This window comes from Thamnophis sirtalis, unplaced genomic scaffold (genome assembly GCF_051295495.1).
Source record: "Thamnophis sirtalis isolate CommonGarterSnake01/CBP01778 unplaced genomic scaffold, rThaSir2_p1.2 scaffold_2, whole genome shotgun sequence".
In the NCBI taxonomy this organism is placed as follows: Eukaryota; Metazoa; Chordata; class Lepidosauria; order Squamata; family Natricidae; genus Thamnophis; species Thamnophis sirtalis.
Genome location: NW_028261382.1, coordinates 82,867,212 through 82,928,159, shown reverse-complemented (window position 1 = coordinate 82,928,159; position 60,948 = coordinate 82,867,212). Strand labels below are relative to the sequence as shown.

The following is a 60,948-nucleotide window of genomic DNA, read 5'->3' as shown; positions in this document are numbered from 1 at the left end:
TACCTTGTCTCATTTGCTGTCATTTTGATACTGCCTGTCTTCTGAATGAGGCAAATATTCAAAAGTAAAGGTTACAAAAAATAATGCTTTTTTATTGCTACTGAAAAGAGAAGAAGATACGACATTAAGGGAATTAATTGTCAGATACACAACTGATGGAGGCTCGTAGTAGGAAAGTATCCAAATCAGGTCCTGAAGATTTCTGGGTTTATTATTTTTAACTTGCTTGCTTTCATATTTATAGCTTGCTTAGAGGGTCAAACCCCCATTTTTCTCTAAAGGCATCTGGAAGCAAAACTGGAATCTCATTCCACCAACTGCACAACATAGGGTGCCAGTGCCTTCAGGTCTCACTCAATTTGTGTACCTATCACAAAATTGTGGAAGTAGTTTGCAACTGCATTCTCCCAATATGTTTTTTGTGCAACTCTCCAATAGTGCCAAAGGTGCTTTTCCAGAAAGCAACTGGACTTTCTTGTTTTTTTCTCCTTAATGACTTAACCATCAGAAGAACTTAGGAAGACCACCTTAATGGAAGTTTGTTCTTTCAGACTTGCAAGATTCTGTTAATGTAGCTTTACAATAAAGTTGAATTAGTTCATCTAGTTGTGTTTCTTGTCCAGAGGACTGACAATGTTTTAGATTTATGAGGACAAGTTTTGATGCCCATTTGGTTGCAGAGGGAATAACAGAACATTTTGCTCAATCTTTTCACACTTTGGTTTACTGGTTCCCAGTTCCCTCTTAAAATAAATAAAGAGAAATGTAACAAACTATTGTTCCTTTACTTGGTTGGCAAAATACGCGTATTGCTTTACTTTCTTGAGAATGTTCTGTACTCTCTGCTTAGGAAAGGATGTTCCTTAGAACACCACATCTAATTTGTTCCATAAAGGTTTGTCAGCTCTTTTCCTTGAAAAACTAAAAATAAACTATCCAACCGGCTATTAATCCATATCTGCTTGTTAAAACATGTACATTGTCCTTTTTTCAGCTGAACCTTTAATACTTTTCATTTATTGCCATCGCTTTCATGAGTGGTTCCTTGGACATCTCGTGCTTCCTGCTTTAGTGAATTCCAGTCCTCTGCTGTTTGTTTCTCTTTTGTTGATTAACCTTCTGGGTGTCTGCATCAGAGACAACCTAGTGTAGTTACCATAGAAACCAGTGAGTTAACCCATCCTAGCACACATCACAACCAGATTCAAATAAGTCCTAAAAACAAACCAAGAAACACAAACCAAATTACAACACAAACCAATCACAACTCCAAATCTGACTAAGGGACAAGAAATTCCAGCTGGAAACTCAGGCCTGTTTCAGATATTTTTGGGGAATTGCAATCTCCAACTATCTGGAAAGGACCAGATTGGAGAATGCTGCTCTAATTTAAACCCACTCTCTCTCTCTCATATACACATATCATACTATATCTGACAGAAAGCTTATGGGGGCAATCTGAATTCCAATGGAAACTTCTTTCAACCAACCTTTAGAAGAAGGTGGATATATTTTTAAGTGACTGTAACCAGATTCCAGATTCTGCCCTTCTTTGTGTTGGAGGTTATGTATCAGTGATGGGTTTCAATTTTTTTTAGAACCTCTTTTGTAGGTGTGGCCTGCTTTGTGGGAGTGGCTTGCCAGCCATGTGACTGGGTGGGAGTGGCTTGCCAGCCATGTGACTGGGTGGGCATGGTCAACTTGTAAAATGTGGTGAAACTCACTTAACAACGCTCTTGCTTAGCAACCAAAATGTTGGTTCAGGAACTCTGGCATTTGAAGCACGCAAGTCTTAAAGCTGTCAAGTTACAAGACCCTTGCACCCCTAACCCTTTAGAAAAAAAACCCCAGGGTGTTCAAACTTGACAGCTTTAAGATTTGTGGACTTCAACTCCCAGAATTCCTCCTCTCGCTCTTCATCTTGATGATGTGCGGATGGGCGGGGGGAGGGAGCTGGAACTGGTTCTAAATGGCACAGTAGATTTGTGGAACCTCTTCTATAGAAGAGGTTAGAACTGGCAGGAACCCACCCCTGTTGTGTATGTATTAGTATTTTTGGGAAAAGGTATCTGTCCTAAGCAGTGATTAGTGCAGTAGGTTTTCTACCTATAACTGAAAGGAGATTGATTTACAGGACACATAGTGAAGAGTCAGACAAAGTCTAGCACCTAGCTAACTATGTCCTACCAGAAGTACAGTCAGAGAGTATTTACTCCATATATATGAGCCTGAGAAGAAAGCAGTTTCTCAGACAAAGAGTATACAGCAGCTATATACTGGGAAAAGTAGGTGTTGATGTCTTTCCAAAGGACCTCTCTACTTCACAAAGATTCATGTCAGAGATCATTTTAATGATTACTGAATACATAGATTCAACATCTAGAAACTGGAGATCATGATTATGAACAGTTTTGAAAAACAAACATACATTGACCAGATCAAGTATTTCTAAAATACAGTTTTACTAGAACACTCTTAATTTAAGGAGAATCTCATAAATCTATAGAACTCTTCTCAAGTTCTTGGTCAGCTGTTATGTAGGGCTGGCTGGGCTTTTGACAGGTGGTGACCAAGATGGCTTCGTGGATGCTTTGTGCTATATACTCCAAATTCTTGGAGTTTATGCTGCAAATGTTCATCTGCCCATTGGAAAGAAGGTAGATATGTTTGTGCTTCTCTAGGAACTCCACTTGGGAGGCTGGCAAAGAAAAAGAAAGGCTTTACTTTGATGGATCTTCAGCTAACAAGAAAATTTTAGCTTAAATGGGAACAATATGTGCAGCTGGTTTGTATGAAGGGCTGTGCATTTTATGCCAGAAGACTGGCAAACATCTAGGAAACCTATCTATGGAGATTCTCAGTCATCCAGCCATGATCGTCCCAAAGGTGCTTTTTTTCAAAAGGCAACTCGATTTTCTTGGTTTTTTTTTTTTTTGAAGACATGTTGCTTCTCATCCAAGAAGCTTCTTCATCTCTGGATGGTGGGGAATGGAAGGGTTTATAGTCCTTGCAGACAGCCAGTCATTGAGAGAGAGTCATTGAGGCCACTTGGAGGTTCATCTGTGTCTCAGTGATGCAAATGTATGTGGAGCCTTCTAGGAACTGCTGAAAGAACAGTGTTGGAGACTGGAGATAGATAATGATGTACCCCTCCCCGTCTGTTGAGAGAGGGCTGTTCAACTTAGACATAGATGGCCTCTTTCACCCAGCGGCCCTCTCTGTCCAAAATGTTGACTTTGCTGTCTTCAGAAGAATGACCGTTGTCTTTTAAATGCAGATGGACTGCTGAATCCTGTCCCTTATCATAGATAAACCTCCACGTGGTCTCAGTGACTCTCTAAAAGAATGCAAATGACCAACTATCTCCAAGGAATATAAATCCTTCCATTCTCCACCATCCAGTCAGAGCTGAAGAAGCCTCTTGGATGAGAAGTGAAATGTCTTCAAAGAAAAACAAGAAAGTCCAGTTGCCTTTTGAAAAAAGCACCTTTGGGACATCTAGGAAACCTCCTTTTAATGGAGGAGGAAAGGCATTTTGATCTCCGGGGGCACCTATTCAGCCCACATCCCAAGCCCTCTCCAGACAGCTATTAAAATCAGCCAGACATTCCCAACATTCAGAGGGGGGAAACACAAGAAAACTAATAAAAACCTACAATGGGTATAACATTACTTTATAGAAAGACTTCCATTTGTATTCCAAAATAGCAGTGAAAGCAAAAAAAGAGGATTGCATTCAGACCACAGCTACATTCATAACTCCGTCTTTTGTAAGATTCGTCTGCCCTCTGTGGTTTTTGCTTTCTGCATTCAACCCATTCCTGGCTACTCAAAGGTTGCCCATTCCTGAATCAATATAGGCATTGCCAGATTTGGGCAGCAGAAACCTGAATGGCACCATGTGTTCAGACAATAGGTATGGAAACCTCCAATGGTCATTTAATTTTTGTAGCCAAAATGTAATATGAATAAATTAAATGCATACATTTACTTAGAGGGTCTTTGGGTTATTTGTCTTTCCCATCACCCTCTGGCAATCAACTATTGTAGAGCTAATTAACTGAGGGTAATTACACCATAACCACATGGAAATATGTGGAACTCTATTTGTTTCTTTAAAAAAAAACCTTTTGGTTTTTTTGATACCTGGTTAATAAATTTTATTTTAAAAAATAAATGTTATTAATTTTTGATGCAGAGCTTCAGTTTAGAAATATGAGTCAAAGTTGAGTTGACAGAATTCTCAGATCAGATCAACCTTGTTAATCAAACTGAAAAGTTGCACGAAACTGCATGATATCTCTTTTCAAATCAATGTTCATAATTTGGAAGGGATGTTGTAAATGTGCAATAGCTGATTTTTTTTTTCAGATCAAATTGTTCAGAATCAAAAATTTCAAATTATCATCAGTCCTTGAATTCAAGGATTGAATCAATGATCAGCACAGAATTCAAGGTTTTGATTGGATCAGCATTGATTTTCCCAACCTCCATGGAAGATATTTATAGTTTGGACCGAGAAATTGGGAGTGGCCCAAACTTACCAATATCTCCCAAGTGCAGCACTCCTATCACTAACTCCTACTGAGTTTATCATGAAGGAGTTGCATAGTTTCGACATACTCTGATGCAGAAATGAAAAAAGAAGCCATATAGCAGTTAATGTTTCATCAATCAGTGGTTAGGAAGATCTATTCTTGGTTTGTCAACAACTATTTATTGAATACTTACGATTCAATCCACTAAAGCTGTAGACTCCCGACTGCCTTGTAAGATGCTCCCAGGAACCTGGTGTTCCCAGAATCCGCAACTTCTCTTTCAACTTTTCCCTAATCAACATAATCCTCTTTACTAGGGTCTGAAGACTTTGCTTCCTAAGAAGGTTGGAGTTCAGAAAAACAAAAGAAACCCATGGTTTGCAAACCAATCATGTCTATTTGGAACTGATCAAAAGTTCAATCTCTTATTACAGCAATTAGTTAACGTAGCAAGGCTGGGAAGAGTGTGTTCTTGCCAAAAATAACAGTTCTAAAATGGTACTGGTTGATCTGGCTTTCTCCAACATGATAGCAATAGCAATAGCAGTTAGACTTATATACCGCTTCATAGGGCTTTCAGCCCTCTCTAAGCGATTTACAGAGTCAGCATATTCCCCCCAACCGGTTGTTGGATGAAATCACATTTTGTTTTTTCCCACTTTACAGGGTTAATCCTGTAAGGGAGGCAGGAAGGAAACATTCTGGTGCTGTTTCTAGCCTAATCTTTATTGCCCTGCTTACAGAAACTGCCTCTCCGGTTAACCCTTATTACATTGTAACAGCTAAGATGAAGCGCCCATCAACGTGAGTGATGTTGAGTTGGCCACGCCCACCCAGTAACATGACTACCAAGTCCCACTATTTGTATCCCCTATCCCCCCCCCCCCCGACTTGGGTTGTGAACCGCCCTGAGTCCCTTCAGGGTAAGGGTGGCATAGAAATATAATAAATTCAAATTCAATACCTGGGAGATCCTAGCTGTAGTTTACTTGTGAGCACCATTGGCTGGGAGAGGCAGGTTGAAAGGCCAATGGTGCTCACAAGTAAACTGAGGCTCCTAAGTGGGATCGAGCTTCCCCACTCATACTTTCAGCTGACAGCATCGCTGGCAGCCACTTCCTGAAGTCTGTGCTCTTCCTGCTGCTGCTTGCCCTCCTCGATGCGTGGAGGCAGGAGGCAGTGGTTTGGTTTGCTGCCTGCGAGCTCCGGGGGATGAGTAGCCAAGCAAGCAAGTCAGGATCTGCCAGCTGCCTCTAATCTGCAGTTTAATCATGAGCATATTTACTCATGAGCATGGTGCTCATATTAGAGACAGCCAGTGTGGGCACTATATCTAAAGGGCAGTCAGTCTTTGGCAGAGGTGGTGTCGACTCTGCTATGTGGCGCTGGGGACCCTGCTGGCTTTTGGGGCTGCTGCTCACCGTATCCTGCCCAACGCCACACAGGAAAACTCCCTGGGAGTTCCGGTACACCTCGCTGCCACCGCAGCTGGGATGGGGACGAGGACACCATTTCTTCCGCCCCCACTCGCTTCTCCTGCCATGGCCACTGCCCTCTCCTCCCACCACCTTCTTATTATGTCACCACCCTCTCCAGCATGCAAAGCTTGCTGGGCTGTCTTCCCCATCCCCACCGCAATGCTTACCCATGTGTTAGCAGGAGGCGGCAGTGGATGCACATGGTGAAGGTGAGGCAGGGCAAGCATCCGACCAGGGGCATGGCCAGCCAGAAGTCACTACCGGTTCTGTAACCCAGGCCAGCGTATTACTACCGGTTCAGCCGAACTGGTCCGAACTGGTAGGAACCCACCTCTGTGACCAACCTAGATTTGATTTTTTAGCATTATCCTGGGACATGTATATTTGCCTTCATTAGTGACATTACTAGCCAGGAATGTTAGAAGCTGTAGTTCAATAATTCATTGGGAAAGGTAACCGTACTTTTAAAGTGTGCATAGAAAGATGAATGACCACCAGTCCTACAGTTTAGAACTTCCTAGAATATGCACTGTAAAAAGACATTGATGAAATAATTGGCTAAAAGCAGTACAAACAAATGATTCCTAGAAACCATTTCCAAATACATCAATATCCGGAGGGTCATGCTGTGCTTAATAAGCACCACTCAAGGTAACTATGTTGTCGCTTCTACTTCCAATAAAAAAACAAGCTTTATTCTACTCATCAGTTAGAAATTTCAGGCTAGAAATGTTGGGAATTATGAGTGTTAGGAATATAATTCTAATGGTTGGTTTGCAATATATAAATCATGTAACAGTGGTGTATCTGTTTCTTTAAATCATACTGTAAAATGTGATTGGTTACTGTTTTTTCTCAATCAGCCATAAGAGGGAGCCAGAATGACTGTCAGCTCTCTCTGTTTGGTAGATGCTGGGCTGATCTGTTAGAAAGTGCCGTGAGCTATTGTAAGTTTTGCAACTGCTAGCAAACTTTGAGTACTGAACTGATTATATGATATGGACTATGTTATTTGGATTATCCCTTAACTGAAAGGCATTGATGACTGACTGTCTTATCCGTGTATGACTTGGACTGTTTGATGGACTCTGATACCTCTATTTCCATGAAAGTAAAAGCCTATTTAAACTGCAGTGTCTCTGTATGCTGGTTTGTGTGTTCTCAACACAACTCTCACAACGCTTCGCTGAACGTACTCGCTCTCCCAATGGGGAGCTTGCCTAACAATGAGAATTGAATTCTCAATGTAGTTGGGAAAACTAAATTATCTGGAACTAGAAGACAATCCGAATAACTTATTCTAACACTTCTGTCCTCGTTCACCAGGTGTTTTCCAGAATCTTTATTCTTGTTTTATTTAGATGAGGACACTAAAGATGACAGAACCTCCATCTGAAAAATGACTTTATTGGCTTTTTTCTTTGTCTACCCTCATACCAAGCAAATAGTTTATAACTTAAAGTATATTCTTGGATACTTTACTGTTGTGGCTCAGCAGGAGCCGTTGGAGCTGCCACCAGACTCCGACAGGAGTGAGGGGCCCTATGAGTTGGCTCTGGAGAATGTGGAGGACCCTGGAAAGGGTTCCGACTCTGAGCAGGGCGCAGAGAGGCTGGTTGGCCACCAGGAGGAACCTGAGTCTTGGACCAGTGGGGAGGAACAAGGGAGAGTTTGCTGGAGGCCAGTAGTGAGTTGTTCCTGGATGCACGCCATCAAAGAGCTACTAGGCGTCAGGAACAATTACGCAATTACTGAAGGTAATTGCGCTCAGCTGGTGGTCATTAGGCTCCTCTCCAGACTATAAAAAGCTACTTGTGCACACTCCCCTCTTTGCAAAAGTCAACACAGAATCGAATGTCTGAGAACTTTGTGTGAGCTTGGCAGGCTGGATTGCTGCCAAGCCTTATCTGTGTTTATTGCTGCCCGAGTTTGTCTGAGTTGCTGCCAAGGTCTTTATCTGTTTGTTATGCTTGGCTTTCAGCCACCAAGGTTTTGGTTTCTTGCTATTAAAGTACATTCCAGTTAAGCTTGTCTCGGCAGTCATTACTGGATGAAGGAGGGGTTCAGAACACTTTACTATAGCAGATGGATCATCACAGTCCCAAGGTGGTAATACAGAGAGCAGATCTCATGGCTAATATAAATTCAGACTGTCTGGTTACATGCCTTCCTTCTTACCATTCATAGAAATGATCAGGACTGGTCAGTACCATTGTTATCACCCGTGCCCCTAAGCTGGTGGGTCCAAACCATGACACGGCTATTAGCTGAGCTATCTGTGAGTAGATTCGGATCAGGGTTTGATTGTCTGTTGTCACCACAATGAGGTTCCCGATTCGTTCATCTGCATGATATAGCCAAGGAGACACAACACTGCAGTATTTAGTGTACTGTAGTTGAGTCAGTATTTCTTTGAAACTAGCTGTCTCTAAATATTCCTTCCTCCCCTAAACCTCTTAATGTTAGGGTTCTTGCCATTTCATCAAATACAGAAACTGATTCTGATTCACTCTCTGTAGAGTTCACCAATTACTAAAAGAAGAGTTCCCCATGAACTTAATTTTAGGGATGGGGCCTTGGGAGAGGAGTTTATCTTTCTTTGAGGATAATATATTGTTCTGATCAGAAACAGAATCCACATCAAGAGATGAACGGTTTTCTCTTCTTTCTTCCTCACTTCACAAACTCCAGGAAAAGCAGAGTTGGATTACTTTTGCCAGAGATGTGAACTGATGTTCAAGAAAGATTTTTGAGTTAGTCTAGGATCCGTCTAATTTCAGGGCTGAAAGTGGTCTAGCCTATCCGACATTAAATCCATCAGACTTTGGTAGGATGACTCAATGTCTAGCAAGGTAACTTCATGAGACCTACTGATACTAGGGATGATGGGTGAACTTCTAGTTGTAAGACCTTCTGAAGAAGTTGTGGACTTTCAAAAAGAGACTGGATTTGGTATAGGGTCCCCTGCTCAAGCAGGCGGTTGGACTAGAAGACCTCTAAGGTCCCTTCCAACTCTATTATTCTATGTTCCTCCTTTCCTCCAATGCTTTTTGATAGGCGTGCATTTCTATCCTTAACACAACAGAAGTTGAACCTGTTTAAGAGAGAGGAGCAAGAATATGTGCTCCAAATCAAGGATTTCCTGATCTCCAGGAAATGATGTGACAACAAGAACAGCTTCAAATTATTTAATTGCTGCCTGGCTGTTGCTGTGGCTACCTCTCTTTGCATCTAAGTCCTTGTTGGATTCTTTTGCTTCCTTCCTACTTCAGCCTTTTTGCTTAGGACTCATTCTTTTTATGATGGACAGCTCCTCTGTTTTCCTGTTACAAGGAGGAATTGAGCCAAATCGCTTGGAAGATAAAAAATAGTTTAATGTCAATAATGAAGGCTTTATTATTGTTCAGCCGTTTTCATTTGCTATGTTGCCCACTGAGGGGAAAATTGATAGAGTGATATAAAGATTGTGTAATGTCCAAAAAGACATGGATTCAAATAGCTCTTTGAAAACAACAACAATGCTTTGAATATGCTGAAGCCACCCTATACCCAGATTGGTGAAGAAGTGCTAGGAGTGATGCACAAGTCCTATTTTTAAAAAATCAATAATTTCTGGTCTAAGAACTGAGCCATTGACACTTGAGTTTGTGACATGCCCACAAGCTTTCCAAATCTATTAAGTAACATAAGTTGTTTGGCATCACAAAGCCATTTTGCAGAGCTCAATTTATGACACATCAGAATGGCATCCATAGCTCACAGTCTTGTCTTTATCTTTGGATAAAACTATCCAAAGCATAAATAATATAGTCACTGAGCATCAATGCAGCAAAGGAAAGTCTGTAATTATTGTCCAAAGGGAATAGATAAACTCTAAGGTGAACCTTTCGGTCCTGAAAATTCAAGAACATAATTTCTTTTTTCTTGTATTCAGAGCCCCCTAGTGTTTGGGCATACATATTGTTTGATATCTTTTCAGAGAGCATTTTGTTTTAGAACTAGAATGCATCTGCACTTATTAATTAATTATGCATTGATGTTCAATTATTTCCATTGCTACTTTGACAGAAAAGATCATATCTTATAAGCAGACCTCTTTTTTCAATCTTCATGCCCTCAAATTCAATCTTTAAATTTCCTTAAGTGAAGAGAGAAGATGATGAAAACTTGATGACTCTTCTTGAAATTTTGGAGAACTATTGTTAGTCAGGTAGTAATTTTGAGGTCTATCAGGATCTGTAAAAGTGAACCTTTGAGATTGTACAAGTACTGATTAAAGTGGATGATAATGACAAATATGTCATGCAGAAAATGGTAGACAGTTGATAGCAAATACAGAAATGGGTTTGCCGGTAATCTTGATGAAAACTAGTGCAACTGTATATCTGTGCACTGTTGAGAACAAACTTGGAAATGCAATCCAAATGTTTCCCTAACATGTTTAGTCACTGAGAAAACAACCCTCCTTATCTGGGTTGCAAATACCTATGCACCGAGGCACATAATGATGGACTTGCAGATGGTTATTATTTCAAAGAAGAGAACACAAATTATGACTGGCTGTTTCATGGGTATATACCATTTCTAGAATCAAAACTAGGAATCTTCTAATGGAAAGAAACAAAAGTGCGTCCAACTTCTTCATGTAGTCAAGAAAAGATAGTCCCTGCATGTGCTATAACAATGGCAATATCAATTAGGCTTAAATACCACCCCAAAGGGTTTTACAGCATTTTCTGTGTGGTTTACAATGAAGCAGCATTGCCCCAAAGCCAACAGCAAGTACATGTTTCAAGGCACATGTACTTCCAATTTGTGCAGAGATTCACAAATGACATTTAGGTGGTCCCAGTTCCCAGGCGTGTGGCAAAGATGGGTGAGAATGCAAACACTTACCATATAAGCCAAAGTTTTTAGAAAAGGACTGAGCACATAACAGCTCAAAACCTTTGTTTACAAAGTAACGTATTGCCCAGGCATCTCTGTCCAAGTCTCCTGAAGCCAATCCTTGAGCTGAGACATCAAAAAAGGGGAAAAGATGCCTTCTCTGGGGAAACAATGGAAAAGAAGAAGGGAAAGACAGCAGATGTCTTCTTATAAATATAGTTCGTTTGTTATGGTGAAGGCATGTAATAGTACAATTTGGTATCAATGCCACCTTATGTTTAGCTTAGAAATTGCTCTTCACTGAGACTATGGAACTTCTGCAAGCAAGACAGCATAGATTATAGCTTTTATATCAAGTACAGAAATTATGTGGGCTGCCAGAAGGGAAAAAAAGGTACATCTAACATTCATTTTGACAGTCCCCAGTATGTATGTCAAGTCTTGCAGGCTAGTAATTGTGGATGTGCATTGTCTAAAAACAATGCAGGAATAATGTCTGAGAATCGACACAGAGGCAACTTAACTGTCCTCTCTGACTCCATTCGAAGGAAAATAAACCCAGTTACTCTGTTCTAGAATATCTCAATCATTGGAAATGAGAGAAAGATGTTTTGCATATAGGTAGTTTTCAACTTATGAGCCATTGTGTTGAGATCGTTTGAAATTATGATGAACCATCCAAAAAGTACTCATGACCCAGTTCTGAAGTTCTGCTGACTACACATCCATGTGGACATGTGACATCATTTTGGGCACGGAGCCACTAGCCCGTATTTATGGCCATTTACAGCATCCTGTGTCATCATGATTTATAATATTTGTGCTGAAAACTAATGTTTCCTTCTGGTTTTCGGCAAAAAATATCCCATAGCAAACTATGGCTTAACTTAACGTATATGATGATCACTTAGCGACCACAGAGTTCTCTTTAATGACCTCTGTGTTCATTATTTTACAGCCATCATGACTAATTAGGACCCTAACGGGCAGGCTCCATTGTGGTAATCAGTTAATGACTACCTGTAGTATCTATTGTTCTCAGGTTCAGTGCATTCATATAGAAATAATTCAATTGTAATTTGAATGCTGGTCATAGAAAAGAATCATTACTGTTGCCATGCCACATACCTTCTTAGTTTCAGAATATGTAGGAGGAATTAAATTGAAAGGGTTCTTAAACTTCACAGATCTTGCAGTTTAGCCTAAGCTAACTCAGAGAAGGGTTCTAATGCCAGACAGGCATGGTGTCAACAAGAGGGATGCATCACTTTTGCAAGATATAATGTAGTCTCTCTCTCTCTACATATCGTGACCTCTCTGGTCATCCTTCTCCTGATGTCCTCACTTGCCTTCATCATTGATGCAACTCTTCTCCATTCAGAGGGCTTCAAGCCAATTTCTTCAGGAGCATGCAGGCATATAATGGAGCCTTCTGGGGCATTCTGCAAGGACATCCAATACAATAGCTATCACTTTTGATGGGCAAGGACTTTGGGAGTAGGGCAGAAGGCTAAAAAGACACAACTGGGGGCAAAAAGAGAGAGATCTACCAATGGGTTATTTACTGTAATTACTAACAGTTTTGGAAACAACACAGTTGATTCTAAGATGCTAGAAACAGTATACAGTATACACATGATGCATAAGAGCATGGGGCAAAATTATAGATCCGTGGTAGGGGATATATTCATTTTTTCTTCTGAAAAGTCTCCTAAATTCATATCCATGCATATCCTATTAAAGTGTTAGAAGATGGAGAAGAAGTTAATCTTTTTTGCTCTTATCAGCTGAACTGGAAAAATTGTCAAATGATGTAATGTGATATAGGTCAAATTCCCACATTCCTAAAACCATGACTATGCTCTGAAAGTCATTGTTTTCTTTTTTATTTTTGTAGAGGAGAAGAGCAGTCAGACCCTGGGGGCTGAATTAAGAGAGTCATCAGCCTAGAGTCGTTATGTTCCCACACATGATCTAAACCCAACCCGTCTTCACTTGACTCTTATCTACTGCCTATTCAGTGCTGAATGATCATTGACTAGATTCTTGTGAGCAATAAATCTTAGCTGCAACTTAACATATGGTCCTGATCCTTTGCACATGTCACAATGCCTTTGAGCCCAATGGAGTCTAACCACTACACCAGATGGTTATAGGGATGTTGCTCTAACTAAGCATAGAAATTGTTGCTTTCTGGTACCTGCAGTTCTGCCAGAAGCAAATCTATGTCAACCAACAGCTTGATGGGATCCCAGTAACGGTAAGAACGAATGTCTGCAAAGCCAGCAACTTGGAATATGCAACCAAGAATGTCTGAAAAATACAGGGATACCCATTAGACCATTTTGTGCCACATTATTGTTTTTAATTTGGACAGAACAATGCGCTGATAATAAATTATGAGATGTGACTCATAATTCAGTGATTGAGTGTATGGTTTATCTTCAGAGGTCTGAAATCTAGTATTCAATTAAAAGTAATCAGGTAGCTCAATTTAAGTCTAGGTAGGTTTAGGTTTAGGTAGTTTTGTTTATATGCCGCCCTTTTCCCTGGGGGGACTCAGGGCGGCTTACAGTTCAAAAGGAAGGGAGGACATACAAATTAAATACATGAGACAGTACATCGTTAAAAAACACAACATTCATACAATTCGGGTGGGTTGAGGTCTTTAGTCCCAGGCCTGTCGGGACAGCCAGGTTTTGAGGGCTATGCGGAAGGTCTGAAGGGTGGTGAGGGTACGAATCTCCATGGGGAGATCATTCCATAGGGTCGGAGCTGCCACCGAGAAGGCTCTCCTCCGCGTGGTTGCCAGTCGAAACTGACCGGCTGATGGAACTCGGAGGAGGCCTAATCTATGGGATCTAATTGGTCGAGAGGAGGTAATTGGCAGTAGGCAGTCTCTCAAGTACCCAGATCCACTACCATGGAGGGCTTTGTAGGTGACAAGTAGCACCTTGAAGCGTACCCGGAGATCGACAGGTAGCCAGTGCAGCTCACGGAGGATAGGTGTTACGTGGGTGAAATGAGGTGCACCCACGATCGCTCGCGCGACCGCATTCTGAAGTAGCTGAAGTCGCCGAATACTCTTCAAGGGCACTCCAGCCTAGAGGTCACAAGGGCACGGGTCTATTGAGATCTACTTCATAGGAAAGATGAAAACATTTCACTAAATGAATCAACGGTGCATAGTAGATTTGTTGTTTTGTTGTTCATGAAATTGGATGTGGTTTGGTTTGTTTCCCAGGCTAGAGACAGGTGACAGGTATGTTCTCAATCTCAATGTTCTAAAACACTAAATCAGTGCATGCATGATTTAATTACTACATCGCTACAGGAAACATTTTATTGTTATTAGAGTTGTCTTTTGAAGCCCTCATGATAAATCCAAGTCTCATTCATATTTATTTTATTTATTTATTATTTTATTTTATTTTATTAATTTGTATGCTGCCCACTCTCAAAGAGACTCAGGGCGGCTTACAAGTAAAAAAAGGGAAAGGGAAGGACATACAAAAACAAGACAACATTAAAAGATTCACAACATTCACAACCTAGGATGGGGCTGGACAAAATCAACAGCCCCAGGCCTGCCGGAACAGCCAGGTCTTGGTCGCTTTGCGGAAGGCCGGAAGGGTAGTAAGGGTCCGGATCTCCACGGGGAGATCGTTCCATAGGGCCGGAGCAGCAATAGAGAAGGCCCTCCCCCGGGGAGTCGCCAGCCGACATTGACCGGCAGATGGAATCCGGAGGAGGCCTAGTCTGTGCGATCTTATAGGCCTAAGGGAGGTAATTGGCAAGAGGCGGTCTCTCAAGTAGCCAGGTCCGATACCATGTAGGGCTTTAAAAGTAACAGCTAGCACTTTGAAGCGTGTCCGGAGACCAATGGGAAGCCAGTGCAGCTCGCGGAGGATAGGTGTGACGTGGGTGTACCTAGGAACACCCACTATCGCTCGTGCGGCTGCGTTCTGGACTAACTGGAGTCTTCGAACACTCTTCAAGGGCAGCCCCATGTAGAGTGCATTACAGTAGATCTACACAGATACATCATTAATCAGATGCTTAAAGTGGTTTCTGCTATATTCTGAGCTCTAGATGGAAGGTGAAGGTAACCACATGACCTTCCAATTTCTTGATTTGTTCTTGTCGTGTCTGATTTTCCTTCCTAGCAATGTTCCCAATGGCTTTAAGTTTCAATTGTAGGACTAGGTCATACCATAGGGATGAAAAAAATATATATTAGCTACCCAGTTGTGGTTCACCAATATAGATAATTGCTGGAGTTGAATGGTTGGGTCGGTACCAACGGTGCAAAAATTCAGCTCCAATCCATATAGCACCTGTCCCACCGATCGTTTGAATACCACCTGCCTGTTTAGAGAAAATCAAGAAATATTTTTTTAATTAACTAATCATGTAGAAATGTCAGCTCAACGTTTCAAAAAAAATTAATTTTCATAGCCAGTGTTTCTCAACCTCAACAATTTAAAGATGTATGGAGTTCACGTCCCAAAATTCCCCAGAAAGTATATTATGCAAACTCAACTAATGATGGTTTATTTAATAAGTCATTGTTAAACAGATCACTGCTTCGAACTGATGAAAGAAATGTCCTACTGGTTTTGACTCCAAGTGGGGAAAAAAGACACTGAGCCCTGAACAGAAAAGGTGATCACATGCTTCAATGTTGGTGGAGAAGAAGAGAAGGGCTGAAGGAGGGGCTTGCTAGGCTTTTTATAACCTGTTCAGTCCCACCGCTCTGTTTCCTGTTCCTGTGTAAGAAATGTATTCTGATTGGTTGTCAGACTCCCATGGGGCCATGCAGGGGCAACTCTCTAGGCTGTGTTTTGAATCCAGATTTGGTTGAGTTCTCAGAGGCCATGTGGTGAGTTGGGGCCAATATTATCATGCTTTAATCCCATCCCCCTGAAGCTGAAGTAGAGAAGCCTTTATTATGTAAAGTGGACTAGCTTGGCTTTCTTAATGGCCCATTGACAAAGTGGGGATGGGCAGGAAGCTACAGGCAGCTATTCTGTCTTTTAAAACATGTTTCTTTCTTTTCACATCCAGAGAAATATTCTGCCTTTTCAATATTTCCTAGGATATTTCATTTTTCTGGGAGAGGGCTGGGTGATAACTTCCTACAGAACCAAAGATGAATGCTAGCAGAAAGTATGAAAGACAAAAGAAGAATTTAACTACCTTCTTTCAATAGGCAACCTAAAAATTGATTCTGGACCAATAGGCATTGGGTTAGTGTTGATGACTGCAAGATTGAAGCATCTCTTCTTCCTTTCATTGGAGGAAGGGTTCTCACGTTTGGGCCAAATCACAGTTTTCTTTGACAAGAGCAACTGTGCAGAGAAGAGAGCTGTTTAATTTTTTCATGATTATTCCCAAGGTGCTAATGGCCTTAAACATTCGTTCCTCTCATGCCATGGCAACAAAATAAGCTGTCATAATTAAAAAGGAAAAGCTCCATTATTTCCAACAGGGACTCCATGCAAGCTTTTGAATGTAATCAGTAAGGAAATATATATATATATATTTGTTCCTTCCATATCTCTGTCTCCTAGGCATATGGCCGTATTCATATAAATATCCCCATACCCTGTTGTCTAAGAAAGCCTTATTGTTCTTGCCAATAACCAGCTCCATGGCTGTTTTGGTGAACTCCACGATGCCCATGTCTCTGAGGTATTCATGATCCAAGGTGGGATCTTCAGGGATTTTCAACAGAATCTTTTTCACAACTGGTGGGATCCAGGTCTCATCACCATCATCAGTGTGGCATCCTGGGAAAAGCAACAGAGCTGGCCTGAGACATAACTACCAATGCTTCAGGGATGAAAACAGTGCCAGTCAACATGCAGTTACTTTCATTATAAACATCACTGCCTGAGTTTGAGTTTGAGTTTATTGGTCTTGTATGCCGCCCACTCCCGAAGGACTCCGGGCGGCTTACAACAAACAAGGGAAGGGGATAAATAGACAAAACAACACTTTAAAATATGCAACATTCACAGTTACCGTGGGGCTGGATATTTCACAAGCCCCCCGGCCTGCTGGAGCAGCCAGGACTTGGTGGCTTTGTGGAAGGCTGGGAGGGTAGTAAGGGTCCGGATCTCCACGGGGAGGTCATTCCAGAGGGCTGGAGCTGCAACAGCGAAGGCTCTCCCCGGGGGAGTCGCCAGCCGACATTGGCTGGCAGATGGAATCCGGAGGAGACCTAACCTGTGAGATCTGATCAGTCTAAGGGAGGTAATCGGCAGGAGGCGGTCTCTCAGATACCCAGGTCCGATGCCATGTAAGGCTTTATAGGTGATGACCAGCACCTTGAAAGCGGGTCCGGAGACTAATGGGTAGCCAGTGCAGCTCACGGAGGATAGGTGTGGCCTCCCGATCCAGGTAGGGTCGCAATTGGTGCACCAGGTGAACCTGGCCAAAGGTCCCCCTAGTCACAGCTGAAAAATGGTGTTCTAAAGTCAGCTGGGGATCCAGGAGGACTCCCAAATTGCGGACCCTCTCTGAGGGGCATATAATTTCACCCCCCAGCCTGAGAGATGGAATAATTGGCCAATCTTTGGGAGGGAACATCAGAAGCCACTCGGTCTTGTCTGGATTGAGTGCCAACTTGTTTGCTCCCATCCAGACCCTAACAGCCTCCAGGCACTGGCACATCACTTCTACTGCTTCGCTGAGTTGGCACGGGGCGGACAGACACAACGGCGTATCGTCCGCATATTGGTGGTACTTAATCCCGTGCTGGCGTATGATCTCACCCAGAGGCTTCATGTAGATGTTAAATAGGAGGGGGGACAGGAGCGAACCCTGCGGCACCCCATAGTTGAGGGGCCTTGGGGTCGACCTCTGCCCTCCAACCAACACCGACTGCGACCTGTCCGAGAGGTAGGAGGAGAACCACCAAAGGACGGTGCCTCCCACTCCCACCTCCCACAACCGTTGCAGAAGGATACCATGGTTGCTGGTATCGAAGGCCGCTGAGAGGTCAAGGAGCATAGGGTGACCCCTATCCCTGGCTCACCAGAGATCATCGATCAGCGCGACCAAAGCAGTTTCAGTGCTATAACCAGGCCTGAAGCCAGACTGAAAGGGATCCAGATAATCGGTTTCATTCAAGGACTGTCAGAGTTGAGAGGCCACCACTTTCTCAACAACCTTCCCAACAAAGGGAAGGTTGGAGACTGGCCGATAGTTACTCAAAATGGCTGGGTCCAGAGATGGTTTCTTCAGGAGGGGTCTCACCACCGCGTCCTTTTAGGAGGAGTGGAAAAATTCCCTCCCGGAGAGAGGTGTTAACTATCATCCGGATCCAGCCACGTGTCACCTCCCTGCTGGTCGAGACCAGCCAGGAGGGGCACGGGTCCAGTATACAAGTGGAGGCACTCACCGCTCCCATGGCCTTGTCAAGCCTCAGTAGGAAGTGATCAGACCATGACAAGGGCAAGGTCTTAATGCCCTTCAACTCTAGATCATATCTCCACTGCTCCGAGAGGAATACGAGGTCAAGCGTGTGACCCGCTGAATGAGTCGAACCCCGGATTACTTGGGTCAAGTCCATGGCTGTCATGGAAGCCATGAACTCCTGTGCCCTGTCAGAGCGTTCACCAAGTGTAGGCAGGTTGAAATCCCCCAGAACCATAAGCCTGGGGAACTCTACCGCCAACTCGGCTACTGACTCGAGGAGCGAGGGGAGGGCTGTTGCAACGCTGTTGGGAGGTAGGTACGTTAGCAACAAAGCCACTTGACCTGCAAGGTCCAACTTCATCAGGAGGGACTCACACCCGACAAGCTCCGGAGCAGGGATCCTACGAGGAACTAAAGACCTTCGGACGATGACCGCCACTCCCCCACTCCTTCCTTGGGGTCGAGGCTGATGAAGCACCTGAAATCCTTCTGGGCACATTTCAGTGAGGGGGACTCCTCCCTCCGGGTCCAGCCAGGTTTCAGTAATACATGCCAGGCCTTTCGAACTTCATAGAACAAGGGTGCCAAGCTCAATTTCATTGAGGACTGCATCAGCATTATGGTTGCCCTCAATGGGCCAGTTAACTGGGTGACGGTGACGAGGTGGGCATGGCTGGGTGGGCACGGCTGGCTCGAAGCCTCTCACTAGGTGTGCCTGACTTTTGATAGCTGGGTTGGAATGGAACAAGTTGCACCGTCTAACTTGTCATGGGGACAATTCGATGCCCCACAAGATCCTCACTTCCCCAAACTGCTGGTAGGATACACACACACACACACAGACAAACACAATGCATTCCAAGTTTGGGGACTCCTTGGGGACAAGGTCTTCTCTCCAAGCCTATGTATGATTGGCACCTAACTTGTAGGGGACTGTACCATTTAGAGATTTTTTAAAAATGTGAAATAGAACATAGAACATAAAATAACATGGGTTGGAAAGAAACTTGGAGGTATTCTGGTCCAACCCTCTGTCGAGCAGGACATCCTATACTAATTTGGACAAATGGTTATCCAATCTCTTCTTGATAACCTCCAATGATGGAGGCAAGCCACTCCTGATTGTTCTCAGAGTCAGGAAATTTCTCCTTAATTCTAGGTTGGATCTTATAAAAGATCTAATAATTTCCCATCCATTATGTCCTGCTCTCAGCTCTTTGAAGAAATGTCTACAATGTGGTTTAAAGAAAGTCGATCTTATCATCAAAGTTTGTTGTGGATTATAAATCCTAGTAAGTGTGAATAAATGTTGAGCCTTGGCAATTACTTCGACTTTTGGAAGTAGTTTGTCTTTGCCTTCTTCTTCTTAGGGCTAAGATGAAATGACTGTTCCAAGGTCACTCAGCTGGCTTTGTGCCTAAGGCAGAATTATGATCCCCTGTTCTCCCAATCACCAGAGAACCAAAATAGAGCTGCTTCAGATATGGACAGTACACTAAACCATAAACCTTACTTACTGTGGTATCTAATAGGGCAGCATATACATGTTTGTCAATAGAGATTTCTTTCAAAATTGGTATTCAATATGAACGGGGCTATTCGTATCTGAGAAAGAATTGGTTTACCTGCATGGCAAAGGCACACTTTTTGGGGTGAGGGATCTTCCCTGTAGACATCTAAGGGAACGTCTATTGCCGTGGCCAAGGGAACATCCACGAAGACAGAAAGAGTTGTCATAGCAGAGTTTAGCTAAGACAAAAATGATTTTTCAGACAGACTATTGTTCTGTTGGAAAGCTGGTCTACCAAGTTCTAGTACAGCTTGCAGAGTTTCTAAGGCAACTGTTTCCTGGGAAACCAAATATATTTGCCCTTCAACATTCTGAACTAAGTAAAAGATAATGCATCAGATGGTTTATCAGTCATGCTATCCTGCAAAAATGAGCATGTATTTGTTCATCTGGTTGACTGGCAGAGACCATGTATACACTCCTAATTCCACATATAGCGCCACACTAGCTTTAGATTTAGGGCTTGTTCACAAATTGTGTCCAATCATAACATGGTTTAATTGGTTTTTGGTACAGCAGCTGGTATGAGCCCAACTGATATATTTTGGTAGACATGTCTTTAAGCTCCATCTCCTTTGGTGACCTTCTCAAAAGTGACACATTGAGAAGCTATTAGGGTTCCAACGGCACAAATTCTCAAAGCTGCTGGCTCCAAATTTTGGAAGAGGAGGAATCCAAGACATATTTACCTAGCACTCTGCTTACAAGAGGCCTACAATTAGCCAGTGACAGAAAAACTTCCATAATTGTTAATAGATGTTTTGTAGTACCAATTCAGGTGAGCCCTATCCAAAGCATTGGCAAGCAGAAATGAAGCTACAGACACCTTACCACAATCAAAATATAGAACACTGTTCTGTCCCCTCTTCTCCACTCATTAAACAGACGACAGGCAAACAACTTAAAAGGAACTCTCTATCAGTTCTCGGCTCAGACTGGCTGCGAGCCCAAAAATAACATAAATAAAGTCTCTGACGAGATAACAAAATACCAAACAAAAACTCTTACAAGCAATGCACTTCTCCAAGTGTCTTCTTGAATCAGAAAACAGAAAACAAAGCACTTTTCCAAGTGTATCTTACATAAACCACGACTGATGATCAATCAATGTTGAACGAACCACGGAACATTGACTCCTGCAACCAGGGCGTGGCACCATCCATCCTTTTATCACCTGAAGACCCACTAACGAGCCCCAGCTGCATTGTTAAACTTGCATCCCGAAAAGACTCACAGAAGACTGCTGCTGAGTCACAACAGAACACTACATTAGATTGGTCTATCGGACTCTCGTGTTCTAAACCAGCTCTTGTTCATAATATATTGCCGCTAATGCATATGGATTTAATGTTAGATGGGAATTATTTATTCACAATGAAACAAAAATTTTATTGTTTCTTGCTTCTGTGATCAGGTGGCCAGCACCAAATTAAATACCAAGAGGAAAGAGATGCTTTTAGAAGTATTTAGTAGGTTACATGGGAACAGAACTTTAGGCTTTAAATTCAACAGGGTTCTTAATCCACTAGGAACAATAACAAGGAAAACTTCCCTTTGGGTCTAAGTGAAAGACGTTTAATTATCATTTCTAATTACCTATAGAACCTCAGGTTGTGCATTCCTGGGAGAAACTTAGCTTGAAATGAGAAATAGTGAAGATGTTGGGGAAGAAATAGAAGGAAGAATAGACAAACGAAAAGGTAGTAGACAGATTAGTTGACAGCTTTTTTTCTTAAATGGTACTTTGGTCCTATTGCAGTGTTTCTCAACCTTGGCCACTTGAAGATGTCTGGACTTCAACTCCCAGAATTCCCCAGCCTGGGGAATGCTGGCTGGGGAATTCTGGGAGTTGAAGTCTGGACATCTTCAAGTGGCCAAGGTTGAGAAACACTGTCCTATTGGCACAAAGTTTGGGAAGAAGTATTTCAATTTATTCCAAGAAGAGAGAAGGGAGGGAGGGAGGGAGGGAGGGAGGGAGGCAGGCAGGCAGGCAGGCAGGCAGGCAGGCAGGCAGGAAGGAAGGAAGGAAGGAAGGAAGGAAGGAAGGTTTTCTCTGACGGTTTCCAACATTGTGTATTGACCGCTAGCTAGCATTAAAGATACCATGCTAAAATCTGTGTGGCTCTAGTCCAATTCAATGAGCTGGACAACTGGAGTTCTAGGAGCCATGCCTGAGAATGTGGCAGCCCTTTAGTTATAGTATATCATATAGTATATCCTATCCAAATATTAGATCTGCGCTTAAGATCTCTCCAGACCAATAGCACAGGGGGAGCATAGGTAATTGACAAGGATATAATCATGGACTGATTTTTTTTAAAAAAATCATAAGGCGCCTTTTATTTCAGTTATGAACATTTTCCTTCATTTGTATCTTGAGTATGTCCTGCTGTGGTTAGGATTGTCCTACCCATTTTGCCAAGTGGGGCCCTAGACTTCTACCCCATCAGAACATTGTTCATGAATATGGGCAGAGAGAACTCTACCCAGTTCCATAGTATGCTTCAGGGGTGCGTTCCTGCTAGTTTGAACTTCTTCTATAGAAGAGGCTCCACAAATCTACCATGCCATTGAGAACCGGTTCCAGCTCCCTCCTCCACCCGTCCGCACCATGCTTGCACCGCCCACCGCTCACTGATTGGCTGGCTCACCAATCGCCCCACCCGTCTGTAAGAGTCCTATCTAAACCTTTTAAAGCTGTCAAGTTTGAACATCCCTGGGTTTTTTTTTCTCTAAAGGGTTAGGGGTGCAAGGTGTAACTTGACAGCTTTAAGACTTGAGTGCTTCAAATGCCAGAATTTCTGAGACAACATTTTGGTTGCTAAGCATGACCATTGTTAAGTGAGTTTCACCACATTTTACAAGTTGGCCACGCCCACACAGTCACATGACCACCAAGCCACTCCCACAAAGCAGGCCACACCTACAGAAGAGGTTTTTTAAAAAATTGAAACCCACCACTGGTATGCTTGCCTGCATCTAAGAAATAACATTGGCTTGAGTCACTATCAAAAAATAGTCACCGGTGATATCTTTAGCATCTGCCTTTCCCAACCACCCATCCAAAAAGAAGACCATGGCAGACCCACAAGCAAACAATTGCTTTTACTGCAATACATTTTTAATCAGGCTTCTTTAGAATAATCCATTGGCAGGAACCAATCCAAACTCGATTCTTTGGCAGGTCTCCTTCAGATAATACTTGCTGCAGCTAGGAAATTTGATTTGATGTCTCTTCCTGAGGAGAAGAAATCCAAAGATCACTGATACAACCCATATCACAGGATTGTTGTTGTGGAGGAAATAAAAGGAGGATCAATAATCAAGGCATCTTTGGTGCCTTGAGTTATTGATGAAAATAATAAAGGCAATATAAAAATAAACAAATCAGGACTAGAACTCACAGCATCCCAGATTCTAGCATGACGCCTTAACGCTACATCAAACTGGCTTCTCAGCTGGGATGTTGACTATGTCCAAATGGAACTTCGTGGTCTGTAGAAAGAACTTTCCTTTTCCATCTCAAAGAAGGCAGCCAAGGAAAAAATCACACTCTACCAGAGGGAAATCTGGAATTTTAAGAACTAGTCTTGAGAATTTGTTTCCTTGGTCGTAGAATAATTGCTATGTTGAACATGGCTTATCCATTTTTATATTACATTGCCCCTATCTCCCCTAGGTTGCATTCTGCTAAACCAGTGGGACCACCAAATCTACTAAACTTGGTTTTTTCCTAATAGCAATAGCAATAGCAGTTAGACTTATATACCGCTTCATAGGGCTTTCAGCCCTCTCTAAGCGGTTTACAGAGTCAGCATATTGCCCCCAACAACAATCCGGGTCCTCATTTTACCCACCTCGGAAGGATGGAAGGCTGAGTCAACCCTGAGCCGGTGAGATTTGAACAGCCGAACTGTAGAACTGCAGTCAGTTGAAGTAGCCTGCAGTGCTGCATTTAACCACTGCGCCATCTCGGCTCTTCCTAAGTGTTTTAACACTTTGGCGATGCTATTGAAAACCACCCAGCAGTTTTATTTATGGAACTTATACAACATCTAGAGACCTACTTGGAAATAGGAGGATGCTGAACGCCGATTCATTATTTCTCAACAAGCTAGCTTCACTATTATTTTTAACTCTAAACACATTTTAAAAAACAAAAATAAAACAAACTAAAGCCAGAAGAAACAGGGAAGCTTATGAGTTCTGTGGTCACCATATTGTCTAGAACAGACACAAACTTCTCTCCTTTCCTTTCAACTAGCATATGGGGAATTACATGTACTTTTTCTGTCTCCTGATTAGTAATCAGTATGTAAGATGCTCTCTTGTGGTTTGCAATGACATCATTATAGTTTAGTGTCTTTGAACTCAATAGCATCCTAAGGCCAATTAGAGAAACACTGGAGATGAGCCCTTTATGCAGATGGAGAGCAATTAAGCATCAGGACGCAAACATTAATATAATCAAAGGAAAAGAATTTATTTATTTAGGAAATGTATACATAACAACCTACCTTAAATACAAGTAGTTCTTGACTTACGACCACACTTGAGCCCAAAATTTCTCTTGTTAAGTAAGACATTTGTTAAGTGAGTTTTGTGTACATTTTACAACCTTTCTTGCCTCAGTTGTTAAGTGAATTACGGCAGTTGATAAGTAAATAACCCAGATATTAAGTAAATCTGATTTTCCCATTGACTTTGCTTGTTATAAGATCACAAAAAGTGATCACATGATCTTGGGGCAGAGCAATGGTCATAAATATGAACCAGTTGCCAAACATCTGAATTTTGATCACATGTTCATGGGAAAGGTCATAAGTCATCTTTGTTGCTGGAAATTTGAACGTTCACTAAACAAACTGTTGTAAGTCAAGGACTACCTGTACATAACTCTGGACTGGGAACCATACAGGTGGAGAGATTTTAGATTATTTTTTTTTAAGGTGGTAGAAAAGTCTGGAAAAGTACGAAACTTAGCACAACTGAACTTTATCAATCCATCCACCCTGACTATAGAAAACTTTCATCCATAAAATCGACCTAACTCACAGCTGGCATCTCCGGACTTGGCATTTCTTCTTCCTCTAAGTTGTCCTCCTCAACATCGGCATCATCTGGAATGTCATCATCCATCGGCTCGTAGTCGAAGTCATCTTCCACTTGCAGGAAAGAATTACAAGGCAGTACTAAAAATAACATCCACCACCACTGGGCCCCTTTGAAGAGCATCCCCTCCTTTCCCTTAGCACCCAAAAACGCTCTGGTCCACCAGCAGGAGACGTCTGAAAGCTGCGTGCCTAGAGGTGTACTTAAGGAGGTAGCTGGTAAACCTTCCTTTGTTCACTGTTAGCTCAGCCACCGTCCTCAGCACCAACAAGAGTTCTGTGACAGTTAAAATGAATCCATGGGGGGGGGGGGAGCAGCAGAATGGAAGCCAGCATGTGATGTCACAAAGGCAGCTAAAGCTGGGTGTTTTTTTTTTAAATGCTGGGAGGAAAGCAGAGTATAACAGAATAATTGAGTTGAAAGGGACCTTGGAGGTCTTCTAGCCCAACACCCTGCTGAAACAGGAGATCCAATACGATTCCAGACCAATGGCTGTCTAGTCCCTTCTTAAAAAGCCTCCAGTGATGGAGAACCCACAACTTCTAAAGGCAAGCTGTTCCACTGGTTAATTGTTCTCACTGTTAGGAAATTTCCCTTTATTTCTAAGTTGCTTCTTGATTAGTTTCCATCCATTGTTTCTTGTTTTGCCTTTCGGTGCTTTGGAAAATAGGTTTTAACTATTCTTCTTTGTGGAAGCTCCTCAAATATTGGAACACTGCTATCATGTCACCCCTAGTCCTTCCTTTCACTAGACTAGACATACCCAATTCCTGCAATCGTTCTGCATATGTTTTAGCCTCCAGGCCCCTAATAAATGATTGTCCAATCTCTTCTTAAAAACCTTTATTTAGAGCATCTAAAACTTCTGGAGGCAAGTCAAACCTTGTAGTTATTGGCCAAATAGCCCTGACTGAATCAGGTTCGCTATGCCTCCATAGATTTCATTGGGTTCTGCTTCATAGGAGTAGTCTCTGACTTTAGACACTGAAGCCCAAGAGTAAATCTGTAGAGAAGTATCAAGGTTCATGAACTTGAATTTCAAACTATTTATTTTGGATTCACATATAAAGGGTTGTTCAGGCTGCCTCTCTAATCCACTCTTGGTTTCATTCCTCAGAGCAAGACCTCTCAACACTGTAGTAGCTTCAATAATCCCTTTTATTCTGTTTTTAATACATGATCTTGTCTTTACCTAGAAATCTTTTTAGTTGACCAAATATTAAATAAATTTAATAAACATTAAATAAAGTAAATTCATATATTAAAAATGCAAGAATTTTAGTCTTTTTTTCTTTTCTTTTTAAGACACTTTTCAAATTGTCTTTTTTGTTGTGTGTCTTTTTCTTTTTTTGCTTTTTAAAATATTTTGGGTTTTTGTATTTTAACCTCCTTTCAATAAACTAAAAAATTCAGATAAAAGCGAAAGAGTATATTTTGCTTTATAGATAAGACTGTATAAAGATTCCTGACTTGTTCTCCTATACCAATGTGAAAAGGTGCTATTAATATGTTTTTATTATTAGCCAATAAGAACAAAATCATGGAGATATCTAAAATGGGGATCTAAGTAAAGTTAGAAAAATTTACATATAAATTGAAACCAATTGAAGATGGGAAAGGGTATTGATTTCTGTATGGTATGATATTATAAAGCACAAATGTGTGGGTATTATTTGCTTGTAAAATGTTAAAATATTTGATCCTCTTAAATATTACAGTTTGTGCAGCTGTTAATATTTAACAACTCAAAATCTGAGCGTGTAAGTCATTTTCCTTAGCAAGAAAAGACATTAAGTTTCAATATTTTTTTGATTACTGGTTTAGCTATGCACTGCTTTGAATAGAAAGTTTAAAAATGGTTCATAAAGTAGATAAAGAATAAAACATTACACTTCCCTGAAGAAGGGAGAAAAAAAAGCAACCTATTCATGCAAGAAAGTAAATTATATGATGATTTTTTCCCCATATCCTAAAACCCAGTTAGCTGAACAAATTAGACCAAACAGGGGGTCTTTAACCATTCCTTTCACACTCATAAATTCAGCATGCCTGTATTTGTCTGTTGCAGTTAGGATGAATAAACAGCTTATGAAGAGTTTTTATTATTAAAACTTTGGAAAAGATTAGACACCTCTTCTTCTCCTGTGCTTCAATTGATAATCTCTCCCTCACCAAAAACCTTTGATTTCTTTTTAAAAAAAGAAAGCAAAACATCTAGATTGTGCTATTTCACAACCCAATTGCCATTAATAACCCATCATAGAATACATGCCAGTCTTTCTCATTTTATGACTAGACCAAAACATCAGAAATAACTTTCTTGTGATGATGAGATGAAGGGCTTGTTCCACTTGAGCGGCATTAGGTTGGGAAAGGTTGATACGCATGGTCTTTAAAAGCCATCATAGATTCATATATCAGTTATGTCAATCATACTTAGTTTTCCCATTCCATTCTTACATTGGTATCTGGAGGCTGTATGCAGCTGTTGCCAATGTTGCATTGAGCAATAATTCATTGACAACAAGAATTGCATGGATTATCTGTCATGGTGTTTTAGCTACTGCTACATATACTCTCTGAAGATACAAAACGTATTCTACCCATATCTTGTATATTTTTACATGAAATAAGAAAATATATCACTTCCTAGTTGTTATCTAGGTATACAGATTCATTCATCTACATCTCCTGGTAGTTTGACAAATAGATTTCTACATACAGACTCCAGGTCACATCTCCTGATCTAATTAGGTACACACTACTTCCCAGTCTCTTCTCATACATGCACTAAGAGACATGGCTTCTACTTACAGATGAAGTACTGCCCATTGAGATATACTGGACCTGTTCCCGATTTTAGGATAAAAGAAACCGGGGGAAGCAATTCAAAGCCGTCGAGCCACACCTGTTAACAAAAAAGCAGATGCCATGCTTCAGAATGCTGCTCTTATCATTCTACTACAATATATGTAGGATGGTGATGAATATAGGGTATGTACATTGATTATATTACATTGTTGTTTGTATGTCCACTGAGAACTTCTGCACTGGAGACAAATTCCTTGTGTGTCCAATCTCACTTTGTCAATAAAGTGATCTCTTCTGCTGTATCCTGTTCTCTTTTGTTCTGTTCTATTTTCTACTCCATTCTATTCCATTCTATTCTATGCCACAACATATCATGCCACAGCATTTGTTCTGCTCTGTGCTATTCTATTCTGTGCTATTCTACACTGCACTGCACTGCATACTACACTACACTACACTACACTACACTACACTACACTACACGGTTCCACCACAAATGCGCACACAACAAAAGCGCGCCTGACTAAACCGCGGTGTCTAAAGCGCGGTGACAAAACCGCGTGACGAATGAGCGACGAATTAGCCCTAAAGCGCGCCGACAAAAGCACGCTGACAGAAGCGCGCTGTAACGTAACCCTAACCCTAACCCTAACCCTAACCCTAACCCTAACCCTAAACCTAAACCTAACCCTAACCCTAAACCTAAACCTAAACCTAACCCTAAACCTAACCCTAAACCTAACCCTAAACCTAACCCTAAACCTAACCGTAAATCTTACCTTAAATTAAATCGCGCTTCTGTTGGCGCGCTGTTGTCGGCGCGCTTTTGACATCGCAGTTTTAGCGCCGCGGTGTTGTCGGCGTGCTTATGACGTTCGCGCTTTTGTCGGGTCACGCACTACACTACACTACTAGCTGGGACATGTCCAAATAACTTTTCATCAGATGTTGCCTAGTCGATAGCTTCCTCATGCACTTTAAGATATGTGTGCCTAGAAAACTACCTCTCCAAAGCATGTCCAAATCGTTGGTTAGGAAGACCTCTGAACCATTTGTGAAGTATGCACAGATATAAATTCAATTAAATTAAAGTAGCATAACACATTCCTTCCCCTAGGCATTACCATTGGTAAGACAGAATGTTTCAGCGTTACAATGGGTACTGGCTCAGGAACACTGGCCATGTTTCTGGACTCAACAGCCACCACATGAACCTCATCATCAGCATCTTCCCCCAGGAACACCTTGATGTTAAGAAACAAACAAACAAACAAAAAAACTGAGCATTTACTGTACGTAGCAGCTTTTATAGACTTTCATACAGGACTGCACAAATCTTCACAAACCTTCCTGAATGTCATATGTAGAACGGAGGAGCATTTTGAGAAAGAGAAGCATTAGGACATTGGGAGGGGGGGGGCACAAACATTGTTGGACTACAGTTCCCATCATTTTTGGCAATTGGCTATGTTGGCTGGGGAGGGTAGGAATTGGTGTCTATGAAAATTGAGAAGGACATGCATTCCCCATTGTTAGTTTGTGAAAAGTAATACTTTCCAGAAAAATGTAAAGAACTATGTTTAGAGGTTGCAACAATATTAGAAAGTTACTATTGGAAATCTTGATGCTCTCCAAGTTGTGTTGTTTGTTTGCAGCTGTTTTATTACCTGCACACAGGTAGTTCTCAACCTACAACAGCTCATTTAGTGATTGTTCAAAGTTACGACAGCACTGAAGAAGTGACTTATGACCATTTCCCACACTTATGACCATTGCAGCATCCCCATGGCCATGTGATTTACATTCAGATGCTTGACAATTGACTTCCATTTATGATGGTTGCAATGTCCCCAGAATCATGTGGTCCCTTTTGCAACCTTCCAACAAGCAAAGATTCATTGAACAACTGCATTACTAATTTAAGAACTGCAGCGATTCATTTAACAACTGTGGCGAGAAAAAGTCATCAAATGGAGCAAAACTTACTTAACAAATTTATCACTTAACAACATGCATTTTGGACGTAATTGTGGTCATACGTTGAGGTCTACCTGTATAAACAGGGGGAAAACCCACGGTCACTAAATGTCTGGGTAGATTGTCAGTCATCCAAGTCCTAGCTTTCCCACAAGCTGTCAAAAACTTTTATTTTTCCTTGAAGTCCTTTCTCTTCTCATCCAAGCAGCTTTTGTTCTGACAGGATGCGGGGAGGGGAGTTGGAAGGATCATATTTATTTGCCGTAATCTGTTTTTAGTATGCTTCTTGAGAGCTCTTCAGGCCATGTGGGGGTTTATCTGATCCCACACTAACTAGCACTGATGACATTAAGCTAGTCAGGTAATTGAAATGGCTGCAGGCAAACACTCAAGCTCAGAGATCACCAAGTTCAACCCTGACCTACAGAGATTCTCTCTTCAATTGAAACTTACCATCTTCAAATATACCAAGTGTTCTAATAAGTCATCATCAGCTTTCACTACGCATCTCCGGTTGGTGTGATTCAATTCACAACCTATACAGAGACATCATTAAACCATACAGAAGATTGAAAAATAGAAAAGGATAACATTTACCAAAAGATACATTTACCTGGGCTAAGCTAGGAATGTATTTTGTATGTTTTCCTGAGTTGTTTTTTTTTTTACTTAATCTGATGGATTCTCCCTCTCTTCCCTCTTCCCCAAAAAATGAAGAGGGGAAAAAATTACAAACCCCTTCTTTTTGAGAGCTGGAGTTTTGCTACCCATCTTAGTTAAGAGATGACTATACAATCAGTAACTGTACAATCTCTCTCCAATATTCTGCAGTCTTTCAGAATTCTTACGCTTCATTAAATTGTTATTTAATTATATATCAATCTCCTTTCTCTCTTTGGGGAGAAAAAAAGAGGGGAGAAATTGCATCAGCATTTGGTTGCTGCATTTCTACAGTGTAACCTGAGATGATTTGAGATGCTCCAAATGGATACTAGGGAGGAAGAGATTTTTTTCAAAGACATTACGTAAGGAATGGATTATTAGCAATATGGAAAGAGTGAAAGGGAAACATTATTTAGAAATACCAATGTGGCTTTCAACAATGGAAGCATTGACACATCCAAATATTAGTAGTACAAAAAATATCATTAGATATAAAGATATTTTAACAGAAAGGGGGAAATTAAAACAAAAACAAGAATTAGAAAAACAAGAGATTGATATAGGATGGTTTCCACAATTGCAAATACAAGCAAGATATGAAAAAGATAAAATGAACTTAGGAACTTCAGAGTTGGGTAAGATATTTATGGGAACGGAAGAAAAAATAATTAAGAAACTATATAGCTACCTATTAAGAACTAAGAACTTTTGTTGTTCAAACGTGGACTTTCCTAGAAGAAGTTATAAGCTTAGAAGAAGAAGTGGTTAAAGATACAATGTTAACTTTGGCAAAGAATTTTGGCCACACGATTGGGCTAGAAAAGTGGCAACAACTATGGGAAATAAACTATAAATTAACCATGTCAACAGCCTATAAAGAAAACATACAAAATGTTCTATAGATGGCACATGACACCCAGAAAATTAGCAAAGATGTCTAAAGACAAATCAACAAATTGTTGGAAGTGTCAACAAGCAATAGGCTCATACTATCACATGTGGTGGACATGTGCAAAAGCAAGGGAATATTGGACTAAGATAAGAGTATGGTTAAAGAAAATGTTACAACAAGAAATAGAATTTAGACCAGAGATATTCTTATTAGGAATTATCCCAGAGAAATTCAAGAAAGAGGATACCTATTTGATTATACACGTAACTACAGCAGCAAGAATTGTATTTGCCCAAAATTGAAAATCAAATAAGCTACCAACAGATGAAGAGATTTTAGATTGTGCAGAGATGAATAGGTTGACAATGAAAATAAAGGATAAAGAGGAATTGGAGTAAAGACATGGGGAAGATTCTATGATTGGCTAGAGAAAGAAAACTAGAAAAGAAAATAAGGAGAAGATATAGAACCCAGATGAGGCACTGTTAAATGGAAAGGGTGGGGGGGAGAAGGGGAAAACAGAAAAGAAAATATTAAATATATAAGTATACAGCCAAAAGTGAGATATAAAGGGGAGGAAAATATAACTAGGATAGATTAGTGAAGGTAAGGGAATAAGAAATGATATCAAATTATATTTGGGTCTGCGGAAATACCATCCCAAGGAAATATAAACTGAGGCCAGAAGAGACACCTACAATAATAGAAAAGAAAGAGAGAAAAGAGGAGAACACGAAAGGAAGACGGAGGAAAGAAGAAAGAGGTAAGGAGAGGAGAGGAGGATGGAAGGGAGAGGAAGAGAAGGAGAGAGGGTAGGAAGGGGAAGAGGAAGAGGAGAAGCGGGAGAAAGGCAAGGGAAGAAGGAAGGGGAAGGAGAGGAAGAAGGAAGAAAGTAGAGAAAGGAGGGAGGGAGAAAAGAAAAGGAAAATGAGAGGGTGTTACAACAGGAAGAAGGGATGGTAAATAAAGCAACCCAAATGTATATTATAACCCATTAAATGAAATATTAAATGTATAAGAATGATAAATATGTAGAAGAATAACAACTATGTGAATGTATACTTAAAATGCTATGTAAGAGAATAAAAAATAAAAAAATTTCTCAAAAAAATTGGCTACCAATAATCTCAATTAATTTTTAAAAACTTCCAAGTTTTAATAATAAAAGGATGTTCATTTTACTAGGCCCCAACACATCCTACCCCATAAGAAAGGCACACGATTTCCTTCAGTAGAAGATGAATTTGAGGAAAGCGAGGTCATCTTGTTTAGGTGACTCTGGAATACAAAGGGAAACAATGTCAAGGAAGAGGAGGAGAAGATCTGAAAATATCACCATATGATAACGCCAAAACTCCCGCAGAATTTAAGGAAGTCCCAACATATCTGGTGGGAAACAGGTTGAATAATGCACTATTCACTCCCCAAGCTCTTTTGGGTAAATAACAGCATATACAGAGTTGGAAGACTTTGATTGAAGTGCCTCTTCAAAATGCTTTGATGTTTGATTAAGGTAGGTCCTAGGCTTCCTCCAAAGCCCTACTCACCAATCAGCGGGCTGATTGAGGTAGACTGACCCTCACTCGAGGCACTCAGAAGAGAGGGGACCTCATCAAAGCAACGTCACTTTGCATATCTGTAGCACGTATTTCCAATGTATTATGCAGTGGTGGGATTCAGCCAGTTCACACCTATTTGGGAGAACCGGTTGGTAACTTTCTAAGTAGTTCAGAGAACCGATTGTTGGAAGAAATCTCCTTTTGTTTTTTTCCACTTTACAGGGCTAATCCTGTAAGGAAGGCGGGAAGGAAACATTCTAGAGTTGTTTCTAGCCTAATCTTTATTGACCGGCTTACAGAAACTGCCTCTCTGGTTAACCCTTATTACATTGTAACAGCTAAGGCGAAGCGTCCATCGACCTGAGTGACCTTGAGTTGGCCATGCCCACCCAGTCACATGACCACCAAGCCCCACCTACCCAGATAGTCATTAGAGCAGAGAACCGGTTGTTAAATTATTTGAATCCCCCCACTGGTATTATGTAGATTCATTCCATTTTCAGGGCTGCTTACTCTTCTTGCAGAATAATAGCTGCATTATCATATCCGCTTCACGCACTGCACTCAAAACATTATCAGATGTAAATTCTAGTCCACTTACAAAGGGGACTGAGCCCCCTGGTGGTCCTTTAATGCCATGGCCAACTTCTATTTGCAAACAGGCTTATGTTGTTAAAAAGTGGACTTTCCTAAGATAGTTTCTGTAGCTGCTAGAGAGAATGCCCAGCTCACCATCCTCCCCTTGGGGGTGGATGGCATGGCTCTGTAAAAGGATTATTATAGAGAATTGACTTGGCAGAAGATATGCCAGCAAGGGAAAGCAGGTGAGTGTTTTTGCAATTTACTTTTGGTTTGGTTTTGTGGTGTGAAATTGAGTGCTGATCTTCCCTGTTACTGCCTAATAGCTACCCAATGATTCTTGGCCAGCAACTAGCAAGCTGTAATTGCAAATCTGCAGCACTGGCTGAGAGCTGGCAATTAAAGACCCCGTAGGCAGTTGCTTCATTTCTTTTGTGAAATTGGAGAGCTTGGGTGAAGGAAAGTGATCTGTAGGCAATGAGGCATGGTTCATTTAACCTGGTTCATAAATAAGCCATTCAGAAACTTAAAGCAGAAACTGTTCTCTGCTACCACAGTGAATGGATTGAAATGGTTTCTAAGCCAGCATCAGAAAACCACATTATATCAGTATGAACCCAGTCTTTGACCCTACCACTTTGAACTTAGATGTTTGCTTACTTGCTTGTTAACTTATAAGCGGACCTTATATACCAGAGGAATATAGAAACTAAATACTTGCATTTGCTACTTTAAAAGTAGTTGTATACCTTAAAAGCCTATTGTAAGGATCACAACTGTTTACAGTTGATTAGTAGCTGGCCACCTCCCATTTTAACTTTGGTTTTCGGGAAGACAAAGTTGTGCAGAACCAATCCAGTTCATTTATTTAAGAATTGGTTTGTTACCTCTTCATACTACAAGTAGTCTTCAACTTATGACCATGATTGAGCCCAAAATGTGTGTTGTTAAGTGAGAAATGTGTTACGTTTTGTCCCATTTTATGACTCTTCTGGCCACTTTTGTTAAGTGAATCCCTGCAGTTCTTAAATGAATAACACAGTCATGAAGTGAACCTGGTTTCCCCATTGACTTTGCTGGTCAGGAGGTCACAAAGCGGGTCAGATAACTCGTGACACCGCAACCATCATAAATGTGCGTGGGTTGTCAAGCATCCGAATGTAAATCCTGGGGATGCTACAATGGTCGTAAGTGTGAGAAATGGTCATGTTACTTTTTTCAGTGCCATTGTAACTTTAGTCATTATATGATCTGTTGTAAGTCAAGCACTATCTGTATGCTGTTAAGCATGGTACTAAATTCACCCACTTTGTGGGTTCTCAAAATACATTGAAAACTATGAATCAAATAACTGAGTACTTAGCACATGCTAAGACACACAATCACACACCGAAGCAAAAGTAGCACTAATCTAGCGCAACATATTGTCCAAATGCTGCCTACTGGATCCTCATTTGATCTACCAAATCATATTATGTGACTCTGGTGCTGTGTTGATTCTGTAATTAACTAATCAAATAATCCAATTCAATGCATTGCAAGACTATAGTCAGTGAGTAGTAATGCCAAGAATAGGAGCATCTTAAAGTGCCTAGACAATATACTTAATATTCAAATAACCAATATGCCACTACCATATCTTGACATAGAAAGGGTATCATAGTTACTAGAAACAAAGTTTTCACCTTATTTTTTTAGTAGCACTCCGATTTCACAGCACGTTATTTTCTAAACCGCTTTTCAAGGGAGGAGGGAGGGGGGAAAACCTTTTTAAAGAAGACTGCAGCAAAAGTGCAAACAATCCTCTGTATTTTGCATGACAACCTACAACTAAAGTTTAATGTATTAAACTCTTCTAGATTCACGCCACATAGTGAACTATGAACTGTGAAAAAACTGGGTTTGTCCAAGATACACTAATTGGAAACGTTCAATATGGGTTCATTTTTGTCATATGAACACAGCTGAGGCTACGCAAAATACTACAGAAAGTTATTTAAGGTTCCGGATAGGTAGTGGAGAAAAATAAGACACGTGTAAACCTAAACAAGCATAAGTTTAGGATGCTAACGGCATGCATACTCTCACTCTTAACATATACAGCCCATGAATTGCTAAACAAATCTAAACACAAATATAATCATACTTCTTCACCAAATTGTGCATTGAATATATTCCTACTATTATCTCATAGAATAACTTCTTTGGAAGGGATAGATGCATAACACAAACCAAGCTACAACAAAAATGCACCCAGCATTTTAGGAAACCACACACTTAGCAATATATCAGCCATAGCAAGCTACTTACAGAATGAATAGAGCATTAAAAACTTGGGAAGTTTTGGGTAAAACTGCTTTTATGCTCCACCTTTTATCCATTCTAAGATGTGGAGCCATTACAGGCCTGTAGCTTTAAATCCCCCCCCCCCAGAGTTGTATAACTTTACTTCCTCTTTTTTTACACAGAATCAGTAGCATGAATGAAACTGTCTGATTAAAATTTGCTTGGCTTACAAGTTAATCTCTGTTTGCCAGCCTTTGGTCCTATTAGTGTCAGGATGAGCCTCATCCTGACACTAATAAATGAAATAGCAACTTGCTTGCTATTTCAGGCAAGTTTCTATGTCCTGAGTTGGAAAGCTCTGATTTCCCAGGTGCTATTAAACTGCAATTCCCAGGAGACTCAACCACCTGAGTGACTTCAATTTTTTTCAGCCTTAGAAAGAAGATAATGGCAAACTAGTTCTGAAAAACCTTTCAAGAAAACTATATGGAATTGTTCAGGCAGTCTCCAAAAACTGAACACAATTGAAAGGGGGAAAAAAATACTAGTGGCTCTCTGATTATTAATGAACTACAATTCCCAACAACTCTCACTATAGTTCATTCTGGCTGGGGTGCTGAGAATTATAGTTCAACAGCAGTTGCAAAGTCAAGGGTTATTAAAAAGCAAATGTTCCACCACTCTTCATGTTCTTAGGTTTGCAGAAGGAGCACACAATAACTTTATTTCTGGTAACTATGATAACCAATTTCGTTGTATTTAAGTCAGTGGTGGGTTTCAAAAATTGTTCGAACCTACTCTGTGGGTGTGGCCTCCTTTGTGGGAGTGGCTTGCTGCCCATGTGACCGGATGGGAGTGGCTTGCCGCCCATGTGACCGGCTATGAAGATGGCCAACGACACTTGTCAGAACCACCTTAAATTACCTCACACCCAGCACTGGCATGCAGAAGAATATGATGTAAACTTGTTTTTTAAAAGGCATCTTTGATTTGCGTTAAAACAACTTCAACACACGCAATTTTCTGATTGCACCACAAACGCAGTAGTCATCCTTACCTTTCACAGAGACACTGAGTTTTATAAATATGAGCATGATAGTGTAGAATAATCATATCCAAGGACCAGTGGTGGGTTTCAAAAAATTTTGGAACCTCTTCTGTAGGTGTGGCCTGCTTTCCAGGTCCACTGGTGGAACCTCTTCTAACCGGTTCGGTAGATTTGACAAACCGGTTCTACCGAATAGGTGCGAACTGGTAGGAACCCACCTCTGATTTAAGTACAATGTCAATAAAGATTATACATACCCCTTCTATGTCAAAATATGGTAATGGCATATTAATATGTAGTGTTAATAGTACATTAATTAATATTAGTAATAATAGCAATATGAATTTTACTGATTGCTAATTACTAATTTTACTGATTGCTAATTACTAATTTTACTGATTGCTAATTACTAATTTTACTAATAATAATTAATATTAGTGTTAATAGTAGAATATTAAGTATATGTCTAGGCACTTTCTTCCAGTAACATGAATGACAACTCGGTCCAGCAGGGGGCAGCAGGAGACAACATGTCATTTAGTCTTCACGCTAGAGCAACTTTTCCAATTAAAGTAAACCCAATAAAGCAAATCTTTGTTTTTATGCTTGGGAGAAAACTAAAAGAAACCAGTTCTGATCTTATAAATGAGGCTGGAATAGAAAAAAAATGTGTTCCAATTCCAGAATTTAACGCTGACAACAAATTAATTCGTTTTGTCAGATGTGGGCAACCAAGTGAAAGCTTTGAATGTCAGCAGTAAATCTAGCTTGTCAGATTTCATCAGCACTTACGAAAAGGGTCTAATCATTTGAAGGGCTGCGTAGTCCACGTTGTTACATTGTCCATTTTGTCCATAATGCTACAAAACATCTTTGCCCGAATACACTTGTTTTTAAAGTGGTCTGCTGAGATTCTCAGTCATCCAGGTCATGGTTGTCTCAAAGGTGTTTTTTCAAAAGGTAATTGGATTTTCTTGGGTTTTCCTTTGTTTCTCATCCAAGAAGCTTCTTCAGTGCCTCCTTTAAAAATAAAGACAAAACAGGTGAAAAATATATGACCTGTTCTGTCCACTATTGCAGACTGCCACAGTCCTCAATTTGTTGCTCAACTCAGTTCCATGTAATTAGCAATAGCAATAGCAGTTAGACGTATATACCGCTTCATAGGGCTTTCAGCCCTCTCTAAGTGGTTTACAGAGTCAGCATATTGCTGACTGGGGAATTCTGGGAGTTGAAATCCAGACATCTTCAAGTTGACAAGGTTGAGAAACACTGCTCTAATCAAATGCCTTCTGGACATTTTGGGTTACATTCCATGTTGGCTAGAGATGCGACATGGTGGATAAATAAACCAGGACCATTTGCAAGGCTGCACCTGCATTTTTGTAAAAAAAAAAAAAAAAAGGCTTAATCCATAACATGGTTTAGTTGGTTTTGGCTTAGTGTTTTATCTGAGACCAAGAATTGTGCCCCATAACCAAAAGTGTATGCCCATGCATGTTGTGTGAACTCAGCCATAATGATGTCAAAGTTGTACAAGTTTTGTGCAATGAATAAAACAAGTCAACATCTGGATTTTATACTCGCTAAGACCTCATTAACCACAGTTTTCTGAGTTTAAAAACAACCAAAGGCAACTTCATACCATCCGAATAATGGCTTAACCATAAATCAAGAGTTGGAACCTACTTCTGAAATTCCATTTTCGGAGTTTGACATCACTGAAATTTGGTTGAGACCAATGTCTTCAACAGGCAAAATATTGCCAATGAACCAGCCTCAAGACAATGAAAATTTCACCCATTGGACCATCATGATGGCCACTTATTAAATCAGGGCGGGGAAACAATGGGGGGTACCAAAGATATACACAGAATATCCTGGGTAATTGTTTCCCAGATGTATAAATATATGAAAATTTAAAAAACGGAGAAGGAAGGAAATGGGGGAAAGGATGGCGAGGTCTGCTTTGACTGGCTTCAAAGTTCTGGCTTTTGAGGTGGATAATCCCTACCGGAAACAGAAGGGGTCTGGAGGATTTGTGGCATCTTTACTGTCGCTGGACTAGCAGTCAAAACAAATGATTCTTTTCATGGCTCCGATTGACTGTTCATGGATTCAGGTAAGCATCCACAGCCCTACAGGGAGTCCTCGACTTACAACCACGATGGAGCCCAACACTTATGTTGCTAAGTGAGAAATTGGTTAAGTGAATTTTGCCCCATTTTACAACTTTTCTTGCCACATTTCTTAAGTGAGTCGCTGCAGCTGTTAAATTAGTAACAGTGGTTTCCCCGTTGACTTTTCTCGTCAGAAAATCGCAAAAGGGGATCTGGAAAACTACAACTGTCATAAATGTGAACCAGTTGTCAAGCTTTCGAATGTGAATCACACAACCATGAGGATGCTTACAGTCGTAAGTATGAAAAACGGTCATACACCACTTTTTTCAGTGATGTTGTAACTTTGAAAGGTCACTAAATTAACTGTTGTAAGTCAAGGACTACCTGCATTTTAGTGGTATTCATTGTAAGTCATTTCTGGACTTCCTGTTAGAAATGCAGGTTATATTTGAGGGTGGTGCTTTACCTGACTTTGCAACAAGGTGGCTGCCTACACATTAGCACTTGTATACTGCTTTACAGCCCTCTCTAACAGGTTTACAGAGTCATCCTATTGTCTTCAACAATTTGAGTCCTCATTTTACCAACTTCTGAAGGATGGAAGACAGAGTCAACCTTGAGCCTGGTGAGATTTGATCTGCCAAATTACAGGCAGCTGGCAGTCAACAGGAGTAGCCTGCAGTACTGCACTCTAACCACTGCAGCACCATGGCTCATTATCCTTTAAAAATAACAGAACTGAACAATGTCACACTTAGGGTCCAGTGTCGATTCCAACCCAGTGTTGATTCCAACTGGTGGCAGACCCCCAGTGTCTGAGATCTTCTTCTCTATTATTACTCAATCATTAAGTGGACTTGGCGAAGACTGTATTTGACACCTTCTGCACTTAGGAGATGTGTGTACAAACCAGGGGCGGGTTTCAACCGGTTCGCGGCGGTCCCCGCGAACCGGTTGGTCGGCGAACCCGGAAGTAAGTAACTTCTGGGAATGGCGAAGGGCCCACCCGCCCACCCGCGCTCCTTACCAGTCTTTGAAGGCTTCTGCACTTCCACGCAGCCGCATGGCACATACAGCGCCTGCGTGATTCTCCGCGAGCAGCTGGATGGCACATACAGCGCCTGCGCGAGTCTCCGCGAGGACGCAACCCACCACTGGTACAAACCATTGTTTAAAGGAGAATATTGGTAGTTCAAATGAGAGGTACCTGGTGCTTTCTAAACTTGGTTGCTTTCTTGCAAGAAAGAGACCAAGTTCAGAGTGCACAAAGGATCTTTCAAGCTACTTTCAATGAAGTAGGATTGTTGGTTGGTCAGCAATGCATTGTCCGTTGAACAACAGGCAAGCTAATGTCCCAATGGCATAAACCATAAGACATTTGCGGGGATCTAAATCCAGCTACTAATGATGAGAGATCAATTACAAAAAACTTCAAGATGCACTACATGAGTTGAATTTTTGCCAGACATATATGGTGAATCAGCAATTTGGGATATTCTTTTGTGCGTGTATTTGATTTCAGGAAGGGAAGAACTCTTACAAGAAGAGAGATGCTTCTGGATTCTTGTTAAGCCATATCAAAGGCAATCTTGAAAAAACATTTCCCTTTTTTATTACCACCAAAGTTGAAAAAGAAGGAGAGCTGTAGCCTCAGGTTTCCGGCTTCATCATCCAGGTTAAATCTCTAGCGTCTCCAGGTAGGAGTAGCAAAAGAAATCTGCATGGAATCCTGGAATAAACCTCCTCACTTGAATTAAGCCTCCCATCATACCTTGATATTGGCCATCTTGACTAGAGCCAGTGATGAACAAATGGCTCCTCATCTCTGCCTCATTTATATTCCTCCTCTCGCAGAGATGCAGCTGTTTTCAAGAATGTCCTCAACCATTTTTAACCTTCTGAAATCCTGTAGCTAGTTGAACTGAAGAAGCTTCTTGGATGAGAAGCAGTGGTGGGTTTCAAAATTTTTTTGAACCTACTCTGTGGGTGTGGCCTCCTTTGTGGGAGTGGCTTGCCGGCCATGTGACCTGGTGGGAGTGGCTTGCTGGCCATGTGTTTCTCTCTCTCTCTCTCTCTCTCTCCTTCCTTTTGTCTTTCTGTCCCTTTTTCCTTTTTTTCTTTCATCTCTCTCACTTTTTCTTTCTTTTTTTCTTTTTTATTTCTTCCTTTCTTTCTCTTTCTCTCTCTGTGTGAGTGTGTGTGTGTGTGTCTGTCTGTCTGTCTGTCAGTGGTGGGTTTCAAAAAAATTTGGAACCTCTTCTGTAGGTGTGGCCTGCTTTCCGGGTCCACTGGTAGAACCTCTTCTAACCGGTTCGGTAGATTTGACGAACCGGTTCTACCAAACTGGTGCGAACTGGCAGGAACCCACCTCTGATGAGAAGTGAAACATTTTCAAAGGAACCCCCCCCCCCCAGGAATTCCAGTTGCCTTTTGGAAAAAGCTCCTTTGAGATAATTTGAGGATGCCAATCCTATTTTGCCGTGCTTGATTCCAAGCAAATATTAAAGAGTGTGCGTTTTGAAATGCCTGAATCAATTTCATACTTGTCAAGCATCTAATCACGTAGTGGTTTACTGTTGACTACTAACAAAGGGCTTATACACTTCAGTGACAGATCCATCTTAAAGCTTGGCAGGAACTCTGAATGCTCAGGAGAGGGCAGGGATAGGTTAAAGGAAGACTTCTAAGAACTGCAGGGTAACTAGCACAGGATTGGCATCTTATAAACAGTAAGCACTGAAAATTGAGGAAATTCAAAATACTGTAATACTTCTGTCCCCCGCATCAACACATCCACCTCTGTGATATCTATCTTGTTCAATTCTTCTAAAGTGACTGCAGTAGATCCCAACTGGGAACAGGAAAAAGAGCTGAAATGGGACTAAAAGTTGCTGCTTCTTTTTTTTTCCCCTTCGGAAGAACCAGAGATGTTCAGAATAATGTGAAATCAGTGAGTGTTATCTGAGAAACCAAATAGGCTTTAGCCAAAAATTAGGTGGTGAAGCCACAGCAGCAGAGATCTGGTTGCTCTGAAATGAAAGGATTTTTTTTTCTTTAATCTCCTTTGTTTTAATATATTTTAGACTGTGTTTGTTAAAAAGCTATACCGTGTGCGGGCTCTGGGAAGTCGGGGGGGGGGAAGGGAGGTGGGGTCTTAGGGGGGAGGGGGGGGGAAATATAGTATGTGTTAGATTTTAAAGTAACATGATTGCACTTGTATACTGTTGCTCTTTAATTTTAGTATAAAAATAGGACAAGCTGAATATATTGATAGATAGTAGAAATACACCGAAGGGAGGAGTAGAGGGAAAGAAGAAAGAGGGGTAGAGAGGGTGGGAGAGAGGATTGGAGGGAGGATGAGAAGAAGGGAGGGAGTGTATTGGGAGAGAGGAGTGATAGAGGGGGAGGGGAAGTAGGGTAGAGGGGAATGTTGGAGGGAAGAACGAAAGTTGGAGGGGGGCAAAAGAAAGGGTGTATGGTGGGTCGAAGTGGTATATTGGGTTTGTATTTTGGGGGGTATTGTTGACAAGAGGGAGGGCTGTGTTTATTGTTCAATGTTATATGCCCTGGTTATGCACAGTATATATGTGACTGTACGAAATGAAATGGAAATAAAACATATTTACAGTATGAAAGGAGAAATAATGAAATAATTTGTATGTAGGGTGGGAAGAATTTGCCATTGACTAACCATTTTATCAAGGGCTGAAGGGCCTCCAACACACCAATTTAGTCCCCCCCCCCAGCGATAAACAATCCCAAGATTAGATTTCACAAAGGCAAACATGCACACAGGTCAGGAATCAATCAGAAAGTGTGCAAAACTGGTTCTTCCGAACTTCTTGGTAGATGACGGAAACAAAGTGGAGACTTGTTTTCTCCCTTTCACAAGCGAGTGAATCAAGCCAAAAACAGCAACTGAAGAAGCGACCCACACTTGACTTCAACTTCTTCTGGCTAAATGTTGACATACCTGTGGAGACATAGAATCGGGCAGCCAACAAAGGAAGGAGAAATCCAGCCTCCAAAGGCCTCGTGCCAAAGAAGCACAAGTCAACAGAAGCCTCCGCCACAAAGTGGGGAAGCGAACTGTAATTCTAGACGTGAGAGACGGCTACTTCTTAAAACAGGACACTTAGGTGAATCCAACAAGTGGAATTTGAGCCTTTTATTTATTCATTAAGGACCAATAAAGACTAAATATCCAGGAAGGGCCTATTACTTTCTATTCCAAACTCTGCACCTGCAGTTACAAAAGGGGAAAGAAGAACAGTTAATCCAGCCTCAATCTCTCCCCAGCCTTTATTTGTTTATTCTCATTTATATTCTGTTGTTCGGTTAAACATTGTTATTATTTAAGATTAATAAAAAGTAAGCCAGTTTGGGTAGTGTTTAAGGCATCAGCCTAAAAACCAGGAGTCAGAGTTCCACTTCTGCTTTAGGCACGAAGCCAGCTGGGTGACCTTGGAACTGGCCTTTTCTCTCAGCTGTAGGAAGAAGGTAACTGCTGCTAAAATCTTGCCTAGGAAACTGCAGGCATTCACACATGCACACAGACACTCATTTGAACCACAGGTGGGTTCCTACATGAACCAGTCGCTCTCTCGCATGTTTTGCACTTGCGATGGTTGCTTTGCTCGCTTGTGCACTGGCCACGCGTTGCTTGTGCATGTGCAGTTCGCTTTTAGTAGTTGTGCACATGCACAAAGACCGTTAAAAGCTAATAAACAAGATGGCAACAGGGACCAGGGAACTGGTTCAGGGGCATGGCCAGCCTAGGTCTCTGCCAGTTCTGCAATCCAGGCCAGATTACAATTACCGGTTCAGCCAAACCAGGCCGAACCGGGAGCAACCCACCTCTGGTTTGAACTTAAACTGGAAAAGAAAACGAAAAGTAAAATGCAAAACATTCAATATATCATAAAGATGTCTTAAAAACTCCTTAGGGTAGCAACAGCAACAAAAAAACACTGGCTACAGAGGATTAGCTTGGCTATTTTCAGAAAATTAAAAAAAACATCTACTCACTAGATAGTCAGAAGTGGCAAGGAAGTAGATACAGGTGAGTGAGTGAAAGAGACATATGTGAATCCTCTGCTTCTTTTCCGAACCTAACACAGAAAGCGGGCCATGAGATAAAGGATATCAGACTCCAGAATGCTGTGTAAAATAAAGCTTTTGGCTTTAGGAGGACAGTAGAACCTGATTTTTTAAGGAAGCTTTGGGAAGGCATCTGTTATATATTGGGAGCCTCAATTCTGTGTTATGTTCGAATTTACATTTGTCTCTACTCTGCCCTACCTGCCTGCCTGCCTGCCTGCCTGCCTGCCTGCCTGCCTGCCTATCTCCCTCTCTCCCTCTCCCTCTCCCTCTCCCTCTCCCTCTCTCTCTCTCTCTCTCTCTCTCTCTCTCTCTCTCTCTCTCTCAGCTCTTTACCATCTCTCTGTTCCTGTTAAAAGAAAGGAATATAAACTGTTCAAAGCACCCCCCCACCTGCCCAGGAAAGTCTAATAAATAAATTTTAAAAGAAGCAAATTTATTTCTCTTCTGCCAGTTCTTGGTAAGCTAGGGAGACAATCTGAGCAATAACTTTTCTGTGCTTGTTAAGAAATCTGATTTAATCCTTTCTCTCCCGCATGTTTTCTAGTTGGAAAAGCTCCTTCCTGGCTCCCTTCCCACCGTTAAAAAAGAAATAAAAGAAATTATGGGATACTTTTTCTGAGCAGAGACAGGCAGTTGGAGAGGACAGAACTTCTTGTGGAACAAATGTTAGAGAGGGAAGTAATTAAGCAATCCTCTCTAGTTTCCCCTCTCTTCAGGTTATTATTCCATCTAGGCAGGCAGGTTTGCCAAGCATGAGAGTTGGGACCTAGTAAATCAATTAGTAAAATTCCTAAGAGAAGGAACATTTTGAAGGATTGCCTTTGGAAAGACAAATAATGGCAAAACCAGGTAATTCCTCTTGGAAGGGCATTTCACAATTCTGGGTCTATGTGAGAGAAGATTTGGCTTCTTGAGGAAATGTATTTAGGTTAGGTCTGATCATGATACATTTTAGGGTATCCCATAAAAGAATGCTTATGTATATGTGGACTAGCCCTGATACAATTTCGTCTGGGCAACACGCCCTGGATGGTGTGTGGTCAACCATCCACTCTGGAAGGCGATGCCCTTCTCAGCTGTTTTGATTGGGATAGGATCCTCAATGAACAAAATTGTCATTTCCCCCCCCTACTAGATACACTATATTGCCAAAAGTATTTGCTCACCCATCCACATAATCAGAATCGGGTGTTCCAATCACTTCCATAGCCACAGGAGTATAAAATCAAGTACCTAGGCATGCAAACTGTTTTGACAAATATTTGTGAAAGAATGGGTCGCTCTCAGGAGCTCAGTGAATTCCAGCGTGGAACTGTGATAGGATGCCACATGTGCAACAAATCCAGTCATGAAATTTCCTCGCTCCTAAATATTCCACAGTCAACTGTCAGCTGTATTATAAGAACGTGGAAGTGTTTGGGAATGACAGCAACTCAACCATAAAGTGGTAGGCCACGTAACCTCGTCCAACATCAGTGTGTGACCTCACAAATGCTATGAGAATGGTCAAAAATCCCCATAAACACACTCCTGAACCTTGTGGACAGCCTTCCCAGAAGAGTTGAAGCTGTTATAGCTGCAAAGGGTGGACCGACGTCATATTGAACCCTATGGATTAGGAATGGGATGTCACTTACAGTAAGTTCATATGAGAGTAAAAGCAGGAGAGCGAATACTTTTGGCAATATAGTGTACCTATCGGAAAGGGCAACTTGGAGAGATCCCTCTTGTCCTTGCAAAAAAAAAGAAGATTAGATAGATAATCCTCTTGCTTCTAATCATCTGAAGGTGTCTCCCAAACACTGAGTTGGTGTATCATCCATTAATTCTTAAGGTGGCATATCATAATGAGGGGGGGGGAATTCTCATCTGTATCCTGCTGCCGTGCAATGAGAAGCAGCAATAACCTTGAGGAACAGGAGGAAGATTTACATCCAGGACCACAGTCAGAGGAAAGAAATATGAGTCCAAAACAAAATTGTAACTTGGAGAAAGAGTTTCAATCTTAGACCCTCCCTACTTTCATGAAAAATAAAGGAAGAAGGGGGAGAATACTCAGATCTACAAGTTTCTGTTACTGTAATCTTGTAATAAAAGTTGTTTTAGCATCGCTTTTGGCTTCCTAGTCTAAGGATTGTCATTCTGTGGCATCTGTTCTGAGTCACTGTTGACTAGTGCGCCACTTACAACCCTTCGGGCTCTCAAGTTATCTCCTGTCAATTGTCACCAGCCCAGAAAATCCAAGGCAGCAGAAATGGGTGACTCTCATTTCCACCTTCTTCCGGTCTCCTTTGTCTACACTACTTAGGCATTTCCCAAGTTTAAATAATGTAAAAGAAGGGAAGAAGCAGGCTCAGGCAGAAAGGGGGCAGACCCAGTCATGATTGAAAATACCTTGGCTCTGTGGATCATGTAGAACCAGAAAACTGAAACTAAGGAGTTCTTGGGCAAAGGGATTCTTACAAGTAGTTCTCGTTTAATGACTGTCTTCTACTTTTTGCTGTTATGATGATGATGAGAAAGTAACTTTATGACCAATCCTTACCAATCCATGCACTGGCTGCCTATTGGTCTTCGGATACGCTTCAAGGCGCTAGTTGTCACTTATAAAGCCCTTCATGGTATTGGACCTGGGTACTTGAGAGACCGCCTGCTGCCAATTACCTCCAATAGACCGATTAGATCCCACAGATTAGGCCTCCTCCGAATTCCATCCGCCAGCCAATGCCGGCTGGCGACTACCCGGAGGAGAGCCTTCTCTGTGGCTGCTCCAACCCTCTGGAACAAGCTCCCCGTGGAGATTCGAACCCACACCACCCTCCAGGCCTTCCGCAAAGCCCTTAAAACCTGGCTGTTCCGACAGGCCTGGGGCTAAAGAGCTTTTGCCCCCCTCCTCGAATGGTATGGTTGTTGTGTGCTTTTAAATTGTGTATTGTTTTTGTTCGTCTTTTTTATCCCTTATCTGTAATCCCCTTCCCTGACTTGGATTGTGAGCCGCCCTGAGTCCCCTTCGGGGAAAAGGGCGGCATATAAGTGCAATAAATTCAATTCAATTCAATTCAATTATGATCTTCACAGGTCCATAAAGCAGAGGAAAGCTGAAGAAAGATCATAAGCACTGTTGTGGCAACTGCTTCCTTAATGACCAAAGTGGCAGTTCCAGTGGTGATCAATGAATGAGGACTATCTGTACTTCAAGAAGTGGTGGGTTGAAATTGACAATAAGAGGGAAAGCATTATCCTCATTATTTTTGTGGACACTGTAGTGTGGAAAGGTGCAAGCCGACTCCTTCCTCCTTCATAGATAAAAGAGGGGAGGTGTGTTGTCTTCTCCTCACCTATTGGAAGCCTAGGGAGAAGTGGGTGTCAAAAGCAGAAAGGATAGAAAGAAAAATTGAATATGGAAGGAAACAAAATGTAGGGGAGGGGCATGAGCCACGGTGGTGCAGTGGTTAGAGTGCAGTACTTCAGGCTACTTCTGCTGATCACCAGCTGCCAGCAATTTGGCAGATCAAATCTCACCAGGCTCAAGGTTGACTCAGCCTTCCATCCTTCCGAGATGAGTAAAATGAGGACCCAGATTGTTGGGGGCAATAGGCTGACTCTGTAAACCTCTTAGAGAGGGCTATAAAAGCACTATGAAGTGGTATATAAGTCTAAGTGATATTGCTATTGCTGAGAAAAGCTGGCCAATGAGCAGAGAAGCAGGTCCATCTAGCCTAACGTTCCCCAAGAGCATCACACTCGTTAGGATCCCCTTATTTTATCTTCAAAGTGTGATAAAGCATAACAAATGTTAAATATTGACCGAGTCCACCAAGGAAGCTGGAATGAGGGTAAGATTCTACTTTAAGATCAGGAGAGCCAATAATACCTTCATGAACCCTGAGCTAGGGTGAAGGCAAGGGTGCTGTCTTGGGGACAAGGGAACTGGTGCTGTCACAGGAAAAGTGTGCTAGGGTCAAATGTAAGTAGACACCAAGGTTACTATCCTTTTCTAAAAGCCTTGCACTTGTGGTCCAAGTCAGCTGCTGATCTCTGAAACTCCTTATGCCTTAAACAGGCTCTAAGTCCTCCTCTTTTCCTGCAAGGCATCGATGGTTATTAGCCACAGCTGTGTCCTAGGTGGGCTGCACATCTCCACCTCCACGTCATGCTCTTTTCCATTTCCAATTGGCCAGCATAGGTTCAGATCGTGCTGAACTCACCACAAGCAGGATTTATCACTTGGTGAAGGAAGCTGTGGCTCTCTAAACAATGCCAAATCTTGATTCATAGCAGCTCCAGCCAGCATGGCCAATGACGATGGATGATGAGAGTTGTTCAAGAACATCTGAACAGTCAAAGTAACCCCATCTCTGTCTCTATGTGCATAATAAGACTCTCCCATAGATGCCAACAATGCATTGGCTAAAAACGAGATGGGTGGGCTAATAAGGACCTCAGCAGATGGAGGGCAAAGCTTTCCATATATGTTTCAGAAAGCTTCTTCCTGGGAGTGGTCCTCCTGAGTTTAGTTATCAGTTCTCAGACTGTTTAAAAACCCTTAAACTGTCTGGGACCTGAACACCTTCAAGATGAATGAGAACGGAATTGCAAACTATCCCCTGAACTGGATCCAAACACCAATGGACTCCATATGAGACCTGTGCTTGTTGAAACACTTTAACAAGACTCTTGAGGTCATCCACATCTAGAAGCCAGCATTTTCTGCCAGTGGAAGATTCTGAACTGTTGCTTAAAGTCAGCATTGTTCAGACAATAGAAAAAGCCACAAGCAATAATGATGTTCTTTTTCTATCCTAAATAGGGCAAGAAGAACCTGGCACAGACCATTTAGAAAGGAGGTGCCGGGGGGGGGGGGAGACTGAATTGTATAAGAGGGACCAGGAGAACTTCATGCCAAAGTGATGCTATTCTTCTACTTTCCAAATATGGCAGCTGGGAGCATAAGCAAGATTACCCGGATAAACTTTAGAGATAACATTCTTGGTGTAAGTATGGAAACAGAAAGCTGTCTTGTTATTTTCAGTGTAGATGCTGCCTCTGTGTTTTATGGAAAGGATGAGGTGTTGTGAAGAAGAAATATTTTGTGTATTCCAAAACTCTTATGGAGTAACCAAACATCACACTAAGTATGTAAGCTTACAGTGGCATTCAAATCTGTCAAACTCCAGCTTAAAAAAGAAGACATTTTTTTCCAGTCTGCCTGGCTTTTTTAAATAGTTGTTCCATTTTTGCTTCTCCCTCCCCATCTATTATCAGCTGGATTGCTGGAAAAAAAATGAGAGAAAGATTAGCTCCAGTTTTGTTTGATGTCCATGGTTTGATGTCCATGGTGACTAGAATAATTCATTCTATTCATCTTTTTTGTGGAAACCAGGAAAATCTATTATTTCAGGCAGATGTTCTCAGTAGATTAAAAAGAGGCAGTTGTTGAATCAAAGACATGGTGTTTAAAAGAACAGATTCATTAAACCAGAAGCATCTTTTTTTTCTCAGTTCTGTAGAAGCCTGGAAAAAAAGTGTTTGCTTTAACAAATAGCAAGGAAGCAACATCCCCCTACAAGGTCTTATCACTTTCTCCTACACCATTTTCAAAGTGTACCCAACTCTCCCCTTTGAGCTTGCAAGATACTTCTGCTCATTTGTAAAAGATAAATATGAGTTAAAGAATACTAAGCTGAGCCCAATAGTTTTTTTTGGGGGGTGGAGGGGTGGGAGAGGGCTTCCAAACCAGACCACTGATGAAAAAATGTGCACACATTCAAACTCCTAATAGCTAATATAATTGGAGAAGCATCAGGATAATACAATCACAATGTCTAGTCTAACTTTGCAGTCCCAAAGATATATTGCAATCCAAGCTCAATATTAAGCAGTTGTCCATCTGCATTTAACAAAGTAAAGAAGTCTAACCTGGAAGCTACAGAATATGGGTGATTGAGGTCAAGCTTAACTGCTTCAGTCCCGAGGGATCAGCCAAGAATTTTAGGTACCAAAATATACCCAAGAACTTAACTTGGCATGTTTTGAGAATGAAGATATTAGTTTGTTTATCTCATTAAAACACACTGAGAATTTCTAGTTTTACCCTTAGAATCAGAAGTTGGTTCCTACCAGTTTGGACTGGTTCGGGCAAGTAGGTAGTAACTTGGCCCGCCACACCCCCGAACTGGTTCTATCGGCGGTGCTATAGGCACTGCCATCTTGTTTTCTGCTTCTGCAGCCGAGAGCCGAGGTGGCACAGTGGTTAAATGCAGCACTGCAGGCTACTTCAGCTGACTGCAGTTCTGCAATTCGGCTGTTCAAATCTCACCGGCTCAGGGTTGACTCGGCCTTCCATCCTTCCGAAGTGGGTGAAATGAGGACCGGGATTGTTGTTGGGGGCAATATGCTGACTCTGTAAACCGCTTAGAGAGGACTGAAAGTCCTATGAAGCGGTATATAAGTCTAACTGCTATTGCTATTGCTATTGCTAATTTTTTTTACTACTGTGCATGCGTGCATCAAGCGCACGCATGCGCAAAGCGTGTCCCTGAGCAAACCGGCAGTAACAGAAGCCGGAGCCCAGCCCTGTTTAGAATGTGGGGGATTATCTGCCTGAAAGGCTTTTCTTCAAACAGTTTGATCCTGACCACCATCCTAGCCACATTTTCCATCCTCCTTTTTTCCATGTTTCTCTTCTTCCTATGCCTTTATTGTTGCTGCTGCTGCTGCCTTGAGTACTGTTAGGTTTATGAAGACATCTGGTTTATCTTCGGTGGTAATTCTTTTTGGCAGAACCTTATCGTGGTTGATTTCATGACCTTCTCCAATCTCCTCTCCCAATCCCTTTGTTCCAATCTCCTTCTTCAGGGAGGAAAAAGATGAGATCTGAAAAGTATCTCAGCTTTTTATTACACCAGTAGGAAATGCTTGATTTTGTGTGTCATGGTGGGGAGGGTCACATATCTGTCACTTGTAGCTCATAAGAGCAGGGGACAAACTTTCCATACCTGCCATTCACTGCTGGGCATTTCCAGATAATGCCCTTTAAGTGGCTTTGGAATGCTATTTTCAACTAATGTACACCAGACATTTACAGGGGGCGAATACTATAATACGGTGTCTAAATCAAACAATGTACTGTATAATAGGGTACTTGTCTTAAAATATGAGTTAGCACATTTGCTAAAGGTACAGCAGATGATTTTGAATCTAGAGAAAATACTTTGAGAATTAGTAGAGAATCTATGTTGTCTGCCGAAATTCCCAATTCAATACCTGCCCTTCATTTGAACCCTCAAGAAATCTTGCAATGAAGTGATACACAATATGTAAGATTGGCCTAGATGGATAAACCTGGAAGAAGACACTACTTTGTAGATAGAATTCACACACCATGCATGCTATGTGAGTTTCGTTAACCCTGGTTTGTTGGATTGGTCACGTTTCCTAGAAATATTCACTTGATCGCCATTGTGGCATGAAATGAAATGCTACACATAACTAATCTTACCACAATTACAGTTTTAATAAAACTTCAACTGGGGAAATGGACAACTTTGAATAAAATCCACCATCAACCTTGAATAGAGCAGAGATGTACATTTAAGAAGGAAATGCAAAACTGATACAATTTGTGCACACTTGAATTCCCTTTATAAAGGTCCTTGCTGGAACCAAACCATATAAAAAAACACTTGAAAGGGCTGAGTGAGGAGGAGAAAAGATGAAGGATTGTCAGAAAGCTGCCTTCAGATGCAGAACATGGAGCAGATTTGTGCTGCATTAGATCAGGCAGCTCCTGGCTGGGGATGATGGGATTGTGTAGCTGAAGAAGCTAGGAAAGAACATTGACCAGATCCCACTCCCCCATCCAATCCAATCTTTTCTACTTTTTTGGGTTTTACTTTTAGTCTCTTAAGCAGGAGAAGCCAAGGAAGGAAATCATAGAATCTTCTGCAGACAAAAAGGCTCTGCCCCCCTTTGTTGAGATCCCATTAAGCTTTTAGCTTTAGTTTAGCATGTCTGAATTCCGCCACAACAAATCATGGCTTCTCAGACAAACCATGGTTCAGTAAACCGCAATTTAATGTAATGTGCAAATCTAGTCAATATGGGCAGTGTAAATTCTTCTATGCAAACCATTTTTTTAAAAGGCTCATTTGAAAATCCATTTTATCCTTGTTTTAGTTAACTGAATGCCTCCAGGAGCAAGTTGGAAATGTTACATATTTGACTTCTGAATCATTTAATTAAGAATTAGGCTTCCTCTGGTGCAGACTTTTTCATTTTAGTTGTCATTCTCTTTCCACATCTCTTAGACAAAGGTGGATCCTTAAATATCCAAAACAGTAGCCAAAATCTGCACTTAAAAAAATAGGTTTCAGGGGTGGAGCACCAAATTTTGGAAAAAAAAAAAACCCCAAAAGAAATCTTTAAAAGTTATGTTAAAGGCAATGAATATTTTTTGAAAAAAATGCACTCCGGGTTGAGAATGTCTAATAGTGTCGGTACGGATCAAGGAGACGTATAATAACATCTCTTTTATGTATTTTATGTATAAAGGATGGCTGGATACCATAATAAGGCTTATACAAAACATCCATCATGAAGGACATTTTTGCATTTTTTCCAATTCTGCAACTGAAATTGGTAAATCATATTTTACTTTACTGTGCAGCCTGGTTTGGAACTATTTGCTCACTTCTCCACTGAAATTTCCAGGACTGTAGCAAAGTTTTGCTCAATTGCAATTGCGGTTAGTAGATTATACAATACAATGCAATAGCAGAATTGGAAGGGACCTTGGAGGTCTTCTAGTCCAACCCCCTGCCTAGGCAGGAAACCCCATACCATTTCAGACAGATGGCTATCCAACATATTCTTAAAGACTTCCAGTGTTGGGGCATTCACAACTTCTGGAGGCAAGCTGTTCCACTGATTAATTGTTCTAACTGTCAGGAAATTTCTCCTTAGTTATAAGTTGCTTCTCTCCTTGGTTAGTTTCCACCCATTGCTTCTTGTCCTACCCTCAGTTGCTTTGGAGAATAGTTTGATTCATTCTTCTTTGTGGCAGCCCCTGAGATATTGGAACACTGCTATCATGTCTCCCCTAGTCCTTCTTTTCATTAAACTAGACATACCCAGTTCCTGCAACCGTTCTTCATATGTTTTAGTCTCCAGTCCCCTAATCATCTTGGTTGCTCTTCTCTGCACTCTTTCTAGAGTCTCTACATCTTTTCTACATCGTGGTGACCAAAACTGAATGCAGGATTCCAAGTGTGGCCTTACCAAGGCATTATAAAGTGGTATTAACCCTTTACGTGATCTTGATTCTAACCCTCTGTTTATACAGCCTAGAACTGTGTTGGCTTTTTTGGCAGCTTCCAGGTTTGCTGTTAAGAGTGCCAACCTTCTAAATCCTTTCTCTTTATTTTTATTCTATTTTGATAGAGGGTTGCTAGAATTTCATCACTACTCTCTTTCTGTAAACAGCTTATTCTTCCGAACTGTCATATTGGGTCTTTGGCTGTTAATTCATCAAGCAAGTAAAAGGATAAACAATGACAGTGGGATGCTAATTGAATGCTAAGGAAGACAAATCAGAAAAATCAAAGGAATGGACCGAATACGAGAACACTTAGACTGCAACAGTTGAAGGCAACTTCAGCCACCACCTTCTGCTGCACATAAAATAAAAGCAGACAGACACACATTTTATCTTCCACTCAATGACCAACTTTTGCCCATCCAAAGCAAAATGCAAGGAGTTTGTTGGCTACTAGGCTGGGCTAAGCAGCAGCTGCCTTTGAGAAACACCGTAGTAGCAGACAGACTTGCTGTGAACAGAAGTTGCCAGAGAAACTTGGATTTTCTTCTTCCCAATCTGATTTGGCAGTGAAGGAAGATGGAAAAGCAGCCAAGGCTGACAGCTGTGGAAGGTCACTTCTCCATCTCCCCTCAGTGGAGTGGAGGAACAGTGCAACTAGTTATCTGTATCTAAGGCAAAGATGTGCCAAGCTATTCTTCCTTCCACAAAGATGCAGATCCCAAACATCCCTGTGGGACACTCTGTTATAATCAGTCTTCCCCAACCTGCTACCCCCAAAGCTGCTAGGTTGCTGGGAATTTCACAAGCTGCATGACCCTGTCTCTGGAGAAGTTTAGTTTAGTTTAGTTTTGGTTTATTTGTATGCCGCCCTTCTCCAGGAGGGACTCAGGGCGGCGAACAACTCAAAGGGGAAAGGGAACATAAACAACAGTACACATAATTAAAATACACGAAAATCACACAGCCATACCAGTCGAGAGGGGAGGGGAACTCATCAACCCCAGGCCTGCCGGCACAGCCAGGTTTTGACGGCTTTCCGGAAGGCCTGGAGAGAGGTGAGGGTCCGGATCTCTGCGGGGAGTTCATTCCAAAGGGCCGGAGCTGCTACAGAGAAGGCCCTCCCCCGGGTAGTAGCCAGATGGCATTGGCTGGTGGACGGAACCCGGAGGAGGCCGACCCTGTGTGATCTGATGGGTCTTTGGGAGGTAATTGGCAGCAGGCGGTCTCTCAAGTACCCAGGTCCAATACCATGAAGGGCTTTATAAGTTACGACTAGCACTTTGAAGCGTATCCGGAGACCAATCGGTAGCCAGTGCAGCTCGTGGAGGATAGGTGTAACGTGCTCTTCACCCAAATTAACAGGGGTGGGTGGGGAGAGTGTTTCCTAAAAGAGGGTATGACAAAGGTAAAAGTTGATGGCACACTGCCTTCTATATCCCATCCTATTGGAAGTTTTGCCTTTGGAAAGAAAAAAGGGATGTTGGGAATCCAGTGTATGAATTGTGTACTAAGACTTGATCCTATCATCTACCTTGACATTTGTCACTTGGTAGGAGGTTTACAGCTGCTAATAATAAAATAAATACAAATACAATACATTCCTCCCTTCCTCTTCTGATAAGGTTTCCCTTTCAAGATTCAGTCTGTTAAATGAATGGATTGCTTTTAAAGGGCAGGGTCACTGGCAATGCAGCCCAGTAGTAACAACAAGAACTTTACATAACATCTGAATCCTGGAGGGTAGCAGTTGCAGAAGGCTGAGATATGACAACCTTCAAGTCTGCTGCCATCTGCCTCCCCCCCCCAACCTATTCCAGCCATCCCCCCCAACTTGTAGGAATTGAATTGAATTGAATTTATTGCATTTATATGCCGCCCTTTTCCCCGAAGGTGACTTGGGGCGGCTCACAATCCAAGTCAGGGAAGGGGGTACAGATAAGGGATAAAAAAGACAAACAGAACAATACACAATTTAAAAGCACACAACAACCATACCATTCGAGGGGGGAGGGCAAAAGCTCTTTAGCCCCAGGCCTGTCGGAACAGCCAGGTTTTAAGGGCTTTGCGGAAGGCCTGGAGGGTGATGAGGGTTCGAATCTCCATGGGGAGCTCGTTCCAGAGGGTCGGAGCAGCCACAGATAAGGCTCTCCTCCGGGTAGTCGCCAGTCGGCATTGGCCGGCGGATGGAATTCGGAGGAGGCCTAATCTGTGGGATCTGATCGGTCTATTGGAGGTAATTGGCAGCAGGCGGTCTCTCAAGTAGGAGAAGAGAAGGCAGAGCTGGGGATCGGAGTTAAGTGCATCATCAGCTTAGAGTCATTACATTCCCACAAACGCTCTGGGTCCAAGCCCTCTTGAATGCCATTGACTCTCATCTACTAATGATGACCCTCATCATTAGTACTGAACTTTAGTTGACTAGATTCTTGTGTATAGGCTTGAGCAATAAATCCTCTGAATTGCAAGTCCTGATCCTTTGTGCCTGGCACAACTCTCCCTTATGCCAACCTTCATGCCTGCTGCCTTCTGCCTCCCTCAACCCACTCCAGTTGTTCCCCCAACTCTCCCTTTCCCTTCTGCTCCCCCCGCTCCACCAAAATGATCACCCCCCAAGCGGAGCCGAATTGATCTTTCTATTGGATACGGTACTTAGCAGGTTAAGCCAAACTCCAGTACTTAAATTAAAAACAAATGCCACTGCAACACTTAAGAAAAGACAAGTGTGTCTTCCTTTAACATTCTACACACATACATCAGAAATACTGCTTGACAAGAGCAACCTTCAAGCTAGAGCAATGCGACGTGACCCGTCAAAACCGCGGTCCACTAAAGCGCGCCCGATTAAAGCGCGTACCTGACGTCATCAGCAGCGCGACAAATACGACCGCAGAGAAAAAAGGGCGCTTTAAAAAGCGCTTTTAAAGCAAGCCAATTCACATAAAGGTAAGGGTTAGGGTTAGGTTTAGGTTTAGGTTTAGGGTTAGGGTTAGGTTAAGGGTTAGGGTTAGGGTTAGGGTTACGTTAAGCGTTAGGGTTAGGTTTAGGGTTAGGTTAAGGGTTAGCGTTAGGTTTAGCGTTAGGTTAAGGGTTAGGTATAGGGTTAGGTTTAGGGTTAGGTTAAGGGTTAGGCTTAGGGTTAGGTTTAGGGTTAGGTTTGGGGGGGTTAGGTTTAGATTTACCCTTTAATTTTAAGTTTACCGCTCACAGCGTGCTGTTTTCATCGCGCTGTGATGACGTCACGTACACGCTTTCGTCGAGCGCACTTTAGTCTACCGCGGTTTTGTGGTAGAACCCAATGCGATGCCCCTATGCTTTACGGCTGGGATATTTGGGTTCTGAATTGTTGGCATATTTTTCCTGAAGAAGCCACAAAGAGGGATGGCCGTTTCTGGAGATGGGCTTCTCAACTCCTCAGTATTTCACCTGGAAAAGGAGAAACTAAAAAAGGAACTCCTGCTCAGTGTCTGAAAGCTATTATTCTCAGGATACATGAATGTTTCTATCAAACTTCTCTTCCTGGTATTTTTGAACTCATTTGATGCAAGGGATGGTGCTACAACTGCTTTTTCCAATCTTTCCATCACTCCAAAGTCTCCCTGGTTACCTACATTTTTCTACGTTTCCCTCTTAACTTGCAAATAACTCCTATCAGTCCATTTCTGAAAAGGAAATCAAATAGAGTTTGCAGCTGCAATAGAGACACAGTAGTAAAAGCTACTATATAGTGGGTTAGATTCTCCGTCTAAGCCAGCCTCATCGGCACTGACTATTCATGGTCAAAAGGAAAGATTTCCTAGTGTTGTCATAACTCTTATATAAAAATAAAACAAAAACCTGACTACATAGCAGCGAAGAGTTGGGCTTTCTGCCTCTCTTTTCAGCTTCTAATAGACATCCGGAATTTTGCAGCCCAGTTCTGTTAACCTTAGGACGTCCCATCCCCTGTCACTTGATTCTGGCTCCAGCATACAAGGTATATTTTGCACCTGAGTTATAACCAGCTCTGTTCACAGTCCAGTAACTGAAATAGCTACCACAGTTTTCATTGGTCATTACTACAGTACGTTCTTCTGAACACACTTACTAGAGAGCAAGTCTCAGTGAAAATAGTTAAAACTTTGCTTCCAAAGCAAACGAGTAAAGGATTCTGATAGGAAATATTGTCACAATCCTTCCAGTTTCTTTGTAGCACATTAGAGAAGAAAACAATTTTGTTTTGGACTCTTCCTGTCGTTCCCCTCCCCCAGATGCTCTAGATCACTCTTAAGTCATGTCTCTTTCTACCCCCACTACCATTCCCAACACCTACTCTTCCAGCTGTGGACACAAAGTAATCTGGGTGCCTTGGAGCTGAGTTTCCCCCAGGGGACGCTGTGTAAAACTGTGCCCATTGTTGGGCAGATACAAATGCTTTTTATCCTCGGTCCTGTTACTTGAGCCACTGCTAGTGCTACCAGTAGCCAAGTCCTCCTCTTCTTCCTCCTCTTCTTCCTCCTCTCTGGGAACTGTAGCAATCGACTTGCTCTCCCCAGAGCTGAAGGCACAGAGGCATCTCTGCAGATCCTTGGAGAAAGCATGAAACTGGGAATCGGATCTCCTTGGGCAACTCAAGAGTTTTTTGAAGGCACACCTGAAGTCAGGACTGCGGCAGTAAATGATGGGGTTGAAAGCTGAGTTGACATAGCCCAGCCAGTTGAAGAAGCGAAAAAGTGGATCAGGGACGAAGGATCTTGCAAAGACCTTGATGATGTTGGCCACAAAGAAGGGCAACCAACAGAGAGTGAAGACACCAATGATGATGCCCAAAGTCTTCAGGGCTTTGTGCTCTTTGATGGCAAGCAGGAGACGGGAGGGCCTCCTTCGTCGGAAACCCTTGGATGAATCCTGAAGGAACCTCCCCTTGTCCTTTTCAATGACATGAAGTTGCCTGGTCGCGATGGCAAAGACCCGGGCATAGACAAAAATCATGACCAACAGAGGCACGTAGAAAGAGATGATGGAAGACAAGATGGCATAGGGCATGTTGGTGACAAAGTCACAGCATAGAGGATCCTTGTAACAGCGCAGGGCTTCCACATCCGCCCCATCCCTCCACCAGTGGTTCATGATGGGCAAGAAGGAGATGAAGGCAGCCACAGCCCACACCAGGCACACCACTCCCCGTGCTCGGTTCTTGGTCATTAGCATCTCATACTTCAGCGGGGCTGTGATAGCCAGGTATCGGTCCACCGCAATGACACACAAGGTCTCGATGCTGGCCGTCACACACAGCACATCCAGCGAGGTCCACAGCTCACAGAGAGTAGTGCCATACAACCAGTGGCCGCTCAGGACCAGGGTGGCCCCTGGAGGCACCACCAAAAGCCCCATGATGAGGTCGGCACAGGCTAGGGAAGTGATGAAGATGTTGGTCATGGTCTGCAGGCGGGGGGTCTTAGCAATGGCCACCACCACCAGCAGGTTGCCGGCTACTGTCACCAGTACAGCCAGGCTGAGGGCAGCTCCGAGCGCCCCCTGCCGGCTGAGGCTGCTTTCCGTCCCAGAGCAATTGGTGCCGTTGCCCCCCGAACCCGCTTGCTCCGCCGCCCCCGGCCACGTCCCGTTGGGGGGCCACGGGGGAGCCATGGCAGAAAGGGCAGGCTGGGAGGGGAACGAACCTGGCTTGCCGCCCTCTGGAAGCCCGGAGTCCGCCAAAGCACCTCTCCGCGGGAATCGCGGCGGGAGTGCGCTCTGCAGGCGCACGGGACCCCCGGCCGCTGCTTAAGGCTCCACAGCCCAGCCCATGCTCGGGGGAAGACTGAAGGCGCCTCGGAGGGGCAGCACCGCCCTCCCCTCGGTGGGCACTACTCGGAGGAGGAGTTCTTAAAGGCGCAGGACTCAGAGGCGGGACGCGGGCGTTGGTCTCGGGCTCTCCCGAGCCTCTGTCCTCCCCTCCGCAGCAGGAAAGGCGCTCGCTCTACTGCCTTGCAAGAGGTTTTGACTCGCTTCGTGCAAAGCCTCTTTCAGCCCCGGCGAAAATTGGCCCGTCTCGTCCCGACCTTCCCAATCTGCAGAACTCTTCTTCCTCCCTCTTCCCTCGGCCCTAAAGGTGGAAGCTCACTCTTCTGAGTAATGAAAGCTGGAAGGTCCAATGGCAGAATTAAGTTACGCCTCACTTTAGCGCCCCCCCCCCAGCCCACCTCAACCCCCGCGCCTCCAAAGCAACGACATTGGCGGTGGTCGTCCCTTTCTTCGACCAGCCCCGGCGACCGTCCTCGATTCCTAGGCTCCCCGACCCCTTTCCAAGGTCGGGAGCGGGTGGAGGAAGAGCGGCCGCATTCACACAGCCGTTTGGCAATCGGGGTCCGCCGTTCAGCAAAATCATCTTCCCGAGCCCTGAAAATTCGTTTTATACTCCTGGCTCTCTTCGGCGCCCACTTATCGCTAAGCCAGCCTTGCATGAGAGCAGCTCCCATCAAGGGCCAGGCGAGCTAGGGATGAAGGTGGAAGGGTTGAAGCTCGGCCGCCCCCGCGGTCTCTCCTCCGCTCCTTTTTGGTGTGGTAGCCCAACACATTTAGGGTTGGGTGTGGGGAGCATGGCATTGACTGAGGGGGTGTGTGTTTTCCGTACGAGGGCCCTCTACCGTTTGCCCCTCATGCTTCTCGTAAAGCGGTTGCATTCAGGGCTGGGGTGCAAACAGGTCGTCCCCGCGGAACTTCCGACTTCAAGCCCACCGGCTTCCCCAGCTCAAAGTACCGCACTGGGGAAACGTCTGACAGGCTAGGTGTCACCTCTAATTCCACGCAACCGCTCCCGTTCTGCCCCCCCCCCACCTCGGATCAGTTACCTTTTTCTGTCCCCCTCCCTCTCCCCACCCTCTGATAACATCGGACGTTTCAGTCCGTGGGAAGATTCCACCGAAACTGCAGCGAGCTTCCATCGGGGTCACCTATCCGTGACCAAGCGAAGACGGAAAGTGTGTGGGGGGGTTCCTCTTTCTGGCTCTCTTTGGTCGCCCCGCATTGCCTCCCCCGGCTACTGAATTATGCCATTTGGCTGACTTTATTCAATGCTCGGAGCATAGTCGCAGCGTCCTAACGGATCCCGAGTTTGAGAAATGTTATATACGAGTTCAGCCTCTACTGCAGATTTAACCGACTTGGTTGAGCGGGCAAGCTGTTTTTCTCCCAAACCTATGCGCAAAACCCAAGCCATCGGGAGAATGACTGGGTCCAACTACAGCAGTAGGTGGTGAAAACACCATCTCTTGACAGCTTTGCCCCGTTTCCCCTTTTCTCTTAGGGAGAAAAACCAATTTTACAGCACCGCCCCCAAAGTAACACAATCAAACTTGCGGTCACGTCCTAATGCAGCAGGGAATGCAGGTTAGTCCCTAGTCTCTAGACACAAGTGGAGAAAAGACCGTTAGTTTTTGGCAGCTGCGGGTTTCTCCCCATCACCTCAACCTCCCCTTAAACCTGATGTTAAACTTGTGGATCCAATGTCAGTCAGTAGTAGTCACATCTGGCTGAGACAAAGAGGACGTAATCTTTTCTCCCCTCCATAGAAGAATCTCCAACACAGATTCTTTCATCTCC

The 60,948-nt window shown here is 42.4% G+C and overlaps 3 protein-coding genes and 1 long non-coding RNA gene across 4 annotated transcripts; 1 reads left to right on the top strand and 3 right to left on the bottom strand.

Annotated features, from left to right (window-relative positions):
- Window positions 1-2,330: 2,330 nt before the first annotated feature.
- GOT1L1 (glutamic-oxaloacetic transaminase 1 like 1) lies at window positions 2,331-20,065 on the bottom strand. Its single transcript, XM_087703772.1, has 9 exons — window positions 19,954-20,065; window positions 16,511-16,695; window positions 15,145-15,271; window positions 13,104-13,216; window positions 12,253-12,345; window positions 10,913-11,063; window positions 8,195-8,360; window positions 4,732-4,874; window positions 2,331-2,698 (listed from the first exon to the last, which is right to left on the bottom strand). Exons 1-9 carry the CDS (start codon window positions 20,063-20,065, stop codon window positions 2,493-2,495), a joined length of 1,296 nt encoding a protein of 431 aa, XP_087559898.1. The 3' UTR covers window positions 2,331-2,492.
- Window positions 20,066-22,278: 2,213 nt separating this feature from the next.
- LOC148048961 (nucleoplasmin-like) lies at window positions 22,279-32,798 on the bottom strand. The gene is made up of 6 exons (XM_087703771.1): window positions 32,556-32,798; window positions 30,252-30,334; window positions 28,946-29,065; window positions 27,825-27,918; window positions 24,954-25,063; window positions 22,279-23,136 (listed from the first exon to the last, which is right to left on the bottom strand). The coding sequence occupies exons 1-6, from the start codon at window positions 32,614-32,616 to the stop codon at window positions 23,110-23,112; spliced, it is 495 nt and encodes a 164-aa protein (XP_087559897.1). The 5' UTR covers window positions 32,617-32,798; the 3' UTR covers window positions 22,279-23,109.
- A 9,057-nt stretch (window positions 32,799-41,855) lies between these two features.
- On the top strand, window positions 41,856-48,918 carry LOC148048960 (uncharacterized). The gene is made up of 4 exons (XR_015695367.1): window positions 41,856-41,898; window positions 43,391-43,448; window positions 47,130-47,255; window positions 48,862-48,918. It is a non-coding gene; the product is annotated as an uncharacterized LOC148048960 (long non-coding RNA).
- A 7,417-nt stretch (window positions 48,919-56,335) lies between these two features.
- Window positions 56,336-59,313, bottom strand: ADRB3 (adrenoceptor beta 3). The gene has a single exon (XM_014064704.2). It carries the CDS (start codon window positions 58,993-58,995, stop codon window positions 57,676-57,678), a length of 1,320 nt encoding a protein of 439 aa, XP_013920179.2. The 5' UTR covers window positions 58,996-59,313; the 3' UTR covers window positions 56,336-57,675.
- Between the last annotated feature and the right edge of the window lie 1,635 nt (window positions 59,314-60,948).

Coding starts and splice junctions, on each gene's coding strand:
- ADRB3 (XM_014064704.2), bottom strand. CDS start 58,995: ATGGCTCCCCCGTGGCCCCCCAACGGGACGTGGCCGGGGGCGGCGGAG.
- GOT1L1 (XM_087703772.1), bottom strand. CDS start 20,065: ATGACAACTCTTTCTGTCTTCGTGGATGTTCCCTTGGCCACGGCAATA. Junction 12,346..13,103: donor TGCTTCTGGCAGAACTGCAG/GTACCAGAAAGC, acceptor ATGTCCTTGCAG/AATGCCCCAGAAGGCTCCAT. Junction 2,699..4,731: donor CAGCTTTAGTGGATTGAATC/GTAAGTATTCAA, acceptor TTTCTTTGCCAG/CCTCCCAAGTGGAGTTCCTA.
- LOC148048961 (XM_087703771.1), bottom strand. CDS start 32,616: ATGACCTCGCTTTCCTCAAATTCATCTTCTACTGAAGGAAATCGTGTG. Junction 27,919..28,945: donor AACATTCTGTCTTACCAATG/GTAATGCCTAGG, acceptor TTTTGTTAACAG/GTGTGGCTCGACGGCTTTGA. Junction 23,137..24,953: donor CAAGTCCGGAGATGCCAGCT/GTGAGTTAGGTC, acceptor TCTTCTCCTCAG/GAAGAGACATCAAATCAAAT.